The 72,089-nt window shown below is 39.8% G+C and overlaps 1 protein-coding gene across 1 annotated transcript; it reads right to left on the bottom strand.

Annotated features, from left to right (window-relative positions):
* Positions 1–27,388: 27,388 nt before the first annotated feature.
* On the bottom strand, positions 27,389–65,858 carry LOC117523342 (rab11 family-interacting protein 2). Its single transcript, XM_034184828.1, has 6 exons — positions 65,703–65,858; positions 61,808–62,375; positions 51,901–52,307; positions 46,811–47,165; positions 34,770–34,839; positions 27,389–28,528 (listed from the first exon to the last, which is right to left on the bottom strand). Exons 2-6 carry the CDS (start codon positions 62,158–62,160, stop codon positions 28,298–28,300), a joined length of 1,416 nt encoding a protein of 471 aa, XP_034040719.1. The 5' UTR covers positions 62,161–62,375; positions 65,703–65,858; the 3' UTR covers positions 27,389–28,297.
* Positions 65,859–72,089: the final 6,231 nt, after the last annotated feature.

Raw genomic sequence — 72,089 nt, 5'->3', positions numbered from 1 at the left:
ACTTGTGAATTTTTGGTATATAAGTCACACAAGAGTACAAGTTACAGGGCCTCCCAAACTGTTAATCTAATCGCGACTTATACTGTATTATACTGTAAATACTGTATTACCCATCCCAACAAGGTTTCTGTATTAACATGTTGATTTTAATAGTGCGCCACAATGAAGCGAACCCCGTTGCACTCAAGCAGGAAAAAGTGTGTTTAACGTCTTAACCCACATGTGTATTGGCATTTACAGCTTCATAAAACGCATTAATTCAATCATTTAACACTGTCTTTTATAACACCGTGACATCCTTAGTAAACCAAAATTTGTTACTCATCTGCTCATACTGTACGTGCACACTCTGGAGACTACAAATTTCAAGACATGTCAATTTTTATGCACAGTTTTGTGCAAATGCTTTGAACAATGTGGAATTTTCATAATGGATGCACCGGATAAATATCAGTGAAAAGCAGGGCACTTTGATACATTGTAAAATCAACCAGTCAGATTGTCATCCATCATCCACTTTAAAGGACACGTCGCACCAAAATCAGAACAATTTAGATTTAGCACTCGGTCAAAAACAGAGCCCAGGCAGCTGCAGATAAGCCAGTCCCTTCGGCTGATCCCTTGTTTGCATTCGGGGTCACCACAGCAAATCCAAGGTGGATCTGCATGTTGAATTGGCACACGTTTTACGCCGGATGTCCTTCCTGACACAAGTCCACATTACATGGAGAAATGTGGCAGGGGTGGGGTTTGAACCGGGAACCTTCTGCACTGAAACTAAGTGCAATAACCAGTTGGCCATGCAGATAATCACACAAAACCAAAATATTTTAATATTAATAATTCTAGTACTTTAGCTCTTGTTCTGACTTATAGTTTAGAAATTGAAGACTTAACAGTATTCCCTGAAAACCCCCTTCTGTCTGATCATTTCTTAATAACATTTACATTTACTTTAATGGACTACCCAGCAGTGGGAATAAGTTTCATTACAGTAGAAGTCTTTCGGAAAGCGCTGTAACTAGGTTTAAGGATATGATTCCTTCTTTGTTATGTTCTCCAATGCCATATACCAACACAGTGCAGAGTAGCTACCTAAACTCTGTGAGTGAGATAGATTATCTCGTCAATAGCTTTACATCCTCATTGAGCACAACTTTGGATGCTGTAGCTCCTCTAAAAAGAGAGCCTTAAATCAGAAGTGCCTGACTCTGTGGTATAACTCACAAACTCGCAGCTTAAAGCAGATAACCCGTAAGTTGGAGAGGAAATGGCGTCTCACTAATTTAGAAAATCTTCACTTAGCCTGGAAAAAGAGTCTGTTGCTCTATAAAAAAGCCCTCCGTAAAGCTAGGACATCTTACTACTCATCACTAATTGAAGAAAATAAGAACAACCCCAGGTTTCTTTTCAGCACTGTAGCCGGGCTGACAAAGAGTCAGAGCTCTATTGAGCCGAGTATTCCTTTAACTTTAACTAGTAATGACTTCATGACTTTCTTTGCTAATAAAATTTTAACTATTAGAGAAAAAAATTACTCATAACCATCCCATAGACATATCGTTATCTTTCGCTGCTTTCAGTAATGCTGGTATTTGGTTAGACTCTTTCTCTCCGATTGTTCTGTCTGAGTTATTTTCATTAGTTACTTCCTCCAAACCATCAACATGTCTATTAGACCCCATTCCTACCAGGCTGCTCAAGGAAGCCCTACCATTAATTAATGCTTCGATCTTAAATATGATCAATCTATCTTTATTAGTTGGCTATGTACCACAGGCTTTTAAGATGGCAGTAATTAAACCATTACTTAAAAAGCCATCACTTGACCCAGCTATCTTAGCTAATTATAGGCCAATCTCCAACCTTCCTTTTCTCTCAGAAATTCTTGAAAGGGTAGTTGTAAAACAGCTAACTGATCATCTGCAGAGGAATGGTCTATTTGAAGAGTTTCAGTCAGGTTTTAGAATCCATCGTAGTACAGAAACAGCATTAGTGAAGGTTACAAATGATCGTATGGCCTCAGACAGTGGACTCATCTCTGTGCTTGTCCTGTTAGACCTCAGTGCTGCTTTTGATACTGTTGACCATAACATTTTATTACAGAGATTAGAGCATGCCATAGGTATTAAAGGCACTGCACTGCGGTGGTTTGAATCATATTTATCTAATAGATTACAATTTGTTCATGTAAATGGGGAGTCTTCTTCACAGACTATGGTTATGGAGTTCCACAAGGTTCTGTGCTAGGACCAATTTTATTCACTTTATACATGCTTCCCTTAGGCAGTATTATTAGAAAGCATTGCTTAAATTTTCATTGTTACACAGCTTTATCTATCCATGAAGCCAGAGGACACACAACAATTAGTTAAACTGCAGGAATGTCTTACAGACATAAAGACGTGGATGACCTCTAATTTCCTGCTTTTAAATTCAGATAAAACTGAAGTTATTGTACTTGGCCCCACAAATCTTAGAAACATGGTGTCTAACCAGATCCTTACTCTGGATGGCATTACCCTGACCTCTAGTAATACTGTGAGAAATCTTGGAGTCATTTTTGATCAGGATATGTCCTTCAATGTGCATATTAAGCAAATATGTAGGACTGCTTTTTTGCATTTGCGCAATATCTCTAAAATTAGAAAGGTCTTGTCTCAGAGTGATGCTGAAAAACTAATTCATGCATTTATTTCCTCTAGGCTGGACTATTGTAATTCATTATTATCAGGTTGTCCTAAAAGTTCCCTGAAAAGCCTTCAGTTAATTCAAAATGCTGCAGCTAGAGTACTGACAGGGACTAGAAGGAGAGAGCATATTTCACCCATATTGGCCTCTCTTCATTGGCTTCCTGTTAATTCTAGAATAGAATTTAAAATTCTTCTTCTTACCTATAAGGTTTTGAATAATCAGGTCCCATCTTATCTTAGGGACCTCATAGTACCATATCACCCCAATAGAGCGCTTCGCTCTCAGACTGCAGGCTTACTTGTAGTTCCTAGGATTTTTAAGAGTAGAATGGGAGGCAGAGCCTTCAGCTTTCAGGCTTCTCTCCTGTGGAACCAGCTCCCAATTCGGATCAGGGAGACAGACACCCTCTCTACTTTTAAGATTAAGCTTAAAACTTTCCTTTTTGCTAAAGCTTATAGTTAGGGCTGTTAAAAGGGAGTTTTTCCTTCCCACTATCGCCAAGTGCTTGCTCACAGGGGGTCGTTTTGACCGTTGGGGTTTTTCTGTAATTATTGTATGGCTTTTGCCTTACAATGTAAAGCGCCTTGGGGCAACTGTTTGTTGTGATTTGGCGCTATATAAATAAAATTGATTTGATTTGATTTAATAATTTGCTGAAAAATAACTCATGTTATGTAGATTCACCACACCTCCCCAAAATCATGGGTGAAAATGTTATCTACGTATCCACACACCCACCTATCTATCTATCTATCTATCTATCTATCTATCTATCTATCTATCTATCTATCTATCTATCTATCTATCTATCTATCTATCTATCTATCTATCTATCTATCTATCTATCTATCTATCTATCTATCTATCTATCTATCTATCTATCTATCTATCTATCTATCTATCTATCTATCTATCTATCTATCTATCTATCTATCTATCTATCACTGCAGTTTACAGGGACACGTCTATGCTTTCTCCACAGCTTAGACATATTGGTATTTGACAGTAACCAAATCTTTAAGAATCACATTAAACTTTGCCAAATGCATTTGGATCAAATCATGAGAACTTTGGAGCCGTCCAGGCCTAATAGTTCCAGAATATGTTTTTGCAAATGCAATCGTTTTAAAGTAATTTGTGTTGACTGGAATAACTCACACCAACTGGTTCTCAATCCATTGCTGCCACCTGTACAATGACCACAAAGCGTAGCCGAGTAAGGAGCTGAGTGTGTGAATGCATGAAGCCAGACACTCAAGAGATGTTGGCCGGCTGTACCGGGTTCAGCCTTCATACCTGGGCCTGTTTAGCTGCTGGCACCCGAAGGCACCAGACAGAGGCACGCCAGCTGAGCTGAAGTGTGCCCGCTGAGTATACACTGTAGCATCACTACCAGTGCTAGTGCCCTCATTTTGTCTACTTCGGCACTTTTTGAGTTTGATGGAAAAAAAGAGGCCCACTGCAAACTGAAAGTGAAGCGCCAGACAGCATATTTATCCATCTTAATGAGCAGTAATGAAGCCGAGTACCTGCCAACAATGTGATGCCAGTGGTTACTGTGTTGTGTTGACTGGACTGCACGCCTGCTGTGTGCCTGCTACTTACACAAAGATTGCACAAATAAAGGAACAAAAACAAAAAAGAATCCTTTGTTTGAAGTCCATTACCAATCAAGTCATGATGGTGGATAAGTATATCTTATTACATGTCAGTTAATGTATCACACCCTGTATCATGCCCCACCCAACATATCTGTATCAGCCCTCTTCGGAGTCGGGCTGATACATATACATTGGGGCATGATATGGGGCGTGATACATAAACTGACATGTAATAAGATATTTATCACATATTACAACAAAAATAAAGAACAAGAACCATATAATTATCGGCAACCCCATTTGTCAATTCCATCGGAGAAAGAACTAGAAGCCCTCTCTTCTCCTTTTTGGTTCCACTCAGCCATTTGGTGAACAAGTTCACATCACGCTGCGTTTTCCTGGTGGTATTCTTGTTCTTATGTCTCTCTATAAAGTCATGATGTCTCACAGTTTCAGTATGAGGCTCAAGTTGTAGAATTTTCTCTGCTTGGGAGGCTAAAACTCTCTCACCTTGATCAGATATCTTGGTTGAATGAAATGATCTGGATTCTGTATAAGGATCCTGCACTTGTCACCAGGGGAACACAAAATGGGGGTGTGTCATTGGTGGGGTCGAGAAATGGGGGTTCCTGATTGGATGAAAAGCGGGGCAATACAAAACCATTTCCAATGTCTTTTCTTTTTTGTATTTCCCTGATTTTATTGCCACAGTTTCTAGGGCAGTAAAATTGATAGGAAAAGTGTATGATTTATCAGCCCTATTTTTCTAGTATCTAATGAGGGCTAGTTTATGAGTGTAGGGCAGATTTTTGTTGTAATATGTGATAAGAGCTTTGTGGATGAGTTTGTTGCATCACGGCCTAACTATCTGATGCCGCTGCGTGAAGGTGCAGCCTGCAGGCTGCGGCTTGCCTCTTGTTTATAGCTCATGAATGAGTAGGAGATGATTGTTAGCTGTGGAAGGTCATTTATTTCAGGGAACCTGTCAGCACACGGTGACGAGAGACAGTGCCGCCTCATAAATATTTTTTGCACAAAGTCTCTATGATTTGAGGCTGTGTTTGGATGCAAACGTGTTTCAATCTGTTGGCAGCGACATGCATGAGCCGTGCACAACGCAATCGTTATGATGATAATGAGAACAAGTTGTGTCGATTTTTTTTTCCTTCCCTCCCTTCCATGAAATAGGCTACAGCCATCCTCCTGACATCTGGATTTATGGTCTGGTAATTCCCCTCTGGAGTAATTTGGCTGGTACATCTGCAGCTTAGCAGCATTCCAGCAGAGCTCTCCTGTGCTGTGAAGTCAGGAGATGACTGATTGATTGATTGTATTACTCTAGTTTTAGCATGGCTTTGCTGAGCTATCGTGGTGACGTTCTAATGTGATCTATCCCGTGCGAGCAACAACTGTGTTTGACGTAAGCAGTAAGAGGCCTGTCTGCTAGCTGGGTTAGCATGCTGTGATCATCACAAATCATAGATAAATAGGTGAACTCGGTGCAGCAAGAACGCAAGAGATGACTCACAGGAACATCTGATCTGATTTCACCAAAAGTATTAACGTCTACTGGGCAGCAGCAACCTTCTTGACCGCATATATTCACTGACGATGTTGACAGGATGAGATTAGCAGTTACGATTTATGCTCTGCTTTAATGATGTTCCTTTTGCAACCTTTTTGTCAGTCCAGTTATAGGCTAAAAATACCTCAACTTTTAGTCTCTTTGAATCTTTTCTGATTTAAGTCATTAAAAATTATTTTCTTGGCAACTACCATCAATTTTACCTTAGGGTAGTATCTCACCGGGCTGTGACTGTTGCAAAGTCATTGGAGATGCTAATTTGTGACAAACCATGCAAATGCGCGACAAATCGCAGTTGGCATCTCACTGAATTGGCACTTAAAACAGGCTAGTGCATGTCACCGGAATGTCAGCTGAATATGGCCTGGAGCCGCAGTGAAGATATCTGCATACATATCGTGCGAGTGCCGCTCAAATGCCACATGCACTCTCTTGAATGTCAAGTGCAGCCTTCACTGTGCTGACCCTCAGCTCCTGCTGTGGTCTTCTACGTAAAAATTAAAGATAATCCCAGCTGGTGAGGACATGTCTGTCCAGCCCGCTGACTATGAGCCGTGGCTGCTAGACTCACTTGGCCATTTCCGGAAGCACTGTCTCTTTCCGATCATCTCTGCTGTTTTGGCATGCTCACAGGGCAGCTTGTGCATGCCTCCCATGGGGAAAGTCAGATCCTCATTTTTGTCTCCAATCACTCACAATGTAGTTTTATCCATTGTCAACCCTTCAAAAATTTCTCTTGCACAATATGAGTTGCGAGTACTAGATTCAGAGGGCTTCCTGATAGTGTGTGGGGAGGACTCTTGTCACCTCTCCAACTTTTAAATGTTCAAAATTCATGCGACATGCAATCACAGATGTGTGACTCAAGCAAGTGTAGCGGCTTTGCTCCGAATTATGTTGTGATTTTGACTCCTCCCATTCGCTTCACCTGGGATGCGAACTCACAATCTCCAGCATGGAAGGCGGATGCTCTGACCAGTCAGCATGCGATTGGAAATTCCAATCGCATGCTTCTTTCAACCCAGTGAGATATAACCCTTACAACAGCAATAAGCTGTATCATGACATATTTGTCACAAAATGCTCACAGAGGAGTCATTCCATCATGCTAAGCTTAGTTGTTAGCATTGCACGATGTAAAAGATGAAAAAAAATCCATCACAAATCACTGCTTTAAGGCGGTCCCTTTGGTCACATCATTTGCCACAGTCTTAAAATTATTATAATTATAAATTAAAAAGGAATTCAAACTTCTTTTCCTTCTTTGTGTTTACTGGCTTTACAGATGCATATCGCTGCCTATCCATTGTTGCCAATTTGGCGACTTTCTCCAAAATCTGGCAACTTTCCAAACCCTCTTGATGACTTTTTTTCAAAGTGGGTGAAGGCTGCAGCAGGATGGGCCCGCGCCGCCCAGCTTGGGGAGTTGAACGCTGCAGCAGTAAAAACTGCGCTGCCTTCTAGGTGGCAGGGAGGAAGCCAGGGTGAGGGGAGTGGAGAGACACGGGGGGGGGGGGGGGGGTAATATGGATGGAGGGAGGGAGACTTAATTTGAAAAATTCACAGTCTAGTGAAGCTGGGACTTTGAAGGTCAGAGCAGAGACAGAGAACAGAAAGGAGGAGAGGAGAGAGGAGGAATGCGACCATCCTTGCCGGAGTCCCAAGCTGTTCAATGGTCTCTCCCACAATATTTTTTTCCTACAGCATCTGCTACGTCATTATACTATGCAAATAATATTCAAATTAGATGATGACATCATTTAACAACTTATAGCAACTTTTATGACAGCCAGTATCTACTTTCCTTACTGAGGAGTTGGCAACACTGTACCTATCGTATCGGAATGTGTGGAAGTCAATACAATACAGAACATGAAATAATACAATGAAAAATAATCAAAAGGTACAATGAATATCTTAATATTTGGAAGCAGCACAAGCTTGCCAGTTTTACCTCAGTCATGCAGCACTTTGAAAAGACTGAACAAGAACTCTGTGAGTGCTGTAGTTTACTTATCGTCTTATCGTCTAAAAATTACGACAGGACGCCAAGACACACAGGGAAAGTCAGTTTTCCAGCATGCTGTTTGAAAGTCAGAAAGCACTGCTCACTACATATGCTAATGTCAGCCTCAAGAGAAAGAGAACAGACCTTATCTGTGACTGAAAATGCCAAAAAAAAAAAAAAAAAAAAAAACCCCCAAAAAAACAAACAATGTCACATGGACACAGAAAGACAGTGATGGACCCAGCTATTGAACATAAGCTACCAGAGACCCTGGAGGGAAGCAGTATAGGTAAAATCTGGACAGATTTCACATCAAGGTTTTGTTGGAAATCTGGTAGATGCAGGTAAGACAAAACTCACTTTAATTTTTTTTTATATACACTTACTTGATTTTTACTAGTGAAAGTGAGTCAATGCGGAGGCAAATGTTTTATCATAACTACAGTACATGTGTTTTTCGAGCAGTAAGTCAGAAATTATGGGCCCCCAGTTTCCACTGAAAGTGTTCTGTGCTGTATGAAAATTTTAAATATTCTGGAACTGCACCTGGACAAAATTGGAACTACAATGCTGGACAAGACTTCTGAAAGTGAGCAAGGCCATAGTCTTATAGCATTATTCAAAGTTCCAAACCTTTTATGTGTTTCAGAAAAATTAAACCCTAACACATTTCCTCATCCTAAACTATTTAAAAGAAAGTCTGGTGCAAGTTTGGTGGGTAGCTGAGACATCATGTTTGGAGCCTTGTTCCTACACTGGAAATGTGCTGCATCCTTCCAAAGATGACATTAGTTTCATCTGACCATGTCCACATTTGCACACTGTGCAGAACAAATGCAGCATGAACTTTGAACCTTGCAACAATATGTTGCCTGCAAGCCTTCAATAGATTTTACTATGACAAATACCACATTGACATTATGATATAATGATATATTGTATTATTATCACTATAATCCTAAACACACATTAAAAATGGTTGTGGGTTGGAACATTACGCTTCTGGAATGGCCTTCCCAAAGCCCCGACCTCAGCCCTATTGAAACTTTGTGGACTATGTATAAAAGACGGGTCCATGCCAGGAAATCAACCAGTTTATATGAACCCTACCAATTCTGCCAAGTGGTCAAATATCCAGCCAGAATTATACAAGAAGCTTGTTGAAGGCTACCAAAAGCATATGGTCAAGGTGCAGCTTGCTGAGGGACATTTAAATATTAGTTGGGGTGTATGTATATATTGGGCCTGTATGTGTAATTTCAACCCTGTGCAGATTGGAGAAGATACCAAATAAATTCAAACTTGTGCACTCAGTTCTTGTTTTTAAAGTCATTAATGATGTACGTTGTACAATCATTCCATCCTGGCAAAAGAACAGTTCAAAGACATCATTAAAAGCTTAAAATTACCATGACATTCATATCCATGATGCATGTATGTAAACTTCCGATCACAACTGTATTTTTTACAGACAGACACACACAAGCACACACAGTGTGTACGTTTTTTTTTTTTTTTTACTTATGAAAAGAGGGTAATCTTAAATTCTCTACATTTCACATATGGCTTGTACAGTATAATGCTTTCTGTGAAGTTCACACCATCTCGTATTGTCACACCACAAACCTCCTCCAGACTGTCACAATCTGATATATTTTAAATGTACACTATGTACTTTATTTCAAAACCTAGCGTAACAAACTGATATGATGCACAAGGATAATGAATGAGTCACGTCATGATTTCTGCAGCTCTGTAATTTGACATTCAATTAGGATACTTTTTTGTCATACAAAAGGCAAACTTGATTTTATTTGTAAATGAGGTCCAACGCCACATCATCCAGGCTTTGCTGCAGTGCTGACAGACTCACTCTTTCCTCTGGTTGTCATCTGGCTTTGTTCACCTGATACCAGACGCGTGGCAGCTCTCAGAGCAGACAATGCCGTCAGTACAATACAAAATGCTGGGCTCATGCAACACGTTTGACACCTGATTTATCACCGGCACCTAGTCAGATTAGCTAGTCAACAAAGAATCCACACGGGAAGAGTGGGTGGGGTCTGACACTCTTGGGAATTTGAAGGGTTAACCTTGACATCTGGCTCTCGATCATCTGACAAGTTCAGAGCAGCTGCCCATTTATGTCTGGCTTTTCCCCCTAAAACACCTCATCCATCTGCTGACTTTCTCCTCTTATGAGTTCCTTCTGATTGCCGCAGGCGCTTCTATTTAGAGACGCGTGCAAAGTGACACTGATCCCTGCTATGACGCCCATCCATATTTTAGAGGGAACGCAGGTGACCTGTGGGTGGCCCTGTCTGGCACACTGGGGTTCTCCTGCACCATCGCAATCTTACATAACACATTTGTTAGATATTTCCTCAAATTACAGCAATATGATATAATGCACAGTGGGCACTCAGATGACGCGTGCCACACAAAAGGTGGGACACGTGAAACCCAATCTGTTGATGAATGAGCACAATGAGCGGCCAGTTAGCTTATGAATACAACAGATGACACCTACATAAAGCCCAATTACACGTGCGGCGTATTGCAAGACAGACTACATGTGAGCACAGCATGATAAAAAATTAATCATGATGGTGCCTTTCCTAATGCTACTTCACAGTTTAAGGTTTTAATAAGTAGGATTTATATGTTTTGAGTAACTGCATTGCAGACTAGATGCTGAAATGTACCTTCATCATAAATCAACAAATGCAATTGTATAATTTTCAAAATTGCTTTTTTTTTGTGAATCTCAAGCTTACACCAAATAAAAACCACCAACACATCAACCTTAAACACTTTCCATTTATCAACTGATGCTTAATGCAGAGCAATTTGAAACTTGATATTTTTGAGAAACTGTAGCTGCACCATCACATGTGAAATTTTACAAATTAAATAAATTAAGGACCAGAAACTGCAACAACAGTCAGTAGTAACCTTTTTTTTTAATCCAAAGATGTCTCAACATAAGCAAGTAAGGTTTTTAAATGTTTGTGTATTGGCTTATATACATAAAAATGTTATCCACAAAGCCATAAGGAAAAACAGAATCTAGTTATAAAAGCGGCATTTCAAATATTTCAAAGCCAACTAAGATCAACTTTCAAACAACCCTCCACAGATACAAATACTAATCAAACCCCACACCTATAGAACTACAAGAAAAAACAAAAAAGAAAATTAGCAGACAAATATACATATTACATACACAAGAGTATCATTATTCCTGTGAAACGTAACCTGTCAAAAAGTTTTTCAGAAACAGCAGTATGACCTTGCACTTTAGTAAATGCTTAATTTATCCAAAGATGCCTCAACACAATATTTTCAATGTGTTGCTCACCTTTTTCAGGGTGACAAAAGCTGTAGTTATTCCTGTGACACTTTACAAACTACCACAGAAGCAGCAGTATAACCTTGAACTCATTATCCTAATCAATCCAGACAGTTCAACTTAACCTTATTTATATTTAAAGAGAGCAGCATGTTCACGTGAAGTGTAACCGAACAAAAGGCAGTTCAGGAACTGCAGTATGACCTTGACCTCAAGATGCACAAAGCAAATTTTAATTGCATTCTTTGGGATGAAAACAGCAGCACCATTGTTCCTGTGAAACTTAACCTAGAAAAAGCTACTTCAGCTGCACCAGTATAACCTTGAACTTCACTAGTATACTAATTTATCCAAAGATGCCTCAACATAAGCAAGTAAGTGTTTATTTTTCTGTTTTGTAAAGAAGTGCCATTGGTCCTGTACAATGTAACCTAACAAAAGGTAGTTTGGAAACAGCAGCATGACCTTGAGTTTCGGTATTCTTATTTCATCCAAAGTTGCCAAACAAAAAATATTCAATGTGTTGCTCACCTTCTTTTGGCTGGAAAAAAAAAATAAATACAGCAGTGTTTCTGTGGAAAATGAACCAAGCAAAAAGTACTTCAGCAGCAGCAGTATAACCCTGATCTTGACCTAACTTCTCAGAAGATGCCTCAGCATGACCCACATAGCAATAAATAAATAAATAAATATATTTATATATATATATTTTAAAGTGAGCATCATCATTCTGCCTAAGACACCCAACAGAGCACAAAGTAGTTAGAAAGACAAAAGTATGAACTTGAGCTTCAGTAGTGTCCCAATTTAGTCAAAAATGCTTCAACACAAGCAATTTTAAAAATGGTGCTGGATTTGGATTGAACAGAACCCGGCCCCAGGTATGAACTGGGCCCGAGGCTAACCCTACCATAACCCAAACCTAACCCAGGCTTAGTTCTCGTTACCCTGTATTTTATTTGTTCACGGTAAAGAAAAGGATCACTGTAGCATCATTGTACCCGTGGACTGTAAACAAACAAAAAATAGTTCAGAAAGAGCAGTATGACCTTGAGCTTCAATAGGGTCATAATTCATGTGAAGTTTTAAAGGTGCATCTTAATTTTTCAAGTTATATTGTTTATAAGGAGCAGTAAAGCTAAATGGACAAGACTGATGTGAGGAGAAAGGATATAGGCATTATACACTCAAAAGATCTGCTTGTTGAATTGGCACAGGTCATACACCAGATACCCTTCCTGACACAACTCATTATGTGGAACTGTGGCAGGGGTGGGATTTGAACCAGGAACCTTCTGCACTGAAACCAAGTCCACCAACCACTTGCCCACCACCCCTGCCCTGGAAGGGCAAATGAAACACACTGATGTAATTTTTTGGGCCTTTTAACTTGTTTGATATGATTATAGGTTACCTAATTTAACTACTTCTTGAAATAGTACGGTTACATGAATAAATTGCACTGATCCAACAAAGCAAAGTTAAGTTGACATGTAGCTGTACTATTAGTAACCAATTCAACATGCAGATCCACCTAAGTGCAAACAAGAGAGCAGCTGAAGGGACTTACTTTTTTTGTTACATTTACCCTTACAAATGTAGGTGGCCTGAGCCATGGTAATTAAGTAACAGTAACGCAAATTCATCATGTTGATACAAAAAAATGTACAATTAGGTCACTCAGCAAAATTGTTTCTGGCTAAGTTAACACATTTTACTTGGGTGGAAATATTTTCCATAATTGTATTACGTTCACTGAGCCAGTTAAATTTCAAGTTGTTGCATGTTAAAGTAGTGTTCAGAATAATAGTAATGCTATGTGACTAAAACGATTAATCCAGGTTTTGAGTATATTTCTTGTTACATGGGAAACAAGGTACCAGTAGATTCAGTAGATTCTCACAAAATCCAACATTCATGATATGCACACTCTTAAGGGTATGAAATTGGCCTATTAGTAAAAAAAAAAAAAAAAGTATAAAAGGGGGTGTTCACAATAATAGTAGTGTGGCATTCAGTCAGTGAGTTTGTCAATTCTGTGGAACAAACAGGTGTGAATCAGGTGTCCCCTATGTAAGGATGAAGCCAGCACCTGTTGAACATGCTTTCCTCTTTGAAAGCCTGAGGAAAATGGGACGTTCAAGACATTGTTCAGAAGAACAGCGCAGTTTGATTAAAAAGTTGATTGGAGAGGGGAAAACTTATACGCAGGTGCAAAAGATTATAGGCTGTTCATCGACAATGATCTCCAATGCTTTAAAATGGACAAAAAAACTAGAGACGCGTGGAAGAAAATGGAAAACAACCATCGAAATGGATAGAAGAATAACCAGAATGGCAAAGGCTCACCCACTGATCAGCTCCAGGATGATCAAAGACAGTCTGGAGTTACCTGTAAGTGCTGTGACAGTTAGAAGACGCCTGTGTGAAGCTAATTTATTTGCAAGAATCCCCCGCAAAGTCCCTCTGTTAAATAAAAGACATGCAGAAGGGGTTACAATTTGCAAATGAACACATCAACTGGCCTAAAGAGAAATGGAGGAATATTTTGTGGACTGATGAGAGTAAAACTGTTCTTTTTGGATCCAAGGGCCGCAGACAGTTTGTGAGACAACCCCCAAACTCTGAATTCAAGCCACAGTTCACAGTGAAGACAGTGAAGCATGGTGGTGCAAGCATCATGATATGGGCATGTTTCTCCTACTATGGTGTTGGGGATATATATATATCGCATACCAGGTATCATGGATCAGTTTGGATATATCAAAATACTTGAAGAGGTCATGTTGCCTTATGCTGAAGAGGACATGCCCTTGAAATGGGTGTTTCAACAAGACAATGACCCGAAGCACACTAGTAAACCAGCAAAATCTTGGTTCCAAACCAACAAAATTAATGCCTCGCAGATGTGAAGAAATCATGAAAAACTGTGGTTATGCAACTAAATACTAGTTTAGTGATTCACAAGATTGCTAAAAAAGCAGTTTGAACATAATAGATTCGAGTTTGTAGCGTCAACAGCAGATGCTACTATTATTGTGAACACCCCCTTTTCTACCTTTTTTTTTACTAATATCCCAATTTCATAGCCTTAAGAGTGTGCATATCATGAATGCTTGGTCTTGTTGGATTTGAGAGAATCTACTGGTACCTTGTTTCCCATGTAACAATAAGAAATATACTCAAAACCTGGATTAATCTTTTTAGTCACATAGCACTACTATTATTCTGAACACTACTGTATGTTAAAACTACATGATTTGAAAGGGTTCAACCACAAAACTTGATTTTATATGAGACTCTACATGTTAGACTTAGGTTCATGTAACAGACATCCATGTTGGTTTTTGAGTGTATTATACAACCCCTGGCAAAAATTATGGAATCACCGGCCTCAGAGGATGTTCATTTGTTCAGTTGTTTAATTTTGTAGAAAAAAAGCAGATCACAGACATGACACAAAACTAAAGTCATTTCAAATGGCAACTTTCTGGCTTTAAGAAACACTATAAGAAATCAAGAAAAAAAGATTGTGGCAGTCAGTAACGGTTACTTTTTTAGACCAAGCAGAGGAAAAAAATATGGAATCACTCAATTCTGAGGAAAAAATTATGGAATCACCCTGTAAATTTTCATCCCCCAAATTAACACCTGCATCATATCAGATCTGCTTGTTAGTCTGCATCTAAAAAGGAGTGAACACACCTTGGAGAGCTGTTGCACCAAGTGGACTGACATGAATCATGGCTCCAACACGAGAGATGTCAATTGAAACAAAGGAGAGGATTATCAAACTCTTAAAAGAGAGTAAATCATCACGCAATGTTGCAAAAGATGTTGGTTGTTCACAGTCAGCTGTGTCTAAACTCTGGACCAAATACAAACAACGTGGGAAGGTTGTTAAAGGCAAACATACTGGTAGACCAAGGAAGACATCAAAGCGTCAAGACAGAAAACTTAAAGCAATATGTCTCAAAAATCGAAAAATGTACAACAAAACAAATGAGGAACGAATGGGAGGAGACTGGAGTCAACGTCTGTGACCGAACTGTAAGAAACCGCCTAAAGGAAATGGGATTTACATACAGAAAAGCTAAACGAAAGCCATCATTAACACCTAAACAGAAAAAAACAAGGTTACAATGGGCTAAGGAAAAGCAATTGTGGACTGTGGATGACTGGATGAAAGTCATATTCAGTGATGAATCTCGAATCTGCATTGGGCAAGGTGATGATGCTGGAACTTTTGTTTGGTGCCTTTCCAATGAGATTTATAAAAATGACTGCCTGAAGAGAACATGTAAATTTCCACAGTCATTGATGATATGGGGCTGCATGTCAGGTAAAGGCACTGGGGAGATGGCTGTCATTACATCATCAATAAATGCACAAGTTTATGTTGATATTTTGGACAATTGAAAGGATGTTTGGGGATGATGAAATCATTTTTCAAGATGATAATGCATCTTGCCAAGAGCAAAAACTGCAAAAACATTCCTTGCAAAAAGACACATAGGGTCAATGTCAATGAGCGGATCTGATTTGATGCAGGTGTTAATTTGGGGGATGAAAATTTACAGGGTGATTCCATAATTTTTTTCTCAGAATTGAGTGATTCCATATTTTTTTCCTCTGCTTGGTCTAAAAAAGTAACCGTTACTGACTGCCACAATCTTTTTTTCTTGATTTCTTATAGTGTTTCTTAAAGCCAGAAAGTTGCCATTTGAAATGACTTTAGTTTTGCGTCATGTCTGTGATCTGCTTTTTTTCTACAAAATTAAACAACTGAATGAACATCCTCTGAGGCCGGTGATTCCATAATTTTTGCCAGGGGTTGTAGTATGTTTAACACATGCACACACACTTTGTTTCTTACTGTAAAAATACATTTTAGCAACCTGGTTATGCAAGATAATTGTTTAATGAAAAGTAATGTGTTGTAAGTCAGCTGTCAGGTGGTACTGTGCACAGTGGCACCTGCTGGTGCACCTCTTCAAGAGCTAAACCGAGGTGACAGCAGATGTGTCACATTTTGATCTGGGAAGCAAATGGACAATCAAAAGAAACAAGCATGAAACAATTTTTTTTTTTTTTTTTGGTAATTTTACACACAATTTTTGGTTTTAATGAGCATTCCTGCAGTTTGTTGTCAAATACCACTTCTCTCTTTTTTCCCCAAGAAGGCATGGGAACATCTCTCAGACAGAGTTGCTTTTAGATGTGAGGAAACACGATCACATCAGGACAAATAAAAGCACTTATAGCAGCTTCACTGCCACTTAGATCAAAGTTTTAACATTGAAAGTGGATATAAACTCATCAAAAGAATGACAGGTGTTAAAAGAAACACTACTGGCAAACCACTTTAAGGAATAAAATGTTCATTTAGCGTGTGGTTAATATGTCTAAGATAAAAAAGAGAGACAAAAGTAGTTTGATTTTACAGCAAGTTTATTGGAAAGGACAGTACACTGCTGCTACAACATCCACATTGCAATTTAAACTCTTCTCAAAATGTGGTGGCAAACAGCACTGAACAGGGAGGACATGGGCAAAAAGTGGACATTAACAGCTTTGGTTTACATGTCTGATCCAACTTTAATATCCCAAATTGTTTCAGGCATTACAGACAACCCAAACCATCCATTGTAGTCTTCAAACATTCGATGTTGAAAGGGATTATTAATCATTTTCGCTGTCCTGTGTGAAAGGTTCTCTTGGAGTATCTCCAAGGACTTCAGGCGCCAATTGCCTAACACCAACACCCTCAAAGTAACCCCTACCCCCGTATGTAAGCAAGAAATTCAACAATCACTGGCGCTGAAATAAGTGCCTTAAAAGTCTTTGGGCAGTTTCCCCAAGATGCACTGCTCAACACCGACACACTGTACAAGTGTAGTCGGCAACTCTGATTTAGAAACGTAAGTTAATTCTAGGCTGATTAAAAAATTTGCGCTAGTGTCAAATATTATGCAAAGATGCATACAGATACTGATTTTGCAATTCTCTCTGTTCATACACAATTAGAACTACATTCATTTCTAAACTAGGCATCACCAGCATTTACAATTTATTCAGTGCTTCAGGATTTTAGGAGCTTGACATTTAACAAAATCTGTGTATCTCGCCCAACACGCAAAGTACATTTGATCAAGTAAGTTACTGCTGTGACAACAAGATCAGATTCAGCACATAAATATAAATGGAACAATCCACACCAGTCAAATAAATACAATCAGACTCAGGCCTCAACTCTTAAAGGGGAACAATGGCATTTTCCAACTTTGACCATATTTTTTAAGGACTTTTGTTTTACTGGAGACAAAATGATAAATCCATCTGGTATTTAATTAGAATGCCAACACCATCAAGGGTTAAACACTGATACAATATAAGCCTGTGAAGCAAGTGGAAAAAGCTCAAAGTAAACCACTTCTTATTACCTGTGAATAGGCATTAATGTCCTTAGACATGTGGGACAGCGTCAAGAGGATCCTTATTGAGGTAAAGGTGTGCATGTTTATCTCAGTAAATGTAGAGAAACATTTTAAAATGACTGATTACACAAGCAGCTTAGGGGTTTACCAATGTCTCGCTCCACCAAGTCCATACAAGTGGTGTCAATGACGGACTTGTTTTTATTTACCAATGAAGCAGCTTACTGACCCATTCTAATGACATTTTTGCCTATTCAGTATCAACCAGAAATGCTTTGATGTTTTTTATTTTACATTGTACGCTTACATTGTTTATATAACAGCTGAGTAGATCCTTGTCATTTGATTGGTGGGTTGTATGTCACGTGATATGGACTATTCATACTGTTTGCTGTTGTGTTTCATTGACTGTGCAATAGTTCTTTTTTAGTGTGGAATTTTGGTGCTATATGAAATGTGCTATTGCACGCCCCAACCACCGCACACACTCACACTACCAGGAACGGCATTTAGCTAAACATAGTGGAGTTTGTTTTGCTGACAGACGAGGATTTGAAGGAGCTAATTGACACGGCTAATTCTTCTAACACACACAAAATCCACTCCTCTGTAAGCTGTCTGAAGGCATGAAGAGCTGTTAGCATGAAAAGCTGAACAAATTTCTGACGTGATTTTTCGCTGGACTGAGAAACTACACGAGGTCTTTTTTTGTTTTTTGGGGGGGGGGGAAATGCACAAAGTCAGTGCATGGCATCACGGTCTACATCGTTGCAATTTTGGACTCCAATTTAAAGTTTGTGTTGGGCTGTTAAGCACCAGTGGAATACCAAAATGTAAGTCCATTTTCTGTTTTTTATAAATTACTAAAATATCAAGTGACAAGTATCTATTTTAGCCGTTATACAAAAAATGTTTTTTCATTCTTTCAATGGTACAAATATTTCATGAGGTGAAAGCAGGAATGTACCATCATTCAACGAAGGGAAGCAGAATTGAATGATGGTACATTCCTGCTTTCACCTCATGAAATATTCATACCATTGACTTCAAACATTCATTATTTGTATAATAGTCAATTAGCCCTTGATGTTGTAATGCAATACTGGAGAAATGATCATTTATGTCCTGAGTGAAAAGTTGAACTCAAACAGGTTGAAAAATGGTGAAGTTCCCCTTTGATGTTGTAAGCAGCCAAAGGTTGAAAAGCAATCATGAGGCATATTTCCATAAGTTTCTTAAAAAAACAAAAAAATTCTGATCCATTCCACACAATCTTACATATTGCATAATATTCACCATTATAAAATGATTCAAAGTTTTTAGATTTTTCAGATATCACACATGCTGTCAGATGCTTTAGCACTTCATAGAACCATATCCTCCTAACATCGGCCACATATGTTAAAAACAGCATCAACATTAACTGTTTGTCCTTAACGCGGCCGCTCTTCTCCATGTACGTCTGATCCCGTCAGAGGGTAGGTCCTGATGAGTATTCATACGGGTGACCTCTTAAGAAGACCAGGGGCTGTGTGCTTATCCAGGTAAAACTGGAGTTGCAGCAAAAGAGGCATCCGGTGTAAAACTTGTGCCAAATCCCAATGTGGTCTGTACTGCTCCGCTGCAGTGACCCTAAACAAACAGGGACAAGCCAAAACAACAACTGCTGGTCCTCAATGCAGTTTAGCTGATTTATGTCAAATTAAACACCAGGGACGATGAGATGATCCCTTTGGCCACAGCAAATGTATTAAAGGTAAAATGGCCTCATTAATATGCATCACATACTTAAGAACTCTGCATTTCAAAATCAAAATACATTCTTGGATTCAGGTTAAAAAAAAAAAAAAAAAAAAAAGAGAGGACAAAGTGCCATACATTCGATAAAATAACTACCATAATTGCTGCAGAGAGCAACTGATATATAAAAAACAAAACAAAAAAAAACTTTGACAAGTGGTTTTGCTCACATTCCAGTAATAGTTACTGAAGGCATCTCAACAGTGTTTTGGTATCATGTATTGTAAAGGTCAAATGTGGAGTCTGGGAAATAATTAATACACAAGTGATATGATTACACAACTGTATGAGGACAAGGTGGACAACATGGTTTGCCAAGTTAGATTTGGCAGATGACTGTAAAAAACCTGAACTAAATGACAAATATGTTACTCCACTACTGCTTTCCAAGAGACTGAACAATTAAAAGTGTCCACCCAATCATCAGTGAATGACTATATCATAAGCAAACATGCAGCACTGGTGATTACAACATAAAAATTAGGCCTCTTCCTGAGACTAATACCTTGAAGCAGACATTCAAAATGTAATGAGAAGGACACTCAGAGTGCAAACCTTCATGAAGACCCAAAACATTTCTGGTAAGGTTAAAATAAGTTTCACGGAGCTGCCCTAAAATTTAGAAATATACATTTCGGACCAGACACCAAGTTTAGAAAAATTCGGCTCATTAAGGCCCTGTCACACCTTGACGAGTTTAACCTGCGTATGCTGACCGTATTAAAAATGCTGGTGTGCATCTAATAAATTAATGCAGCTGTCACACCTTGACGATTAACCAGCGTATGCCGACAGCCCTGTTTCCGAGTGGTTCGGGTTGGTACTGCAGTGTGGTGCGGCTCAGAAAGAGTAATTTAACATTATTTTTATTTTTTATCTCGGTGGACCATTTTCACTGTGTACAGAATGCTGATGAATCGACTGGCTGTTGTAAACATTTAACGTGCCGAGCGGCTGCTTTGAGGTCCACTGATCAGACCTGAATAATGAAATACTGTGAAAGCACCAGTCAACCGCGATCAGGTGTGATCAGACCTGAATTAAGTGCTGTGTCATCTGCGACGGCGCTTAAAAAGTTTAAAGAGTTACAGTGCTTTATTTGATCACACCTGATTGCGGTCAACTGGCGGTTTAAAAGTTTAAATTATCACAGCACTTCTGTATGATCAGAGTGGGACACCGGCATCCTCTGACAAGCGCACCTGGAGCAGAAAAACCACAGTGGGACTTGCTTTAAAACGTTACATTTCCAGCCACGACAGTAAAGTATTTTCAGATGTTTTCCTAAATCAGGACGCTTTATGTACATACATTTTCTTCAGACTGTGATGATCAATTGGACTGAAGCGAACAGGTAATATTTACTCCATGTGTGAATGAAACAGTATGTCCACATGAGGACTGCAGATTTCAGCCAATCAGTGGCCAGCATTGATAGACGCATTTAGACTTATGTGCAAATTACAAGAAAGGTGTGCCAACAATCGCATAAATTACCTACAACTTATGTCCCGCATGTGCGGGACGTATGAATCATATGCTGGCATTTGCTGAAAATTTTCAACATGCACAAAATTTTTCAGTGAGCTTCAACATGCTCTTAACTAATAAAAAAAAAAATAAAATAAAAAAAACTTACCCTTAGTAGACTAATGCCAGCGTTTTTTAATACGGTTGGCATACGCTGGCTAAACCATCAAGGTGTGACTGATCAAAACTGAAGGCCCTGTCTTACTAACAATGATTGGCCTCTGTGTAAAGTCAACTGTTCTTTTAAAGCTCGCAGTTTGTTCTGTCAAAACTGATAAAATCAACAGATTAATGTAGTCAAATGTGACTGGAAACAACATGTACATACCATAAAAAACCATAACAAAAATAAAAACTCTAACTCCATTACAAAATGGATATGCTGTTAATCCAAAGCAATTATAATCTGGTGCCTACTGGTTACCACTAACTTCACTTGATACATTATAGCCATTTTTAGACTTCAGGATGTTTTGTAGTTACTGAAGAGTACTAACAGGAATGAAATATACAGAATTTCATAAGTGTATTAATGACAATGTAAACTACAAAACTCTCATTCTAATAATCAATACAGAACTCAAACATTTTGACACAACTTCTTTCATGTTATTCTCTCTAAATAATTAAAACTGCAATAATTGAAAATAAGCTATAATAAAAAAAATCTTAAATTGTTAAAGTTCTTGTATTTTATAGTGCTACAATGTGTTTAGTTAAAAAAATGGTAGTGGATGAAACTCCTATCGCAACTAAGCTTTTAATTGCATGTACAACTGTTTGCAATACTGTAACACTGGTATATCGGACTTATTGGAGAGATTGATGTAGAAAATCTCTAAAGATTTTGGAGATACTGACTATGCAGCAGAACTACAGTCACAAGGTGGTCATACAGATGGATGATGTCAACAATATGAGCATAGTTATTTAGCTTTTAAATTATGTTACCATCAAAGTGTTCTTTCATTAATATTTTATAACATTTCTAACACTATTTCTTTGTTATTATACAAGGCCTAAAAATTAAGTGTTTCAAATGCTGCACACCAGGTTATTTCATGTAACATTTCAATGCGGACAGCAAATGACACCAAATGGGAGTGATTAGTCAGGGATCAATAAATAAAGTCCCTCATATATAAGTAACAAATTAAAAAAGGAGGAAGATTTTAGGGAATCGTTTCTTACTCGTCACAAGCAGCATGCAGAGCTTTCAGTCAGGCTGCCTGCTGCTCTGTGTGACCAGAGACCAGGACCAGTCAGGAAAAAAATGTGCACCGTCTGGCATTGGCCAGAAATTTCTACTCAAAACTCCTGATCTTGTTTACCCATGGTGAAGAATGGACATAGAGCTCCTCATCTATGAGCATGTTCTATGTGCATTTGGCCCAGTGTGCACCTCTCAATAACTGCAGTTGAGGATCAAATATACAAGGACAATGCTTAATGCCCCAATACTAGCATAACCCTAACCCAAGATAATGTTTTTCAAATATAAATGCAATATTTGAAGATATTAACTGTGATTATAACACAAGCAAACCATTGGTTCAGTAGGTCATCTGGCAAGTGGCATTCAAGGAATTATCCTCATATTCATGAAGACAATGAAGACACATTTTTACCCAAATATGGCCATCGCGTACTGCGAAGGCTTTGCATCTGTCTGTGCTCAGCATAGGTCCAGTACTGCTGCTAGGGTCTTCAAATTCACAGGAAACATTCTTGGGACACAGACCTTGGACAAGTTCAAAGATGGCTAACCTTGACCTATTTTAAGAGGTCAAACGGCCACATTCTGTTTCCTATTGTTATGCTCATGGTCAACAGCATGAATCACTTAAATGCCCAAAACATGAATCAGTTGCAAATTGTGAATTATCCACAAACCACTAATTGCAAAACGTAAACACTAAAAACTCTCTCTCGAAAAGTGAACGCAAGCCTTGCCAAGAGTGAATATCATTCATGATATATACATTTTTTTTCAGTTTAAGTAGTTTACAGATCAATTACTTCAAGAAATCTTGATCGCAAACCCTATCACCGCACAAATTGTGGGGGGTTCACTACTAGGGTCCCTTTATTCAGAGTAGTGTCAACTTAGAACATGGTGCCATTTTGGGGCCAATTGTGCTAAACTACTGAATGAACCTTTTATGTTTTCAACTTTTTTTTTTTAAATCAGTTAACCACATACAGCAACACATCCAGGTACAGGTACTATAAAAAAAATAGTTTAGCTATCCAAATTTACAATTTATGATGATTTATTTAATTAATTTAAAGCCTGATTTAGGCTTCTGCAGCTCAGTAAATGTGTCATGTAATGACGTGTGTGACAGCTTTAAAGTTCGCAGTCACTGGATTATGCTTTATCATAGATTAATTTGACTCTCAACAATCTTTTCTTTCTACAATCATCAGATCCAATTCAAAGGTAAGCTGTACAATTTCCTTTTTCCGACTCTGTGCTGTACATGTGTGGACTTTTCTGCCAAATGTATGTGATCCAGAAATGTAATCAGCGTGCGCAGTGCAAAAACCATTCAAATAAGATGGGAGATGAAGTGAAAGCAGAAAAGTGTCAAATCACAGCCTTTTGCTGTGTCTGCTTTAACAGGTGCATGTCAGGCTGCGGGTCAGAGTCTGAGATGTGAGGTATGGTGAAAAAAAATAAACAGCCATTTTTTTTAAATCACGGAAATTACTCCGGCTCCATAGGGAGGGGTTTTTTAATGGAAATACTGTCATCGTATAAACTGGATTGCGATCAAAACGGGACATTTTATCCGATGTGAGAGAAAAAACTGATATATACGATGTTTATTACATGGAAAACAATACAAAAACATTGGGACTTTTTTTGTCCGGTGACTGTGAATATCCGGTTTATACAATGACTGTTTAGGTGAGTTACTGTACATGGGACTGAACAATAAATTTACCTCTCAAACAATGTCGGCTTCCACCTCACAGCTGACTTTATTTTCCCAAATTTTTCTTCTGTTCAGATCTGAAGGGAATCTGTACACCTTGAAGGCCTTGTTGTGTCTATTTCTGCCTCCAAATGCACAACAACCCGGCATTTTCAGCAAATAAATAAATAAAATAGCTGGATTTACATGCAGACACATTAACAGCAAACGCTATTTTTGCCCCAAGATGGCACCAGGAGTCACATGACTATTATGCTTGTGACTGTCATTTGCAATGGATGTATTTCATGTGCAGCCTGCCCCCCCGCCCCGCCCCTTTTAAATGCCACATGACATGTCAAGCCAGAGCTTCAATATATTGTTAATTTTAAACCTATAGGACCACCCAAATTTCATTAAACTGACAAAATTTAGTTTAGACTTAAATCCAAGCATTATAATGTCAGTTTATTTTTTAGCACATTTCAAAATTACAGCTCTTTTTAATAAAGAGAACATATTAATCAAGGGTAGAATTCCATAAGGAAGGAATATTTTGTTTTTCTTTTAATGCCATGTGAGGCATTAAGGAGAAAATTTCAAGCAATCAGATGCCATTACACACATTTGGTAGTAACGTCAAGAAAACATGGGGGCTTCCCAGATTTAAGTGAGGGATGCTGGGAAGCACACAGCGACAGCCAATCAGAGTAAAGAAAGTCAGTGTGATGTCAACTAGCTGCTCGCTCGAACAAAATAAACCAAGATGGCAGAAATCGCTTTTAAACAGCTTATTTCTACAAAAATCGAACATGTTTCTCATCCAGTTTGCCAAAGTTAGTGAGAAATAAACACCTCTAAGTCTACAAACGCAGTTTTTCAAAAGGGATTAACATCTCCGAAGTGATTTGCAAGATCTTACGGATGTTAACTTGCACACCCCATGAAGGCACATCAAGCGAGTGGGTCAGGTCACAAGTAATCCCAAAACTTCACATACTTGTATTCACACACGGACTTCCTTATGTATTTCATCTGCACAATGGCGAAGAAGGAAAAAAAAAAAATCTGTACGGAATTCTCCCCTGATAAATATGTTCTCTTCATTAAAATGAGATGTGATTCTGCAACACGTTCCAAAATAAATCTACATTATAATGCTTGGATTTTGGTCAAAACAAAATTTTGTCATTTTGTGAAATTTGAAAGGACGTACAACGTTAAGCTTGTTCGATTCTGCACAAATGATGGAATCTCATAAAACCTCACTATGTACAGATTTGAAAACATCATCATTTGGCAACTGTCCCATCAGTGACATCTGAAAGAATTTATATAAAATGTCAACTTTTCTAATTAGTTGAGCCCGTTGTCTGCCTAAACTCACAAGCAGCATTCTAATCTCATGTAGGGACAGCGATTCAACACAAATGTAGATCTGTATGCTTTGACTTAAGTTCATATTTCAGAAGAAAAAGGTAAGCTGACCGATTCCATTTATTCTTCCAAAGTTGCTGTGTGAAATAACGCCATTGCATTACTTCAACTGGCTACCTTGCTGCTGCAGGAGCACCTCCCACACAGAGAGGAGGGCCAACACTGCCTCTCACAGAAGCTGTGAGACTCTCTGAAATGTTGGTGACTTATCAAACAAACATGCATGTAAAGGGTGATATAGAGAGACCTGCTAAATGATCATGTTCATCTTTATATATCAAACAAAGTCAATAAAGCAATTATAGTGACACACCTAGACCTACAGTGGGGTAAAAAAAGTAGTCAGTCCCTGATTGTGCAGGTTCTCCTACTTAGAAAGATGAGAGAGGTCTGTAATTTTCATCATAGGTACACTTCAACTATGAGACAAAATGAGGAAAAAAAATCCAGAAAATCACACTGTAGGATTTATTAAGAATGTATTTGTATATTATGGTGGAAATTAAGTATTTGGTCACCCACAAACAAGCAAGATTTCTGGCCCTCACAGACCTCTAACTTCTTCTTTAAGAAGCTCTTCTGTTCTCCACCTGTATTAATGGCACCTGTTGGAACACGTTATCTGTATAAAAGACACCTGTCCATAGCCTCAAACAGTCAGACTCCAAACTCAACCATGGCCAAGACCAAAGAGCTGTCGAAGGACACCAGAAAGAAAATTGTAGATGTGCACCAGGCTGGGAAGAGTGAATCTACAATAGTCAAGCAGGTTGGTGTGAATAAATCAACTGTGGGAGCAATTGTAAGAAAATGGAAGACATACAAGACCATAGAAATCTCCCTCGATCTGGGGCTCCACGCAAGATCTCATCCCATGGGGTCAAAATGATCATGAGAACGATGAACAAAAATCCCAGAACTACACGAAGGGACCTGATGAATGACCTGCAGAGAGCTGGGACCAAAGTAACAAAGGCTACACACTATGGAGAGAGGGACTCAAATCCTGCAGTGCCAGGCGTGTCCCCCTGCTTAAGCCAGTACGTGTCTAGGCCCTTCTGAAGTTTGCCACAGAGCATATGGATGATCTAGAAGAGGATTGGGAGAATATCATGTGGTCAGATGAAACCAAAATAGTAATAGTAATAATTTTGGTAAAAACTCAACTCGTCGTATTTGGAGGAAGACGAATGCTGAGTTGCACACCATACCTACTGTGAAGCATGGGGCTGGAAACATCATGTTCTGGGGCTGTTTTTCTCCAAAGGGGACAGGACGACTGATCTGTGTTAAAGGAAGAATGAACGGGGCCACGTATCATGAGATTTTAAGCCAAAACCTCCTTCCATCAGTGAGAATATTGAAGATGCAATGTGGCTGGGTCTTCCTACATGACAATGATCCCAAACACACCGCTTGGGCAACGAAGGAGTGGCTCTGTAAAAAGCATTTCCAAGTCCTGGAGTGGCCGAGCCAGTCTCCAGACCTCAACCCCACAGAAAATTTGTGGAGGGAGTTGAAAGTCCATGTTGCCCAGCGACAGCCCCAAAACATCACTGCCCTAGAAGAGATCTGCATGGAGGAATGGGCCAAAATACCAGCTACAGTGTGTGCAAACCTGGTGAAGACTTACAGGAAACGTTTGACCTCTGTCATTGCCAACAAAGATTATGTTACAAAGTATTGAGTTGAACTTTTGTTACTGACCAAACACTTATTTTCCACCATAATTTACAAATAAATTCTTTAAAAATCCTACAATGCGATTTCCTGGATTTTTTTTTTTTGTCTCTCACAGCTGAAGTGTACCTATGATGAAAATTACAGACCTCTCTCATCTTCTAAGTAGGAGAACTTGCCCAATCAGGGACTGACTAAATACTTTTTTACCCCACTGTAATTAGCTTTTAAGTTCCAAAATAATTACAATTTGGTCAATCTGTGAAGAGGTTCTGTGCACCATCCTTGGAATTTAAAAAAAAGAAAACAAAAAGCTATCAAGAACTGACAGAAGAATAATTTCTGCATAAAATGTGGACAGACGCCTCATGATGGAATTAGGTCATCATGACATTAGGACTAGATGACCTAAAGAAATGTTTCCAACAGAAATGGTGGAGGGAGTTGATTTACTCCCAAACCATTTAACAGTAATACAGTTAAGGTGGGGAAAATGTGAATTTATTATGCCCCTAAATTTTTTTAAATGTGCTACTGAAGTTTTCAGTGAGGGGCTGCAGTGCTCCTACTCAATAAAGTTAGTCTGGAGCTCTGATAATAACTGTTTTCACTGCGTTGGAGGTGAAGCATTACTGTAGTATATGCCGGCCTTAAGAATACCGAAGAAACACTGATGTGTTGGACAGGGATCATCCACATCCACAGCAGAGGTGCTCTGGATGAAGCTGCCAGCAAATGTGTACTGAATGATGAGTGACAATTTGAAGACTTGTGCTTGTGTGTAAACAGCAAATACAGCTTCATCTTATCAAACACTTGAACACTGGCATCTTTGAGCAAACATCGCACAACTGCTACTACAACATGTGGTAAACAGGGATTTGGCTTGTACCTTAATAAAAGAAAAAAGATGGCAGGTATATGTGCAGCAGACCTCTGCAGGCTTACAAGTGCATCAAATAAATGTAAACCTAATCTTTGTGAGAAATACCGATTTGACTAACTGATAAAAATCTCTAATTCTATTAAGTACCTAAAAAGTATTACCAAAGAAAAAAAAGGCACAAAGTGAAGATGGAAATAAACAGGTAAGACTTAGGAGCACCTAGAAAAACTACAATGAATACAAATGATAAAGAAATATATTATAAACTTTGATTATTGAGCTATTTGTTCGCAACTCGTTACCATCAATTCTTAAAACATTGCTACCACTACACCTTCATTGTTTAGCTAATAGTCCTGGTTGTCTTCATTTCTGTTTCTTAGGAAGTTTACCCGCCTTCTTTTTGGGCTCATAAGGTGTCCGTAGAATACTTGGTGTCTCCTCCATGACGCGCACAAGCAGGTTGTCAATGTAGTCTTCCAGCTCCCTGATGTGGGCATCTTTCTTCTTCACGACCTCCTTCTGTTTGATGAGTTCTTGTACAACTTCCTCAAAGGACAAGTTGTTGTAAGCAGCTGCACTTTCTGCTGTGGAATGCTGAAAACAGAATTGCTCAAATTAACCTCCATGCATCATATCAGAAGATTGAAATGTTGAACAAGTAGAGCCAAAATTATTCGGTGACCTTTCATGAGACATCACCCTTTCTGACAAAGTTGGCAAGAGTAATGATACCCTTTAAGTTCACTTACCATGTGGCAGAGAATGCTGGCTAATTAGATGTGTTGACCTAAGGTGACATGAGCTGTCATATGTTTATCTCTTGTTCCCACTTCCTAATAAAGGCTAATTGAGGAACTAATATGGTTAAGATGGGACCGTTCTCTGGAGCTTTATACAGACATGTCAGTGAAATCAAACCGCACATTATGATCCATCATCTATGGGTGTTTGTGACAAATAAAGAACAGTCTACTCACTTAATTAGGACACTATTGTAAGCAGTAAACATATCAAGTTTTCTCTTTTTAGTGTAGTTGTACACACGTTTTGAATCCAAACTTGAAATGTTTCAGGCATTTCAAAACACACACGATTCCCAAAACAAGAGTCATTAGGAGATGACATATCCCCCTGGTCCCCACAAATTAATAAGAAAGTGTTGGGGGATCACCACCTCATTCTAAATATGAATGAAATTGCTCAACCGGTTCTTGAGATATTGTGATAAGTAAAAACGAATGGGTGGACATGCTGATGGCTATATCGCCCCATATTTCATACCTAGGGGATGGAAATGAAACAACCCACATTTCTGTGCTGTAATCACAGGCTTTTATTTCCTTGAAAATGACATAAGCAGAACCAGAGGGGCCCCAATGCTCCCATTGCTAATTTGAGGGGAGAGAAAGATTAATTCAAAATGGCTTCTAACATGGATGCCATTATGAAAATACTTCAAAATATTCCATACACATGGGCAATGCTTTCAGGTTTGGTTTACTGTTTATATCTCAAGTCTTTTTTGAGATATAACTATTTTGATGGCATGACACCTTGCAGCATCCACCGTACCATGGAACTGCCTTGGGTCCTAGAAGGCAATCACAGTGATTCACACTCTCAAAAGTAACCACCTATCTGCTGCAGCCAGATGAAATGTACGTATGTGTCCCCTTGGCTGTTTACCATTGTTGGGATCGTCAACACCGAGGAACCTATAAGCAGAGAAATGCACCACAGGGCCAAAATGTGGTAGCCTTACCATGCAAGCAATAGTCCTTATCTAAACATCACAAAGATAACTTTAAAGAATTATGTTGGGCCCCAAAGATAAGAGGTGCATTCAAAAAGTATCCAACCTGTGACTGTGAAAAATACAATTACTCACCTGGGGGACTGAAATCCTAACGCCCTTTGAAGTAGTCTCCTTGGGACAGCACAACCTCTCCCAGTAGTTCTGCCATTGTTTCAAGCATTTCTGGAATGCCTCTTTTGGAACAGTGACCAGCTGATGTCTGGTGTTCAGACATCATGTATTCTGGCTTCTCGCAACTCAGAGTCCCTTTTAGTGTAGTGTTGATCTTTGGGAACAGCCAAAAATCAGGAGGTAGCTATGTCAGGAGAGTAGGGAGCCTGACGAATCACAGGAGTGTTGTGCTTGACCAGGAATTTAAATTTAATTAATTTTATATAGCACCAGATCACAACAAAGCTGCCTCAAGGCACTTCACATAAGCAAGGTCTAACCTTACCAACCCCTAGAGCAAGCACACAGGTGACAGTGGTAAGGACAAACTCCCTTACCACAGGAAAGCTTGAATCAGCTGAGCAGAATGGGCAGGTGCATTGTCATGATGGAGCTGCCAATTTTTCACCAGCCACAGATCTGGTTGTTTGTGGTGCACAGCATCATGAAGGTGACACAGAACATCCTGATAATACTGTTTATTAATATTTTGGTCTTGTGGTGGCTACCCAAGATGCACCACTCCACGGGAGCCAAAGAGGCCTGTCAACATGACTTTGACTTTGCTGCGCACCTGCTGTGCTTTCTTTGGCCTCAGCGGATGTTTCCATAATGATGACTGAAATGTGATTTCAGTTTCATGCCTGTAAACCCACGTTTCATCAGTGATAATTGTTCAGGAAGTCTGGGATGTCCTTTGTGCATTCCAGCATGTCCCGCAAGACTTCCAGACAGTTGCTTCTGCTCTGCCGTTAGCAGCTTCGGTATAAATTTCACCAACACTCTCCGTGTACCCAAATCCACCTTCAAAATGGAACGTACCAACCCTGCGCTTATCCCCACCTCATCTGCAAGTTCTTGGATGGTGATACAACGGTCATCCATGACCAAAGTCCATATTCTGTCCCTCACTTGGTCATGTCGGCTTGTGGATGGCCTACTGGAATGTGCTTCATCCTCCACTGATGAGCCCTCATTTTCAAGCAGTTATTTCACTCTTATTTATGTTATGCTCATGGCATCATTGCCAAAAGCCTGATGAATCCTGTGAATGGTTTCCATTTGGGTATCACCAAGCTTTTGGTAAAATTTGAGGCAATGCCTTTGCTCAAGTCATTCTATCATGTTCTAGCAAATGAGAATGTGATGAGAGCGCAGTACAAAGTGCTCACTCTAAGGCTGAGTATTTATGACGATGAGCTTTGTGGGCGGGAAAAAAATTCATGCATGTGCAAGAAGGTTCTCTACACCTCCCACCAAATGACAACTCGCACACTTCACTTGTATTTGTGGGATACGTTTTGAATGGATCTTGTGTCTGTATATATGGTAATGAAGGTGTGTCGATTTAGTGCATGCGTGTGTTATGGCGGCAACAAGGTTTGGACTGTGACATACATTAAATTGGACATAAATGTCCCAAACTGCTCATATGGAAACATTCAAAATTTTGGTCTGGAAACCATGTGCACCTGATACGAAAGCAATAACTCGAAGCACTGATGAGTTATTGCATTAACAAGATATTGACAGTGACTTCCTTTCAAGGAGGTCAAAAAGGACACAGAGCATGAATGTGTACCTGATGTGAAAGTAGTATCTTTTTGAATGGACCTCATACAATCCCAAAATCAGAAAAAGGTGGAAAATGCAAATAAAAATACTGTGCTACTTATGTTTATTTTAAAGTTCTATTTCACTTCAGACAGTATGAATAGAGTGTAAGATGGGCAGGGAGAGAAGGGGCGAGTCTCTGAGCCATTAGTTCAGGCTTCAATTTAGATGCCATCCCATGATGAATAGCAAAAGGAAGCAGTTTTTAACTACCTGTGTGGGATAAATGGCATGCAAAATCCACCGCTGGTTTGTGCAGACCATCATCTGCAAGTAACCTATCAACATTGCAACATGGAGTCCTTAAAATTAATTTGTTTATTATTATATACACACACACATCGTTTCACCAAATGTTTGTTTTTTGCACAGAGCATAAATGCAAAATATTAGCATTAAAACAGAATGATCCTGAATCAGGTCTTATAAAATAAACAATCTAGTTGTGATATTCTATTGTTTTTATTTTTTTATTTTTTTTTTGGAGGGGGGGTGATGGTCTAGAGGGGAAAGCACTGAGCTTGAAAGGGGTTCAAATCCCTGTCAGACTGTAAAATTACTAAGGGTCCTTGTGCAAGGTCCATAATGTCCAAGTTGCTCTTGGTGCACAGTTGAGCACCTTGCATAGCAGCAGGCAGACGTTGGGGTGTGGGTATGTGAATGGGTGAATGCAAGACATCATTGAGCTTTGAGCTTCTGCTTCAGATGGGAAAGTGTTGTAGAAATGCAGTGGAATAGATTTACCTCCATTAACCCCTTAACGCATGAATTTATATAGCTGTATATAAAAAAATGTTGTGTGTTTTTGCCTTTAAGGAGATGGTAAATAATGTTGAGATTATTAATTTCACTTTTTCACAAAAAATAAATAGTAATTTTGGTATTTCGGTAATGACTATGTTATAATATTATAATAATAATAATGGTATGTTGCAAATTTGCGACAACAGGCATACTAGTCAATTTGGTATGTTGCATATTTGAGTCAAATATTGTAGCATATATGCGACAATAGGCGTTAAGGGGTTAAAATATGACCAGGAACCTTTGTTAAAAGGTCAAATAGTCCAGTTTGAAATAAGTAACCATTTAGAACAACAGCAACAACACTTTCTAACATGTGACTTAATTTACATCATTAAACAAATGGTATGGTACTGTATGGTAAATCTGTCTGCAGTAGGGAATTCTCAACAAGAGTGTTCTGAGAGGACAATATCTGCTGGCAAATGCTGCTTTGGAAGAAATTCTGATAACATTTCAAGATATGCGATAGTTGATATCAGAATGCAGACCCCAACTCATGAAACTGACAGTGTTTAGGTTTGTTAATCAGGGGCCATAACTCTGCCAAAAGGTGTCAATCTTGTACAATATGTGTATTACCAACCTATAACAAGGACTTGTATCAGGTTTCACAAAATTCCTCCTCAAAATATGAAAGGAGTTGATTTCAGAATGCATGTACCCTTTTTGGGAGGAAGGAATAGACAGACAAGCAGACATCGCCACGACATAATCCCCCTTTGGGCCTTTGGCTAGTGGGGGATAAAAACTGAGCAAAAGGAGATTATTGTAGTGAGGGAAGCCATCAAGACCATTCTGAAGGAGTCACAGGCTTATGTGGCCATACTGGGGGAACTGTGTACATAGCGCAACTTCTGACTGTTGCATCACCAGTCATACAGCTTCATGGAGATGTAGTACAGAGAAGAATTTGATATACAAAAACATGCTGAAAACACATTACAGAAATAAATGTATTGTTATAAACGCCAGATTGTATATTTCTGTTATTAAATGTCAAGCTAATAAATACTAAAAACAAGGATAGCAACCTGATCTGAGCTGTGCTCTTTAGAGGACAATCTAACTGAACAGACCAATGTGGTACGGTATGTGCAGATCATATTGCATGGGTACGAGAAGAGCTGTAATCGTTTTTAATGAGGGACCACTTTATCGCTTCAACGCTGTGCACCTTCTCCCGGACAGATAGAGCAGCAAAGCCTTCGCCCTGTTTGAAATACCACACTTATCAGCTTCCACTCCCATGCACTACTCAAGCCTCCGCTGCTGTGTAAAGACAATGCAAAAAGAGCTGGAGCGGGGCTGCTTACCAGGTATCTTATCGCTTCTACCAGCACAGAGGCTACTGCGGGGACACACACACAGCAAAATGAAACATTTGCCACCAAGATTAAATGTCTAATGTAAGGAGGGTTTCAAGCACAGAGCGTGGTAACCTATTCCTCACACACAGCCCACTGATAGATACTGTACTTTAAGCTATTCGAGACAAAATAAACGCCATAACAGCTTTGTGGTTTCATGCCGACTCTTGTGCTCTCTCTCTCGCTCACACACACACACACACACCATAATAATCTGGAGCTTTAGTGGCTGATGACAAAGGCCTGGAAATGACCATGAACTGGCAAAGTAATGATGACCATTTTTCTGCGATCAGTAGTGAGAAGACGATAAGGCACACACTTGGCATTCTCCAGTTGTGTCATTACAGTTTCTAATGAGCTCAGCTTTGAGAATCTAAAAGCTCAGTCCTTTGAAATCTCTCGCTGCCCTCCCTTCCGCCTGTGTGTGGCTAATTAGGGCCTTGAAGCAGAGGAAATTGGAGCTGCCATTTCTGCAAGCCACTGCAGCATACAGAGGGGCACATGTGTGGATACTGGCAGCCCTCAACACTCACAAAGAAAGGTGAGGAAAGCCATTATCAGCATTCCCTTTCTCATTTAGGCATCCCTTCAGCGTCTGCATCTACTGCCACTTTGTAAATACCAACTTTGTTGTGTAATAGCTGGCAAACGTAAGGTGTTTGCAAAAGGAAATAAAGCACTTTAACGGAATACAATGGCAAATATGTAATGATCATTAAAAGTAAATGAAAAGTGGCAGTTCTACACTTTATGCCCCCACAACAAAACCTCCAATTACAGAAGAAACACATCACTATAAGTGACCTTACAGGGCAACATTTCACACCAATTGCAATTACAATCAGATCAAAGATGAGGACTGATATGTGCAGCTGTTAATTAGTTGATGGCATATCTGAATTTTCAGAGATGCGTGTCATCAGCTGCTTTGTGGGACTTCTCAATTAAAAATATACATGGCACATAACACTAACCCACAGTTCCAAATGCTCTCATTTGTGCCTTGAGATTAAAAGCACAGAACAATATTGCCTCTGAAAAGACATGGCTTCAAGAACAGGGAGTTGTAATGTCTTACTTTTTTCTTGCCGTGGTTATCTCTGCTCTTCTGACCATGGCTGTTTCCACTACCTGTTGACTTTTTATCACTGGAGAGGGGAGAAAAAAAAAAAAAAAAAAAAAAAAAAATCAAACAAAATTAGAGTAGCATAAATTACCTTCATAATAACAGTGTAGTCAGGAATAATGACAAAAGCGTCTGTGCAGCTCCTGTTCATGTCTTACTCTTGGAAAGGAAGCGGGGGGGGGGGGGGGGGGGGGGGGGGGGGGGGGGGGGGGCACAGTCTGTCCAAAACAAGCTGAATTTATATCATATGTTATGTTTTCGGGCGTGTTTGTTTGTTTGTCTGTCTGTCAGCAGGATAACTCAAAAAGTTTTGAACGGATTTTGATGAAATTTTGTGGAGTGGTTGGAAATAAGAGGAACAAGTGATTAAATTTTAGTGGTGATCCGGATCACGATCCGGATCCCGATGCTAACGCATTAGCATGTCTATAGCATTTTCAATGTTAAAAGTTAGCATTAAGCAGTTGCAGCTGTCATCACGTTCGGGTGCATTTGTTTTCAAATTGTAATATTTCTTAAATTTATTTTTGTTGATATATTAATAACCTAATGATTATTACATACAATTTTAGAGAAAGAGATAAAAAGAAATAGATCACTGTGCCAAAGGAGGGAATCTCTTAAGGGTCAGTGACCTATGGCCTTGTTTAGAGAAGTGTTTCATAAATGTTAAAAAAAATTAATATATTTGCAGTTTAGTTGAATCATACATTGAATTTTGTCTCTTATTTGTTTTTGTCTATAAGCACATGCAGTATCAATATCAGTGCTCAGATGACAGTAGCTTCTGGGAAAGGTGCAAGTTGCAATAAACTGTGATGCCAAGCGCTAAGGATACATGCTATCCAGTCACAGAAGATTAAACTTTTTTTTACTACTGAGCAAACATCATTGTTAGACTTTTTTAGGTTCAGTGATTCCATGGCGTGTAGATATTATGGCATCAGTGACCCCATGGCCTTGGCGGAGTTTGCACTCTTCAAGTTTTTTTAAGTAGTCAGTCACTTGTCAATGCACCATTATCCCAGTCTACATAGCAGATACAAAATGTGCACTATGTTGAAACATCTTAAATCTCTCGTAAAAGTGAAAATTTTGGCTTCAACTTAGTGTTACTGTCCACAACATGCACATGACTGTGGTGCCAGAAAGCAGCAATGTGGCGTCAGGACAGACAAACCTTAGCTATCTTCTTCTTTGTCTTTCGGCTGTTCCCGTTAGGGGTCGCCACAGCAGATCAATCGTTTCCATCTCACCCTGTCCTCTGTATCTTTCTCTGTCACACCAAACACCTGCATGTCCTCTCTCAGCACATCCATGAACCTCCTCTTTGGTCTCCCTCTTCTCCTCCTGCCTGGTGGCTCCATCCTCAGCATCCTTCTCCCTATATACACTGGGTCCCCCCTCTGCACATGTCCAAACCATCTCAATCTCGCCTCTCTGACTTTGTCTCCAAACTGTCCCACCTGAGCTGTCCCTCTGATATGTTCATTCCTAATCTTGTCCATTCTTGTCACTCCCAAAGAGAATCTCAACATCTTCAGCTCTGCCTCCTGTCTTTTTGTTAGTGCCACTGTCTCTAAACCATACAACATAGCTGGTCTCACTACTGTTTTGTAAACTTTCCCCTTCACCCTTGCTGATATTCTTCGGTCACAAATCACTCCTGCCACCTTTCTCCACCCACTCCACCCTGCCTGCACTCTCTTCTTCACCTCTCTACCACACTCTCCATTACTTTGAACAGTTGACCCCAAATATTTAAACTCATCTACTTTCACCACTTCTACTCCTTGTAACTGCACTATTCCACAGGGCTCCCTCTCATTCACACACATGTACTCAGTCTTGCTTCTACTGACTTTCATTCCCCTTCTCTCCAAAGCATATCCCCACTTCTCCAGACTAGACTCAACTTGCTCTCTACTCTCACTACAGATCACAATGTCATCTGCAAACATCATAGTCCATGGGGACTCCTGTCTGATCTCATCCGTCAACCTGTCCGTCACCACTGCAAACAAGAAAGGACTCAGAGCTGATCCTTGGTGTAATCCCACCTCCACGTTGAATGAGTCTGTCATTCCGACTGCCCATCTCACCGCTGTCACACTATTCTTGTACATGTCCTGCACTACCCTAACATACTTCTCTGCCACTCCAGACTTCCTCATACAATACCACAACTCTTCTCTTGGCACCCTATCATAAGCTTTTTCTAAGTCCACAAACACACAATGTAACTCTTTCTGTCCTTCTCTGTACTTTTCCAACAGTATTCTCAGAGCAAACATTGCATCTGTAGTGCTCTTTCTTGGCATGAAACCATATTGCTGCTCACAGATCTTCACCTGTTTTCTAAGCCTAGCTTCTACTACTCTTTCCCATAACTTCATGCTGTGGCTGATCAGCTTTATGCCTCTGTAGTTACTGCAGCTCTGCACATCACCCTTGTTCTTGAAAACAGGAACCAGCACACTTCGTCTCCACTCCTCAGGCATGCTCTCACTTTCCAAGATTTTATTAAACAATCTAGTTAGAAACTCTACTGCCATCTCTCCTAGACATTTCCATGCCTCCACTGGAATGTCATCTGGACCGACTGCCTTTCCACTCTTCATCCTCTTCATAGCAGCCCTCACTTCTTCCTTGCTAATCTCTTGTACTTCCTGATTTACTCTCACCACATCATCCAGCCTTTTCTCTCGCTCATTTTCTTTATTCATCAACTCTTCAAAATATTCCCTCCACCTTCTCAGCACACACTCCTCACTTGTCAGCACATTACCATGTGCATCTTTTACCACCCTAACCTGCTGCACATCCTTTCCAGCTCTGTCCCTTTGTCTGGCCAATCGGTACAAGTCCTTTTCTCCTTCCTTACTATTCAACTTCTTGTACAGCTCGCAATATGCCTTTTCCTTTGCTTTTGCCACTTCTCTTTTCGCCTTACGCTGCATCTCCTTGTACTCCTGTCTACTTTCTTCATCTCTCCGACTATCCCAAAACTTTTTCGCCAACCTCTTTCTCCTTATGCTTTCCTGGACCTCTTCATTCCACCACCAAGTCTCCTTGTATTCCTTCCACTGTCCAGATGTCATACCCAGTACTGTTCTAGCTGTCTCCCTCACCACATCTGCAGTACTTTTCCAGTTGTCCAAAACTGCTTCCCCTCCAACCAGTGCTTCTCTCACCTGCTAGCTAAATTTCACACAACAGTCTTCCTCCTTCAGCTTCCACCATCTGATCCTTTGTTGAGCTCTCACTCTTCTTCTTCTTTACCTCTAAAGTCATCCTACAAACAACCATCTTGTGCTGTCTAGTGACACTCTCTCCTGCTACCACCTTACAGTCTGTGATTTCTTTTAGCTTGCATCTCCTATAAAGAATGTAGTCCACCTGTGTGCACCTTCCTCCACTCTTATATGTTACCCTGTGCTCCTCCCTTTTCTTAAAGTAGGTATTCACCACAGCCATTTCCATCCTTTTTGCAAAATCAACTACCATCTGTCCTTCCCCATTCCTATCCTTGATACCATATCTACCCATTACTTCCTCATCACCTCTGTTCCCTTCACCAACATGCCCATTGAAGTCTGCTCCTATCACCACTCTTTCATGCTTGGGCACACTCTCCACCACCTCATCTAACACACTCCAGAAATCTTCTTTCTTCTTCATCTCACAACCAACCTGTGGGGCATATGCACTGATGATATTCATCATCACCCCTTCAATTTCCAACTTCACACTCATCACTCTGTCAGACAATCGCTTAACCTCCAACACACTTTTACCATACTCTTCCTTTAAAATGACCCCAACACCATTTCTCTTCCTGTCCTCACCATGGTACAACAACTTGTACCCACCGCCGATGCTCCTGCTCTTACTTCCCTTCCACTTGGTCTCTTGCACACACAATATGTCTACCTTTCTCCTCTCCATCTTATCAGCCAGCTCTCTCCCTTTACCAGTCATACTACCAACATTCAAAGTCCCCACTCTCATTTCCACCCTTCTAGTTTTCTTCTTCTCCCGCTGTTCGTGGCAACGTTTTCCTCCTCCTCTTCGTCGTCTTCGCCCAGCAGTAGCCCAATTTCCACCGGCACCCTGTTGGGCAATAGCACCGGTGGCGGACGTTGTTAACCCGGGCCGCGACCGAAACCTTAGCTATAATGGCAATAATCTGTTTTATATATATATATATCCCAGCTCCTCCGGGGGAACCCCAAGGTGTTCCCAAGCCAGCCGAGAGATGTAGTCCCTCCAGCGTGTCCTGGGTCTTCCCCGGGGCCTCCTCCCAATGGGACGTGCCCGGAACACCTCTCCAGCGAGGCGTCCAGGGAGCTGGGGGAGGTGTGTGTGGATCGGGAGGTCTGGGCAGCTTTGCTTGAGCTGCTGCCCCGCGACCCGACTCCGCTTTAAGCGGAAGAAAATGGATGGATATATATATATTTAAAAAAGGGAATTTCAATCAAATATGGGAAAAGTGGTATTAATGATTCAAGTTCAATGAAAACCTTTGTGTATGTAGACAATGATTCAATGAATCTATACAGAGAATCAAGGAAAGAGAGTAGTTTTTCAGCTATAAATTGTGAAGTGAGCAAAATCTAATTTTTGGTCCTTCTGGGGGCCATGGGAGGATGGGGGCAGGGGAGAGAGGAGCTCAGAATGAGTCAAGGACAATGAGATTGGGTTATATTCATATGTATGGGTACTGGCCTTGGTTGGGGATGTAAACATGAGACGTTATGGTAAGGCCCTTTAGAAATACAGTCCTTCCTTCTTTAGGGCCTCTAAATAAATCTTTATGCGGAATCAAAGACAAAAATTATTTCAGTTTGATTCAAGGGCAATAACATTTTTCCCCACATGTAGGTAGCCCCCAATTTACCTTTATATCTTTATTATATACATTTTTTGGCAATGAATTCTTAAGCATGAAAACTGCCTCTCTTTTTTGTTTTGCCCTTCTGGCCCCAAGGAGATTCAATTAACAAGTCCAAATTTCCATGACCAGACAGCAACCCCAGGAATGTCTCCACCAAATTTCACGATATTTCAGTAAACTGTTCTTGAAAAGGTCCACATAGCACAACAGAGATGAATCCTGATGGCATCAATCCTTTCGAACCTTCAGTCCAAAGGACTAATAAATACATAAATTTGGAGTTTGTAAAGACTGTCCCTCAGGGTGAATACCAGGTGCATAAAAAATAATCTGAACCACAAATAAAACACAAGCATTCAAACTGTACTCCTACGGATCAATGTTGCAAGGAGACCATTATGATTTTGGTATTTGGAAAATAAATTAACAAATGGAAGGCATAGAGGTCTTAGCCTTACATCGATTTCGGCTTGGAAACATTAACAAAGGGTGTGCAAAATGACTTACGAAGGTATAAAATATATATTCTTGAATATGTGGCAGCAGCTGTGAAGGTTATGTCGTAATAAATCATTCAAAGCTTCTTTTGCAATCATGCACCACATTATAACTGACCATCAAGTTACTGCATGTCAAAGGCAGTGCCTACAGAGATAAGTGGTTAATTGGGTAGATTATCTCTGCAGAAGATCTCATTACTCTAGCTCAGAGGGCTCAATTATTAAACCTAGGCTCTCTAAAGAGCCGCTAATGACACCTGGCACTGAGATAAACCACAACTTAGCCATAGTCCTAAACAAACCTTTATGTAAAACATAAAAACAAAGAGGTGCACATGCCCCAGCAGACATGTCTAAACAATGGAACTCAAAATGACAATGGACTTTATTGGTCCATCAATCAATCGATCAATTTTATTTATATAGCGCCAAATCACAACAAAAAGTTGCCCCAAGGCGCTTTATATTGTAAGGCAAGGCCATACAATAATTACATAAAAACCCCAACGGTCAAAACGACCCCCTGTGAGCAAGCACTTGGCGACAGTGGGAAGGAAAAACTCCCTTTTAACAGGAAGAAACCTCCAGCAGAACCAGGCTCAGGGAGGGGCAGTCTTCTGCTGGGACTGGTTAGGGCTGAGGGAGAGAACCAGGAAAAAGACATGCTGTGGAGGGGAGCAGAGATCAATCACTAATGATTAAATGCAGAGTGGTGCATACAGAGCAAAAAGAGAAAGAAACACTCAGTGCATCATGGGAACCCCCCAGCAGTCTAAGTCTATAGCAGCATAACTAAGGGATGGTTCAGGGTCACATGATCCAGCCCTAACTATAAGCTTTAGCAAAAAGGAAAGTTTTAAGCCTAATCTTAAAAGTAGAGAGGGTGTCTGTCTCCCTGATCTGAATTGGGAGCTGGTTCCACAGGAGAGGAGCCTGAAAGCTGAAGGCTCTGCCTCCCATTCTACTCTTACAAACCCTAGGAACTACAAGTAAGCCTGCAGTCTGAGAGCGAAGCGCTCTATTGGGGTGATATGGTACTATGAGGTCCCTAAGATAAGATGGGACCTGATTATTCAAAACCTTATAAGTAAGAAGAAGAATTTTAAATTCTATTCTAGAATTAACAGGAAGCCAATGAAGAGAGGCCAATATGGGTGAGATATGCTCTCTCCTTCTAGTCCCTGCCAGTACTCTAGCTGCAGCATTTTGAATTAACTGAAGGCTTTTCAGGGAACTTATAGGACAACCTGATAATAATGAATTACAATAGTCCAGCCTAGAGGAAATAAATGCATGAATTAGTTTTTCAGCATCACTCTAAGACCTTTCTAATTTTAGAGATATTGCGTAAATGCAAAAAAGCAGTCCTACATATTTGTTTAATATGCGCATTGAATGACATATCCTGATCAAAAATGACTCCAAGATTTCTCACAGTATTACTAGAGGTCAGGGTAATGCCATCCAGAGTAAGGATCTGGTTAGACACCATGTTTCTAAGATTTGTGGGGCCAAGTACAATAACTTCAGTTTTATCTGAGTTTAAAAGCAGGAAATTAGAGGTCATCCATGTCTTTATGTCTGTAAGACAATCCTGCAGTTTAGCTAATTGGTGTGTGTCCTCTGGCTTCATGGATAGATAAAGCTGGGTATCATCTGCGTAACAATGAAAATTTAAGCAATGCTGTCTCATAATACTGCCTAAGGGAAGCATGTATAAAGTGAATAAAATTGGTCCTAGCACAGAACCTTGTGGAACTCCATAATTAACCTTAGTCTGTGAAGAAGATTGCCCATTTACATGAACAAATTGTAATCTATTAGATAAATATGATTCAAACCACCGCAGTGCAGTGCCTTTAAGACCTATGGCATGCTCTAATCTCTGTAATAAAATTTTATGGTCAACAGTATCAAAAGCAGCACTGAGGTCTAACAGAACAAGCACAGAGATGAGTCCACTGTCCGAGGCCATAAGAAGATCATTTGTAACCTTCACTAATGCTGTTTCTGTACTATGATGAATTCTAAAACCTGACTGAAACTCTTCAAATAGACCATTCCTCTGCAGATGATCAGTTAGCTGTTTTACAACTACCCTTTCAAGAATTTTTGAGAGAAAAGGAAGGTTGGAGATTGGCCTATAATTAGCTAAGATAGCTGGGTCAAGTGATGGCTTTTTAAGTAATGGGTTAATTACTGCCACCTTAAAAGCCTGTGGTACATAGCCAACTAATAAAGACAGATTGATCATATTTAAGATCGAAGCATTAAATAATGGTAGGGCTTCCTTGAGCAGCCTGGTAGGAATGGGGTCTAATAGACATGTTGATGGTTTGGATGAAGTAACTAATGAAAATAACTCAGACAGAACAATCAGAGAGAACGAGTCTAACCAAATTCCGGCATCACTGAAAGCAGCCAAAGATAACGATACGTCTTTGGGATGGTTATGAGTAATTTTTTCTCTACTAGTTAAAATTTTATTAGCAAAGAAAATCATGAAGTCATTACTAGTTAAAGGAATACTCGGCTCAATAGAGCTCTGACTCTGTCAGCCTGGCTACAGTGCTGAAAAGAAACCTGGGGTTGTTCTTATTTTCTTCAATTAGTGATGAGTAGTAAGATGTCCTAGCTTTACGGAGGGCTTTTTTATAGAGAAACAGACTCTTTTTCCAGGCTAAGTGAAGATCTGCTAAATTAGTGAGACGCCATTTCCTCTCCAACTTACAGGTTATCTGCTTTAAGCTGCGAGTTTGTGAGTTATACCACGGAGTCAGGCACTTCTGATTTAAAGCTCTCTTTTTCAGAGGAGCTACAGCATCCAAAGTTGTCTTCAATGAGGATGTAAAACTATTGACGAGATACTCTCTCACTTACAGAGTTTAGGTAGCTACTCTGCACTGTGTTGGTATATGGCATTAGAGAACATAAAGAAGGAATCATATCCTTAAACCTAGTTACAGCGCTTTCTGAAAGTCTTCTAGTGTAATGAAACTTATTCCCCACTGCTGGGTAGTCCATCATAGTAAATGTAAATGTTATTAAGAAATGATCAGACAGAAGGGAGTTTTCAGGGAATACTGTTAAGTCTTCAATTTCCATACCATAAGTCAGAACAAGATCTAAGATATGATTAAAGTGGTGGGTGGACTCATTTACATTTTGAGCAAAGCCAATTGAGTCTAATAATAGATTAAATGCAGTGTTGAGGCTGTCATTCTCAGCATCTGTGTGGATGTTAAAATCGCCCACTATAATTATCTTATCTGAGCTAAGCACTAAGTCAGACAAAAGGTCTGAAAATTCACAGAGAAACTCACAGTAACGACCAGGTGGACGATAGATAATAACAAATAAAACTGGTTTTTGGGACTTCCAATTTGGATGGACAAGACTAAGAGTCAAGCTTTCAAATGAATTAAAGCTCTGTCTGGGTTTTGGATTAATTAATAAGCTGGAATGGAAGATTGCTGCTAATCCTCCGCCTCGGCCCATGCTACGAGCATTCTGGCAGTTAGTGTGACTCTGGGGTGTTGACTCATTTAAACTAACATATTCATCTTGCTGTAACCAGGTTTCTGTAAGGCAGAATAAATCAATATGTTGATCAATTATTATATCATTTACTAACAGGGACTTAGAAGAGAGAGACCTAATGTTTAATAGACCACATTTAACTGTTTTAGTCTGTGGGGCAGTTGAAGGTGCTATATTATTTTTTCTTTTTGAATTTTTATGCTTAAATAGATTTTTGCTGTTATTGGTGGTCTAGGAGGAGGCACCGTCTCTACGGGGATGGGGTAATGAGGGGATGGCAGGGGGAGAGAAGCTGCAGAGAGGTGCGTAAGACTACAACTCTGCTTCCTGGTCCCAACCCTGGATAGTCACGGTTTGGAGGATTTAAGAAAATTGGCCAGATTTCTAGAAATGAGAGCTGCTCCATCCAAAGTGGGATGGATGCCGTCTCTCCTAACAAGACCAGGTTTTCCCCAGAAGCTTTGCCAATTATCTATGAAGCCCACCTCATTTTTTTGACACCACTCAGACAGCCAGCAATTCAAGGAGAACATGCGGCTAAACATGTCACTCCCGGTCCGATTGGGGAGGGGCCCAGAGAAAACTACAGAGTCCGACATTGTTTTTGCAAAGTTACACACCGATTCAATGTTAATTTTAGTGACCTCCGATTAGCGTAACCGGGTGTCATTACTGCCGACGTGAATTACAATCTTACCAAATTTAGGCTTAGCCTTAGCCAGCAGTTTCAAATTTCCTTCAATGTCGTCTGCTCTGGCCCCCGGAAGACAATTGACTATGGTTGCTGGTGTCGCTAACTTCACATTTCTGAAAAACAGAGTTGCCAATAACCAGAGTTTGATCCTCGGCAGGTGTGTCGTCGAGTGGGGAAAAACGGTTAGAGATGTGAACGGGTTGGCGGTGTACACGGGGCTTCTGTTTAGGGCTACGCTTCCTCCTCACAGTCACCCAGTCGGCCTGCTTTCCCGGCTGCTCGGGATCTGCCAGAGGGAAACTAACGGCGGCTAAGCTACCTTGGTCCGCACCGACTACAGGGGCCTGGCTAGCTGTAGAATTTTCCATGGTGCGGAGCCGAGTCTCCAATTCGCCCAGCCTGGCCTCCAAAGCTACGAATAAGCTACACTTATGAGCCAAGCAGGTTTTCAGTACCACTTAAGGTGACAAAAATGACACTTAGAATCCAGCCTCAGTGTACTATAGCCTACACAAAAATGTAGTACAACTATCCCAGGGTGGCAGCTGTAGCCAGCTAGGCATCAATGAAGAATTACACAGAGGTCAAAATGTAAAAATGCTCCAATCATGTTGAAAACTATAACACTATTTGTGTCATCATAACAATTCTAAAAAGGTATAGACTGGGCTATCTATGACTGAATATTCTGAAGTTATGGAGTAAAAACAGCAAAAATGGTGACAAAGGTCAGTTTCAGTTTGTAGAGGGGTCAAAACTTAAAATTGCTCCAATCTCAGTAAAAGCAAAAAATTATGCAAATTGTTGTTTGGGTTGACAGGGTTCTAAAAAGGAATAGTTTGTATCATCTGTCATGCTTAGTTGTCATGTTACAGTGTAATATATGGTACATGTCACAGAAACCAATGGACGTCGACATTGTTTGACTTTTACTTTTGACACCAAACATTCAACACAGTCAAACCTATTCCATTTATTAAGCCTTTCATTTCAACCAATAATTTGCATTAGTTTTTACTGAAATTGGTGCAACTTTATCTTTTGACCCCTGTACAAACCAAAACTCCATAACTCCAGAACATTCAGCAATAGATAGTGCAAACTATACCTTTTTGGAATTGTTGTGATCAGACAAATAATGTGGTATAGTTTTCAACATGATTGGAGCATTTTTACATTTTGACCTCTGTAATTCTTCATTGACCCCTACCTGGCTACAGCTGCCACCCTGGGATGACTACAAAACAGTTTTATGTAGGCCATGGTACAGTGAGGGTGGAATCTAAGTGTCGTTTCATCACCTTAAGTGGTACCAATTAGGTCAAAATTGATGACTGGCATATGGATTTTGTATAATAATTTTAAAACAATTATCTATTGTAATTTACAATAATGCTGTAAGAAAAATATTAGGTCTATGCATAAACAAATGCCAATTTAATGATATCAACTCTGTGGCTAAAAACAGCCCTATATACTTCAAAATCAATGTTGCTGCCTTTACCAGAAGTATAAATACAAGAAAAAGGGAACAAGTTCTATTGGTCAATAACATTACCTCCACCATGATGCTTTGGATCATGAGCACATCTGTCTTTTCTCCATGCTCTTCTTTTTCTGTCATTTTAGTACAGAGCAATCTACCTGTACACAGAATGTTTTTCAGAACGGACGGATTTTTAAGTTGCTTTTTTTTTTTTTTTTTTTTAAACAAACTCTCATCTGGTCTTCTTGTTTGAGCCTTGTGGTAAACCTCCTGCATTTTCCCTTGGTTGATTGATGATTGTAGAGACAGAAACATCTTCCTGCCACAGGATGCTCTTCTCATGACTAACTGGTGAGGATCTTTCAGCGAATTACTTTTGTGGGTACTTTTTTCCATATTTGGAGTACGCTAGCAAACTAGCAATACAGAAGTACAATACAAGAACAATACAGAAGCTAAATGTGTTGTGTATTATTTTCCAGTAGGAACGTGACATTTCCATGACAACATTTTACAGTTTCTATTGGGGGGGAAGGATATTTCAAATTAAACTGCACTGGAGTATAAGTCCCTACTTGTTCAAAAATGCCTCTTGAAGAGGAAAAACCCATATAAGATATGGATATAGTTTTGTTTAGTGCGTTATTCGTGAGAAAGTCCTAAAAAAAGAGTCACGATAATTATTACTATTACTAAAGAATGTGTGATTTTTCTGTACACAAATCACATAAGTTGCGGGACCTCCCAAACCAGAAAAAGAAAAAAACAAAAAAAACAAAAACACACACACAAAACAAACTTGCAACTCGTACTCTGGAAAATACAGTAACCTTGTGTACACTGATGTTAAGCCCATGATGCAAACAAAGTGACTACCTGGTTTTGTAGGTGAAGCTGAACGGATTAGTGTCTCCTTGGGAGTTACTGCTGAAGGGGTTTGGGGAGCGCAGATCTCCAGAGCTGCCCAAACGCCCCCCATTGCTGTTTTTGAGGCCTTCTTTCTTTCCTGTCACACGTTCCAGTAGGCTGACCTTCTCCTTTTTCTCTTTCCGCTCAGCCCGGTCCCACTGCTGCCCTTGATCCCCCTGAAAAGGGTTGTGGTTACGTGGAAGCGTGGCATACTTCTGTGGCAGGGTGTCACTGATATCAGTGAAAGGGTCGTCCTGCGCCTCACCATCCTGGAAGCCTGGCACCTCGCTCTGGGACCGCCTATGAGGGCCGGCTGTGCTCCCTGGAGAAAAGAAATAACTGATCAGGCTTAAACCCTCAAATACAGATATTCTTTTGTTATAAAACAAGGCCTTGTCTGGGCCAATACCAGTCAACAATTTGAATTAGCTTATAAAGATGCTGGCCTTGCTGCACGTTTAGCCAGATCCAACTAATTAGCCATGAAAAAAATAAATATTTCAGGAGAAGCACTGATTTACAACAGCTTCCAAATTTTTGGATAGGTTCCCTCCTCTGCATGCCTCTCTGAATGATCAAAATCAAATAAAATGTGATTATCTACCCAATAATGTGCTGCAGATACAGGAAGCTATAATGGATGCACTGACAACAACTTCTAATTTATGCCTATTTTATCTTTTTATATTATTGTGTTCCAGTTAATGTTTGAGATGACAAAGTCAATCAATGACAATTAAGAAACAAACAAACCAAAAAAACAAACAGAAATGTCACTCAATTGTCGCAAAAATGACTGCTTTAAATCTGCAGGGTCTAATATCAAAAATCTTGTGCCTGCCATCTGATTATTCAAGACACTCAAGCCCACGGTACACCCACCTTACTTTTACAGCTGCTGTGAACGGTGAACAAACTGACATTACAGAAAAAATATTGTCTCAGTATCAGGAAATAACACGGTTTGGCAATGATGTTGGTCACATGTAATTAGCAAATGCGTCATTAATGTTAGTGTATGACTTGTGTTTAAAACCACCGGTACCCACTGAGACCATGCGATTAGCAACGTTTCATGAATCACATGCAAACAGAAGGACTACTACAGATGTTTGTGGCCGGACAAACCCAGATATGTCCCACTGTACCAAAAGTCACACTTAATCTAATGTATAAAACAATAAAGATGCCAACATGGCTCAGAAAAGGAGGCTCTCTGATCTTCACCTGTATCTATCAGAGCCCCAAATTTCAGATCTGAATATGTAATAGGTTTTACAGTCGCACTGGGAATTTTTTCAGACCAACTGATTTAATAACTTTCCCTGCTAGTCACAAGAAATAACAAAAGCACATATTCCCAGAAAGATGGATGACAGTAACATTTTAAATAGCAGAAAATACAGAAATCATTGAATTCAGTACACAGTAGTGCATTGGCTCGCAATTTTTCTACAGTGATGAAAGCGAGGGAAGAAGTAGAAAAAAAACAAAACAAAACAAAAATGACCGGAGCAACAGCTGCATAACAGCCAGACCTAAAAACCTGAAGCCATCATAAAGGATCTGGGTGACCTACCCCAAGAAATTTTGAAATTTTACAAGCTCTTAAGTGCATTCTGGTGCACTCTAGCTGTCACATCCTGTCCGGTTTGTAACAGAAATTATGCCAAAAGAGACAAATATGAAACATTATTAGATTGGTATTGGATTTATCAGAATGATATTTGCATTGCACAATGGCACTGAACACACTGAAGTAAAAAAGGCCTATATAAGTGCAACCAGAAAATATTCACAGTGCTTCACTTTTTCCACATTTTATGTTACAGCCCAATTCAAAAATGAATGAAATTCACTTTTTTCCTCAAAATTCTGCACACACCCCATAATGACAATGTGAAAGAAGTTGTTTTTTGGCAAATTTATTAAACAAAACAAAATCACATAAGTATTCACAGCCTTTGCCTGAATTAGGCCAGATACTGGCCGCCATTTAGGAGTAGGAATTCCCATTCTAAAACAACCAATAGGAGAGCAGCGCTCATGCCACACCAAAGTGAGGCTGATGTCAGCATCTCGGCCGTCAACCAATCACAGGCTAGGAGAGAGAGGTCAGCATCCAGCCTAATTCAGGCCGGTTGTCGGGCTAGCATCATGCTTGGAAGAAACGAGGCACCATCCCTACAGTGAAGCATGGTGGTGGCAGCAGCATCATGCTGTGGGGATGTTTTTCAGCGACAGGAACTGGGAACTCGTCAGGATTGAGGGAAAGATGAATGCAGCAATGTACAGAGACATCCTGGATGAAAACTTGCTCTAGAGCGCTCCTGACGTGAGACCAGGGTGACTGTTCATCTTTCAGCAGGACAATGAGCCTAAGCACACAGCCAAGATATCAAAGGAGTGGCTTCAGGACAACTCTGTGAATGTCCTTGAGTGGTCCAGCCAGAGTCCAGACTTGAATCTGATTGAACATCTCTGGAGAGATCTGAAAATAGCTGTGCACCGACGTTCTCCACCCACCCTGATGGCGCTTGAGAGGTGCTCCAAAGAGCCCAAAGATAGGGGTGCCAAGCTTATGGCATGTAAGACTTGAGGCTGTAATTGCTGCCAAAGGTACGTTAACAGTGCATTGAGCAAAGGGTGTGATTACTTCTGTACATGCATTTTCTTAGTTTATTTTTAATAAATTGGCACAAAAAAAAACTTTTCATGTTATCATTATGGGGTGTAGTGAGTAGATGTGGACAAAGTGAAGCGCTGCAAGTACTTTCTGGGTGCACTGTATACATGTATGCGTGTTTTATATACATACATACATATCTAAATACATGGACCATCCCTCAACAAGTCCTTTGACCTTCTATGCTTCACTTTTGATACCAATAACTTTGTGGTTGTACTTGCACAACAGTTTCAATGTAGAAATTTATTTGTCAGTCTGTTGCTCCACTCATGTCCAGAGTTGTGGTAATGCCCCAATACTTTTGATAACCATCATTAAAGTTACAGGAAGAATAACAGCAACGATAACTTGTACAGTAACATCCATTTGCAAGGGCGCAATTTAGAACTAGAAATTGGGGGGGGACAAAGTGCGAGGCCCGCAGGGCTGAAGCCCATAGGTCTAAAGCGGCCCCCAGAAGCCAACGGTTTCAAGATAAGCTCAGATGCATTCTGAGCAGCCAGAATAGTAATTTTAATGTTTTGAGAAGACCATAAAGTGGACACCATTTGACTTATGCAATTTGAAACTGTGGATATAAGTACTTTATTCTGAGAATAGCCAGCATTAATTTTATTAACATCCTGGTGTAAATAAGGTATCACCACATGTGTAGAACTCAAAAAGAATGATAAGTTGAGTTTTCATTAATAAAAAAACAACTGCAATGTGGTAAAATGTATTTATAAATATGAAAGAACAGGCTCTTAATAATTATTAACTATCGCATGCTGTATTTTTTTTCTCAAGATTTGTTTTTGCATAAGTTTGAAAAAACAACAGATCATAAGTTTAGGTTAAATTACTTATCATGAATTTAATTTTCGAAGTGGCACTAATGACAACACTCATACTGAACATAGTTTCGCTTGCATAGACTGATTTTCGAGATCAAGCAATAATTGCAGATGGGCTTTCTGAGGTCCAAGATAGCTTTTCTGATTTCCTTTTCTAACTTTCAGAATTTAGTAAATTAGCATATGGTCCATTGATACTTATGTGTAGACACTAGTCCCTAGAGGCAACTATTTTTGGTTTCAAATCTGGGCAAATGCAGTCCCACAAAATTCCAAATGTGACAAACAAGAAACCGGTGTTGTAAACAAGTCAATGCTGCTAAAAATACAAACTTGCAGAAACAAAGATAGTATTCTGACACAGCATGTTTCAAGTACACACATATATGTCAGAAGGTGGGGGGACATATTCTGTCCCCCCTGGTTGAAAAGGTGGGGGGGAACATGTCCGCCCTATCCCCCACCAAACTGCGCCCATGCCCATTTGCTTTGAGTTCAGTAGGATTACTATGAAATCTAATCAGTTACTGAATACAAAATTCATAATCAAAACATGTTGGGATTATTTACAACATATTTTGAATACTTTTGCATTAGTACTTCATAAATCAATTACTGAAAATGATGAAGTTCATGCTAAAAATGAACCAACCACAAAAACTGGATAAACTATAAATTGAATTCAAACTGAAAATATCTCAAAACATTCATACATCCAATTTCTAAATGCTTACTTTGTTTTAAGTCATAATTTATTTGTTTATCAGATTAAAATAAAGAACATTTATTGTTATATCCATTTTTAGTATGAAGTGCATCATTTTCAGTAACTGAATTTGAAGCAAGTGCAAAACAATTGCAGTCTGAATATCTTTGAATATTCAGACTACAATTGTTTTGCATTTTGAATTCAGTAACTGGATGAACGGAGAGCTGCAGTGGATACTCTAACATTTGTTAACGGTGCTTTGAACAATATTTTCACAGTGCACTGGCATTTAATGCAGCAGCTACAAGATTAGCTTAGCCAACATAACCCAGTGACTCTGGGTTGTTAAACATGCACAAGATTCTGTGATGAACACAAACACCCTGGTGTCTGGTCCCCAAGTCTTTTCTAAATAGAGGCATACTGAACACTACAGTACCAACCAGATTCCTAATGAAATGATTCAATTTCATGTTGAGGTGTCTGCTGCTTGGTCAAACAAAGGTACAAAAATGGCCATAGCCATGTCCAAAGAAAAATGAAGGAATCAATCACAAATAATGTGAAATGTTGCTGTATTCTGAACATTTTCCAGGCCAAAAAAAAAAAAAAAAAAAGTACACAGAAGACTAGCTTCCTTTTCCTGTAAATGATATCTGGTCGACAGAAAAAACAGTAATTCCTACAATATCTGGAAAACTTTCATCACTGTATCATAAACATCAAACACTATGGAATTATTTATGTTCAAATGCCCTTGCTTAAGTATGCATATAACAGAATAAACCATTTTCTTTGAATCTTAAAAAAAAAATGCCCTCACCCCTCTCCTCTATGGAGTTCATGGAGTCCAGTTTGGGACGAAAGTGGGTGCCAATGAGATCCGACATGGAATGAGCAGCAGAGAGTTTATGGGTGCCAGCAAGAAGCGGTCTCTTAGCCTTGGTGTCAGGCTTGGTTTGTGGCGCTGGGGTGAAGGACTGGTGGTTGGGCTCCACATCACACATGGCAGAGCGAGGCAGTATGGCTGAAGATGTGTCAGAATAGCTGCCATCATGTTTGCGACCCTTCATCTTGTCCTTAAGTTTGGAGAAAGGTGAGCGAGGCTTTTCCTTCATGGAAAGGTCAAACATGCTGGCTGTCATGTTGTTCCTCATGAACTGGATGCTCACTTGGATACGGCCTCGTTCTTTCCTTTTATTTCCTGGTTTGGACTGTAAGGCATACCAGCTACAAATGAGAGTGGAAAAGAATTCAAGGACATAATTTATGTAAGACAACAGAATTCATGCTCATTTTCTGTCTTGATCATCAACAGGGCAAGTACACAAAATCAGAATGTGTTAAAAAGGCTGCACGATAAACAATAATAATAAAAAAAAGCATATACTGGTTTTCTACCTACATCTTTGTGGGTAGCACTGAACATGCTAATTTCAGCACACTAATCCAAAAGCTACACTCCAAGGCAGAGATTTAAACTTTTTTTCATGACAAGTGAGAATACAATTTATCATTCAAAGGGTAAATATTATTCTTTGCAAACTCAATGTAAGAAATAAGAGTGCTGCTGAATAATGGAGAACATTTCAGACTGCTGTTAGGCTTCCATTTGTTTAACCTCTCTGCTTTTTGAACTGGAAGTAATAGAGTTTATGCCTTCACTCTGAGTAGAATAAAGTGGCATTTACACAAATCTGGCCATTGTTCAGAAATGCAATAAAAAGCCATTGGGAAATCACAGCCATGTTGCAATACAACTCAAAGTGTGTCGTTCATACATACTAATGAGACATGCACACTGTGCTAGGGTGTACTGTCCTTCAGGGTACCTTCATCAGCATCAAACACCTATTATAATTTGTCTACCTTTACCTTATTAGCCACAGAAATGCTGTGTTCATTTCTTATATCATTTTGCTGACTTGACAGTTAATAGGGCAGCGCAGCTCGTTTGATCCGTGTGTGATATCAAAGGATTTGACCGGTTATGGGGACAGCCACTCCTGTTGCGCAATATATATACACACAGCATAACTTCACGCGGGAAAATGGCGTACTGTTTTGTTTTTCGGCTCCAATCACAGAAGCAGTTGAAAAATTGCAGTTGTTTTCGGTTCCCACTGGAGAAGGGAAGACGAGGAAAATGGGAGAGGTCATGTCGGTAAGTGTTAGCCTACACAGCTAACCGGAGCAGCTGCAGTCTCTCACCTGCACAACCACCTCCACACGTTTGAGCTCCGGGTCATAAAAAAAAAAAAAATGCAACACGTCCACTTTCCACCACATGGTCACTTTTTTTTTTTTTTTTTTTGCATTTTCACTTTTTTTGGCGAAAAACTCAGAGAAAATGCCATGTTTCTGTTCCAGGAAGTAGTGAAATTACGTCATATATTACCCCTTTAACGCCCACCTTCAAAGGAGACTGCGCTGCCCAATAATGAACAAGTTAAAAAAATTGACATTTTTTATACCAGATTTTCCAGACTAGAATTTACTTTTTTTTTTTCTTTTTTTTTTTAACTTGTTTGGCTGGTTCTGGGACTCGCATTTCATTTTGACTTGTGTCAAAAAAAATTGCGTTATCTATGGCCACAGGATGGCACAGTCTGTACACATGAAAAGCTCCTCCTCTGTACTGATCTGAATGAGGTACTGCATGATTCACATTCCAGAGCAGATGGCAGCAGCAATGCATCATTCTAATCCAATTACATTTTTTTATTTGATTGGTTAAGCATGTGAGATTCCAGACCGTATAATATTGGCTTAAAAGGTGGCAAAATATTTGACCGTTTCACACTGGGATGTATTATTCCCAGTGTTGTGGAAAGTAACTTTGACAAGTTACTTTTTTAGTTACTTTTTAGTTGCTTTATACAGGTGCGTTATGCAGTTACTTCATTAGCAGCTTTATGCAATTACTTTATTAGAATCTGCAGAAAACTTGCAACTAATAAGTAATGTAACTAATAAGGTAACGAGTAATCTAACTTGGTTACTCGTAAGACTGAGCAATCAGAAAAGTAACTAATCAGCAAAGTAACTAATAGTTACTTTTCTGAGTACTACATCTTAAAAATAACCAAATTAGATTATGAGTAACTTTATTAATTACATTCAGCAGCTGCCGACAAGGTGTCCGCAGCTGCTAATGAAGTAAATGTAAGAAGTAACTGTAAAATATAACTGTATAGATTAACTAATGAAGTAACTTTCCAAAGTTACTTTCCCCAACACTGATTATTCCGTGACATGACCGGTGTTCTGACGAGATGTCATTCCTGTCCTCTGCGCAACTGTGCATGCATATGCATGCGCAATATTGTCGGGAAGCAGAAGTGTCGATTTATGCAATGAGATGCGCAATTCGACAGAACACCGGCTGCACGCACAGGTAGCTGTTAGCGCTGTTAGCTGAGAGCGAGAGAAAGTCGCCTACCGACGCCACCGCCTAAATGGGTGAATTTAAGCTACCATACGAAAGTATTGACGTGGATTCTGATACAGAATTGATGTTTCACATTTGATGGATTACTCTGCATCCTGACCGCTGTTAGAGCGATGCTGCCTCGGCTCGACGGTAAGCCTCGCAGACCGAATTACCTACAGAAAAATAAACCGTGCAAATGATGGAATTGAATTAGAATGAGAATAACCCCCTTGTGTCTAATGATGTGCGGACATTCATGCTGTTATACGGGCGCAAATAGCATTTTATGGCTCCGCTAACGCGTAAAACTTCTTCTTAAAGTTCTATTTGCAACCGTATAACCAGCATGAACGTCCGCAAACCATCAGACACAGCAGGGTTATTCTCTAATTAGGCTGCATGCCAACCACCGTAAAACAAGATGATGATCTGAATGAATGACGCCTGTCCTTTCTGTGTGGAGTTTGCATGTTCCCCCAGCGTTTGTGCGAGTTCTTTCTGGGTGCACCGGCTTCCTCGCACTTCCAAAGACATGCAGGTTAGGTGTACTGGAAACTTTAAATTGGCCATAGGTGTTACTGAGAGTGTGAATGGGTTTGTGGCCCTGTGAAAGACTGGTATCCTATCCGGGGTGTACCCCATCCTCTCGCCCAAAGATCGCGGGGATAGGCTCTAGTTCCTCCATGACCCTTAATTGGAATAAGTGAGAAAATTAATGGATGCTCTTGAATAAAGAGAGGGAATAACTTTCATATTGCTCAACACTAAACAAGTCTGCACTTCAATTAAATGTATATTTACACATCTAGCTCCATCCTTGATGTTTTTCTATGTTCAGTGGCAACAAGAAGCAGTTTACTCTGGAGTCGTTTGTGCCTTGTACAATAATATTTAAGGTTCTCCCCAAGCAATGGAATAATGGCATTGCACCATTATACTGCCATGTGGCTCCAACTTGCAATGTTTTAGTGCAAGACTTGGTGGGAATCTGACCGTGCAAACCCATTTTTGCAGGGAAATTTCACATAAACAACTTCAGCTCTTTATTTTATCCTGTTTACATCCAGATGACACAACCGTGACAAAACAAGTGTTACATGAAGCTTGATAATCAGAGAACAATCTCTGCATTTTTAGTTTCATCTTGACGGTGACCACAGCGTGCGGGGTGCTGTGATCGCTGATCCGTCCGAGGAGGGAGCATGCTGACACCAAGCCGCCATGGAGGCGGAGACCGGTGCAAAGCCGACTATTGACACCATCTGCCACGGGGCCGACCAGACTGGAAACTAAAAACGATGCTGCAGCCCCTGTGACAGTGAACAGGGAGGCTTTTATGGGGACCCCCCCCCCCCAAAAAAAAAACAACACATCCACAGACAAACCAAACCACAGGCTCCTGGACAGATGCCACTGCGCGTCTTCTCGCTGGCTTTATTTCTTCCGTGGCTTTACAGTCATTTTGACACCAGTGAGTCCAACTCTTCACTTTGTGTTCATCCGTTATTGTCTGCAAAATCGCCCTTTCGCGCTCACGCTCTGCGTAAATGCTCATCTTGAGTGTGAGTCATTGCATCAGCACACACAGAGCGCGCCTCATCTGATCCATTATAACAAGAAGCTAAATCTATCATAAGCATACTTTTATAGCTGCTTATAAGAAGGAATGCACATGCAACTGTTTTACCAAACTATTACAATATAAGCATTACAAAAAGTTACGTTTTAGGCTGTTCCAAATCTGTTCTCTGCCTCAGCGCACGAAAAAGAGAGTGGAAAAAAGCTCCAAATGAAACAGTCCTCTGTGATTCCAGAAGCGATTAGAGGTGTTTTCAACATCCAAACCGACAGAAATTATTAATCCGCTACAAAATAATTTTATATACAGCACCTGGCGCACAAAGCAGGTGGGATTATAGTGCGTAAAAGGGCAGAGCCAAAACAGCCTGTCCAAAATAGCTAGTCCTCTCCTCATAACTGCCAGGTGCTCAGATAATGGGCTTTTAACAGCTTCGTCCTCACTACAAACATGCTTCTAAAATCCTTGTTTGTCCTCGTAGTACCTCGTACACAAACGGCCCCACGTTGTTGCTGCTAAATTTTGAACTTCTTGAAATTAGCGCCACACTCAGAGATGAGTCTCATTAGCCGAAAACTCTGCCTCTAAGAGCCCCACGATTCTTGAATAACTGGACTCGTACAAAAAAAAAAAAAAAAAACAAAAACATTCCTTACTCCTGTAAATGTAGAGTTGCTGTCACCTGTCCTTCTCATCTACATCTCATCTACATACAACAGCTTGTGCTATGTTTGTAAGTTAGCTTAGTTCATTAGCATGGCGTAGCAACAAACTGAACCTTCTACACAAATGTTAAAAGCAAGCATTTGGGCGCACTTTGGATTACATAATTCTCAGGTAAAAAAAACAAAACAAAAAACAAAACAAAAAAACAAAGAGCTTCATATGACCAATTCTCGCACCGCTACTACAGTTGCATCCGCACCACAGAGAGTGCATCATTAACTGCATTATTCTGATGAGATTTCTTCTGGTTGCATTGTAATTACTACAGCCAACATAAAAAAATATGCATCCAATAAGTGTAAAATAGACTGGACAAATTCAGTTACAAATCAAGTCATGCCTTGCAACACAACCACATCCCTCTGCTTAAGAGGCACACAGCAGCCACGGAGTATAACGTAAATAAAATTGTGACACATATCGCGTATCAGGCACCCAATGAATCATAGAGGTTTGAGAAACAATATAGAGCCCTACACCCAATACCAACTTAAAAATGAATAAATAAAATACAGAAATGAATACATAAATAAATAAAGCTTATCATGGTGATATTTCAAACTGCCTTACATGTAGCACTAAATACCAATCATTAAAGACCTTGTTGGTTTCAATTCCCATGCTGTACACCGTGCTCACACTGATCAGCAGCTACAGGCTGGAACTGCACTTCACATGTGTCTCAAGGCCAAGATAAACCTCCCTGTACTTGGAACCACAATCCTCCCACTCAGCCCCAGACTGCTGGGAAACTCCTCACAATCAACAAACCCAGGTGTGTGATAATTATGGGCTGCCTCCTCTGATATCAAAACAGGCTTTCCTCTCCAAAATGTGAGTTTAAAAACATTGTGGACAGGCCACAGTGAGCACATACTGTACACAGGTCTCAGCATCATCAGGTATTCCTACGGAATGTCATTAGGCCGAGGAGCAACAAAGCCATATCCATGACAGAAACATCGCACAGCCTTGAGGTTCATCAGCCTCAACTCCAAAAAACAAACAACCCATCTATGCTGATTATGACATATTGCAATTCTCCCAACTGATGGTCAAAGCGGACGTGTGCTAATGTCCGTCCACTTTGATAAATGCAGTGAACTAATTGACACCAGATCCAATTGCTTATTCTCTTCCACTTTGCTCAAAGTGAGGTTAAGCTACACCATGGACGTGTGCTGGAAGTAAAGGGTCAACAGCCTCAAAATGACCCCTCCACAATCCTGCTGATATACTGTTTTAATTAACACTGCTTTTGTTTTCTTTCTCTGTTTAAGCCTTTTTTAGAAGCATATCCCAGCATGTCACAAGCAGAAACAAAACTGTGCAGTCAGGTCCATAAGCAGGTCGACACAGTTTGTCCACTCGACACTGGTGAGTGAACTGTGCTTTGGACTAGTGCTTCATACCAATGTCTTACGCAACATGGCAAGTTAATTGTGCAATTGCTTGTTAACACAAATAATTTATAGCCAATCACATGGCAGCAAGTCAATACAAACAATATCTCACCATATTCTCTGATTTTAGCTTCTAATTTCTTGTATATTTTGCATTTCTTCATCCTTATTGGCCAATAACTGACATTTCTGAATTGTGGATAAAACAAGACACTGAAGGTATCATACTGGGCTCTGGAAAACTGACATATTTCACCATTTTCTGGACCTAACAACTAATTCAAAATAGGACATAATAGTGGTCTAATTCATCAAGTATGAAAATATCTGTTAGTTGCAGCCTTATTTGGAAATGTTTACATATCCTTACTGATTTGTTTCAAGAAAAATGGCTGTAAAAGTGATGATTTGTTTCAACAACAATAGAAGTGCCTTTTATTGTCATTGTACATACAATGAAATGTGTCCTCCGCATTTAACCTACCATAATTACAGTTGGATACAATCCAACCACTTGTAGCATTGGACAGCCACAGTCAAGCATCCAGGGACAAGCTCCAGATCTAGAAACACTGTCTTAGTATAAGATAGAGAAAGGACTAGACCCTGATGTGCATGTCTGCTCTACCATGAAGTTGTGACTGGTGATGCAAGAGATAAAAGCTGCACAGCAAAGAGTTTCTGCAATCAGAAGCAAATATGATTGCGGGGGGAAACCCATGCAGACACAAGGATAACATGCCAACTCCACACAAAAAGGAACCACACATGGGTGGAATCGAACCTCCTTTCTGAGGCAAGCATGCAAACCACTGTTCTGTCCATAATCAACTACAATAATCTCCATATTTAGTTTGTCCAAGTACTTATGGGCTCTGAAAATGGGAGGGACTGTATAAAAACAGCTACAAATCCGAAATGGTGATATGTTTGTTGATTGCACTGAATTAAAGATGATAGTTTACATTACAAGAACATCTTGATTGGTTGATTTCATCATCATGATGGTGTACAGAGGCAAAACACACAAAAGGTGTGTCACTATCCAAATAGTTAGACCTGACAGTAAATGCCACCATTTCATAATCAGATTGACACAGAAGCATTAAATAACTACTCACATTCTAAACTTAATACTACACAACATAAGCCCACTTCAGAATTGTGCTTTATGCCATCCACAAAGATGCAGTTTTAATCCCAGCCCCATGCATAAAGGACTAAGTTTACCATTAGTAATTAAAACCGACAGACATTCCAGTTTGTGTCATGACTCCGATGACAAAAATCATGATCACCTATGCAAGATGGATTTTTTAATGTATTATGTACAAATTCATCGCAAAACCCTGTGAAATAACTGACTTGATCACAAAGACTGATTTAGTAACCATACAAGAGTCTGAATACCACTGTTGTAAGAAATTCAAACTCTGTTCAGCTTCTGATAATTGTTATAACTGATCCTACAAGTAAAATCAAACAGCAAAGGAACTGAGCTCTTAGAGATCTAGGTTTGATGGCAAAACGCACACAGTGTTACAACCTAACGTTTCAGCTACCACATCTAAAGAGCTTAAGAGTCTCCACTTATACTGCATTCTTTTGGGCTCTGAAAAGGCCCAACTGCAACCAGGAAATTAAAACACAAGGATAACAGTTGACCCCTGCACACTGGGGGTGGAATGGTAAGCGTATTCATACTGAACCATCGCCGTACAGAGGCTATGGTTTGGTGCAGGCAGTCACACGAAGAATACTTGGTTAAAAATGTAACACAGAACCAAATTTCACATCAACAAATTCTTTTAGGACAGCTCTGAGCCTTTGTTCAGACTGCCAGTGAAAACCTGATGCATGTGCATTTGAAGTGAATTCCCTTCTGCAAGTCTGGATAGGCAAAAGTTGAGTGAGACCTGTTTTTTCCCCAAACAGATTTCATGGCTCATCCTTTGAAATAAGGGTGCAACTATTCACTAGCGCTATTTTGAAGTATAATGCATAATGTATAATTATTTGCATACTTCATAAATCATTATGAATCTTCTGCAAGAGGTTATTTCTCCCATGCAGCAGTTGACTGGCTATTGTCATGGCTTCACAATACTCAGACCAAAAAAACAAAAAAAACAAATTGATACAGGCTTCACGATATGATTATCATGATTCACCATTACACCCCATTGAAGTGCAATTCAAACTGCATTTTTTGTAAATCTGTTTTTGTTTGAACACTGATTGGTTTCAGGTTGTGTTTTGTGACTTTTCATACCACAAACTGACAGGGTCAGTTTTATGTGGTGAGTTGTATAGTCCCTCATCTCGCACAGTTGCTTCATTCTCTCTGCTCTGATCACTTTTCACACAGCTCCAACAACTGGTGCTTGCTCAGAAAAAAACAAAACAACAAAATGGATTTTGTTTGCAGGGACATACTCATGGTACAGCTGAATGAGAGAGAAAGAGGGAGAGCGCGCACGCACGCACACACACACGCACACACACAAAATGGGTCAGTTATGCTTCAGATCTTTGATGTGATGTGGCTCTGCTCTGGTACAGGAAAGGGGAGTGAGACACTAAGGTGACAGGTGAAGGGTTCCTCCAAACCACTCCTAAATACACCATTACACCGTCCGCCCACATGCCCTGCTGGGCGTTGTGTTATTACAATAACAACCAATGTAGGTCAGAACCACAAAAACAGGTCTTGTCACTTGCTACTAATATATATATATATATATATATATATATATATATATATATATATATATATATATATATATATATATATATATATATATATATATATATATATATATATATATATATAGACAGTCAGGCAGACTGAACAAAGCCTGATTCTGACACACTCACTGACATGCAAGTGGAAATTAGTGCTACACAAGAGTTAAAGAGGACCAGTCTGCTTCATTTAAATCAGTGGTATGGAAAAACCTTAGGTTCCCACTGAGCTACGAGTGGTGGATCAGACAAGGACGGCATTGCTCAGCAGTTATAATAGTGCAGCAGATAATAGAATATTTACAGAGGAATCCTTCAAATCTGGAAACAAGCACCAAAGTTGGCACAAATACTCCTTAGACATTACTCTTTTGAAAAAACTGAGTATCCACCTGAATTTTTAATCGGTGTTCAGGTAGGGGTTAATTGAAGAATTACACAGGGGACAAAATTTAAAAATGTTTCAATCATACTGAAAACTATACCACATTATTTGTCTGATCACAACAATATCAAAAAGGTATAGTTTGGACTATCTATGACTGAATGTTATGGAGTTATGGGGTAAAAACAACAAGAATGGTAACAAAGGTCAGCATTAGTTTGTACAGGGGTCATTCAACATTCAACACAGTCAAAACCATTTCATTGTAATTACACAATTACAATACAAACCTCTGCAACAACATTTAACTCACAAAGCTCTGAATGACATTTAAAGAAGCTTTTTAAACTGTGCCTCGAAAAAAATAAGTTACAGAGATGCTGCTTTATTTTTTTTTCTCATAGATCTCAACTTGGCACAATAGATGTATTATAGATAATGCAGTTGTGTGAGACTTACTCAGTTTTCTTTCGCTCCTTGTTATCAAAAATTTCATTCAGGCTGATGGAGCTTTGACCCAAGAACTTGTCCATTCCAACTAATGACCGATGCATCACCGTAAGGATGAGTTCATATACTTCAGGGTTGCCTTCCATAAGCAGACCAGGTAATTCAAAAGAGGCCTCTTCTCTCCAGACTGGGTTGAGTGTTTTCTCTGCCACAGATGTGGAGTACTTTTCTTTACCCAGCTGGATGACAGTGAAGGCATCATTGGTGCCATTCTTGCCCTTCGGCTGTAAACCAGTTGCTTGAAGAACAGTGGCTTGGACATGGGTTGGAAACCACTTTTGAGACTGCTCACCCAGTGACATTGTCAACACAGGTTATTTACTGTAAGCCACGCAAAACTAAATGACAATTATGTACATATTTTAGTAATGATGATGGACAAATAACATGACCCACTACAGCTTGTTAGTCACGTCAGTGTGCTTTACATGTCTATAATGGCAACCATTACAAACAACAAAGTGAGCACGTCTCATCTTCTGTCAATTGTTTTATGTCCAAGCCACTGCTGAGTCATCTGAAAGAATCGGGAGGGGGGAGAGAGAGATGACAAATCACAAGTATATAAAAACCAGAACTATAGAGAGACTTGCTGGTGGAGAAGGCACTAATGTCCAGCCGACTTCATCTTTTAACATTTAATTTGCCAAGCAATAACACATATAATAATAGCTGGGGGGGGGGGTTAACTTGTAAAAATAAAGCATCAGTTATGCCTTAAACAGTTGGATGTTAGATGTTAAAGAATTTTTTTTCTCCCACTTGCATTTCACTTTTAATAACTGGAAATTTATCTAAGGACCAAACTGACTCAAGGTAAGGTCATCAGTTACGGAAAAATCAAAAACATTCACTGGTTTCTTAAATAACTTTACTTTATATGTACTGAAAACCTCAGCTATCAATAGTTGACAGTTGTTGATATCACCTTATGCTTTAAAAATTTATGATGACCATTTGAAAAAACATATTTTGGCCAAGTGGGCTCTCTTTTGCTCATACTTACCTGACTTTGAGAGACAACTAATGCAGAAAAATACAGCAATTATAACAGTAAGTCCCTTCGACTTCTCCCTTTTTTTCCCCACTTGGGGATCCAAGGTGGATCTGCAATATTGATTGTGCCCAGATTTTACAACCAATGTCCTTTCTGACATAACTCACGTCACCTGGAGAATGTGAAGGGGTGACATTGAACCAGGCGTGCACGGTAATCAAGTGCACTGAAATGTGTGGCACATCTCACACTAGACTATACTGTTTTTCTCCATCACATCACCATATCAATATATGGTTGTTTCCACAAATATCTCCATCCACAAGAATCCACTGAAAACAGTGTAATAGATGTGCCAGGCCTGTATGTGGCCCTATAATGCTTCCACATAAACAGAGATGATAACGTGGAGCATGCACATAACTGGTGTAAGGAGCTAATCACTGTAGCAGCAGAAGGCTAGAACGTTTCAAAGTGGAACGCTAAGTCTTAATATGATCTGTTTTGTCCTTTCAGCCGGATTCACCATCCCAGCCGGCGGAAACTGTTAGCGGATACTCTTGTTTTGGAAGATGCCATTTGGAAATACTTTAATTCCTTATCTAACTGGAGAGCCCTAATGCTGGACTGCAATAAACCAGAAAATAGAACATTGCAGTAGTCCAATCTAGAAGAGATAAACGCATGGATCAGGGTCTCAGCATCAGCCATAGACAGGACAGAACGAATCTTCGCTATATTTCGCAGGTGGAAAAAAGCAGTCTTCGTAATATTTCTAATGTGGAGGTCAAAAGACAATGTAGGATCAAAAATTACCCCAAGGTTCCTCACTTTGTCAGTGTGATGTATGACACACAAGCCTAGGCTAAGCGTTAACTGGTCAAACTGATGCAGATGTCTCACTGGACCAAGAACCATCATTTCAGCCTTATCAGAGTTTAAAAGTAGGAAGTTTCTAGACATCCAACTTCTCACTGATGCAGCCTATCAGCCTATCAAGTAGAATATGATGATCCACGGTATCAAATGCAGCACTGAGATCTAACAGCACCAGAACCATAGTGGTGTCCGAATCCATCGTAAGCAGAAGATCATTCACCACGTTAGTGAGAGCCGTCTCTGTGGAATGATATTTTCTTAAATCACACTGCAGTAGCTCAAAGAGATTATTCTCAGTAAGATAGTCCACGAGCAGCTGTGACACCACTTTTTCCAGAATTTTAGAGCAAAATGATAGATTTGATATTGGCCGATAGTTTTTCAATACACTAGGGTCAAGATTAGATTTCTTAAGTAATGGTTTAATCACTGCAGATTTGAAACATTTAGGAACAGATCCAGAAGTTAAAGAAAGATGAATAATTTCCAGCACAGTCGGCCCAAGAGTGGGCCACAGGTCCATAGTTTTGTTGGTATAGGATCAAATAAACAGGTTGTGCTTTTTGTTGCCAATACGTGTTTCATCAGCATGCCTAGTGAGATACTATCAAATTTTGTAAATCTAGGTAATACCTCAGTAACGGCACCCACTTCAATAGCAGGGTGTTGTGGCTGGGTTAGGGCATGCTGGGATATGTTTAACCTAATGTCTTCAATTTTCTTCTCAAAGTAATCCAGGAAATCTTGTGCTGTAAAAGGAGAGCGACCTACAGGTGGTTGTCCATGAGTAAGTGTTGCCACTGTGTTGAACAAGAACTTTGAGTTATGCTTGTTTTTGTTGATCAAATCAGAGTAATAGGTCTGCTTTGTAGCCAGTAATGCATGCTTACAGTCACAAGATAGCGTCACGCAAGGTGGAAAACTTCTAATTTTGAATGACGCCATTTCCGTTCTAGACCTCTTGCCTTATGCTTGAGGTCACACAGGTAATCACTGAACCAAGGTGACTGTGTTTTGTGGTTTTAACACAGGTGGCGCAATCATGTCGAGTGTAGTTTTGAGCACTGAGTTTAAACTATCCACAAGACTGTCTACTGATTGGGTATTTGCCAAATGTGAGGCTAAGACATCAGGCAGTTTAGCTTCAAATTCAGTCTTATCAACCAACATTCCTTGTTTCAGTTATTCTTTGAGTTCATGTACTCTGTAAGATTTGGGTTATTTGGGCTATTAAGGTTAAGGTTAGGGTGAGGGTTACAATGACACATCATCGCCGTAATAACCTACAAACACAGTTACGGATATTGTAACAATATCCACGGCCATATTTAAAACCTTTACTAACATAACTTCTATGTGCAGAAGTGTGTGTGTGTGTGTGTGTGTGCACACACGCACGTAGTGCACTGAATTAATTCTAATAGTGGAATAGAGAAAGATGTTCCATGATCTTTTACTCTGCCTTAAGCATGCTTTAATTGCATTGCTTTTTATGATACACAACTTAAAGTAACAGAGATAAGATACTGAACAAAATATCAATCTAATATTTTGGGCTGGTTTTGTGCAACAGGTCAGATTTTGACCAGCTTTTGGGCTAGAAATTATCAGCCTTATCTGGCAACACTGGCAGCCTCATTATTCACCCCTAATGATTACGGGAAAGGGCTTGTAATTGGATGACGTCATGATACTGCAGTCCAACTGCTTTTGAAGACACCGGCTTGCATTAAAAAAAAGACTACATCACAAAACGACAGTTACTTTAAAACACTGAGGGTGGAGTCTGCCTTTAATGAGCTTTCCACCGTGTCGTCGAGTCATTCTCCTACTCGAAAGATAATGTTTAGGCAATTTTATTAACTTTAACCTATTTTGTTCAGACAAAAGCAATTTACCCATCAGATGACGTTAGCTATATGCAGCTAGCACTTTAGCCTTTGCTGGCAGGCACACAGAGCTGCTTACCTCTTTGTTATGTTCAGCGGTGAAGGCAGCAGTTTAGGGTATTCCTCCACAACAGAGACAAACTGCACAAACGCATTCATAAAGTGTTCGTGAACCAAATCAGAGCCAAGAGCTGCTGCTTCTGCAGTCCATTACTGAACTCAGCCAACACAGCAATCAGAGCCACTTCCTAGTTTGACGTCACTTATGTTTCTTCTTCTATCGGGAATTGGCGGTTGCAACAAAATCCAATGGTGATTTACCGCCACAAGCGGTGAAGTGGAATACCGCAGCAGCAGCAGCAGCAGCAACGGTCGTCTGTGCAGAACAATTAATAACCACGTCCTTTTCATTCAGTTTGGGGTTCTGTTGTAGCGCCTCTTGGCGTCACTGATACAGCCTCTGTATAAGAGAGCATGTGTACAAATCTAATTTGTGCACAGCCTTCACACAGCACTGTGCCCCTCCACAGGTCCACAGCATCTGGACTACACACACACACACACACACGCACGCACGCACGCACACACACACACACACACCTCCTCTGGTTTTCATGGGGGAGTCTTTTCACATTATTAGTTGTTTTATGAGTGTTTTCTTAAATCTGCTGTGTTATGGCATCATGGCATAGCCCAAATGACTCCACTCACCTGCTTCCTGTTTCCACCATTCTGCTTATCTTTAATATTTTGCTGTCTTCTGTCCCTACAGACCACCAACATAGACCTTTTCTGTAACATATTTTTTCCTCAATATTAACATCGCTCTCTCTCTCTCGTGCCATCATTATTTGAGCCTAATGGATTCATGTTGATTCATTTGTTATATTTTGAATTATGACGATTGTTGTTTGTAAACATACCCCGCATCCAAATATTTAATATGTATTTAGCTTCATTTCGTACGTACTACCCTTTCAATACTACAGTACGTACTAGGAATAAGCAAACTGGTAGTATGAATGCAATTCGGATGTACTATGCTACAACAGTTTAATTGGTCCTTTGACCAAGATGTTAACAGATGGTACATATGCTAATACGTACGGAAATATGTTGGGAAAATGTCTATTTTGAGATGGAAGATTTGTTAAAAATGATTCAAATGATTATTGACGTATATTTGTACATTGCAATGGCCCATTGCACCCCACTGCTGGTTTCATGTACAGTAAGGTAAAAAAGTATTTAGTCAGTCTCTGATTGTGTAAGTTCTCGCACTTAGAAAGATGAAGGAGGTCTGTAATTTTCATCATAGGTACACCTCAACTATGAGAGACAAAATGAGGAAAAAAAATCCAGGAAATAACGTAGAATTTTTAAAGAATGTATTTGTAAATTATGGTGGAAAATAAGTATTTGGTCAATAACAAAAGTTCAACTCAGTACTTTGTAACATAATCTTTGTTGGCAATGACAGAGGTCAATCGTTTCCTGTAAGTCTTCACCAGGTTTGCACACACTGTAGCTGGTATTTTGGCCCATTCCTCCATGCAGTTCTCCTCTAGAGCAGTGATGTTTTGGGGCTGTCGCTGGGCAACACGGACTTTCAACTCCCTCAACAAATTCTCTATGGGGTTGAGGTCTGGAGACTGGCTTGGCCACTCCAGGACCTTGGAAATGCTTTTTACGGAGCCACTCCTTTGTTGCCCCAGCGGTGTGTTTGGGAGCATTGTCATGCTGGAAGACCCAGCCACGCTGCATCTTCAATGCTCTCACTGATGGAAGGACGTTTTGGCTTAAAATCTCACGATACATGGCCCCGTTCATTCTTCCCTTAACACAGATCAGTCGTCCTGTCCCCTTTGCAGAAAAACATCCCCAAAACATGATGTTTCCACCCCCACACTTCACAGTAGGTATAGTGTTCTTGGAATGCAACTCAGCATTCTTCTTCCTCCAAACACGAAGAGTTGAGTTTTTACCAAAAAGTTCTATTTTGGGTTCATCTGACCACATGATATTCTCCCAATCCTCTTCTAGATCATCCATATGCTCTGTGGCAAACTTCAGAAGGGCCTAGACACGTACTGGCTTAAGCAGGGGGACACGCCTGGCACTGCAGGATTTGAGTCCATCTCTGCGTAGTGTGTAGCTTTTGTTACTTTGGTCCCAGCTCTCTGCAAGTCATTCATCAGGTCCCTCTGTGTAGTTCTGGGATTTTTGCTCACGGTTTTCATGATCATTTTGACTCCACGGGATGACATCTTGTGTGGAGCCCCAGATCGAGGGAGATTATCAATGGTCTTGTATGTCTTCCATTTTCTTACAGTTGCTCCCACAGTTGATTTATTCACACCAACCTGCTTGCCTATTGTAGATTCACTCTTCCCAACCTGGTGCAGGTCTACAATGTTCTTCCTGGTGTCCTTCAACAACTCTTTGGTCTTGGCCATGGTTGAGTTTGGAGTCTGACTGTTTGAGGCTGTGGATAGGTATCTTTTATACAGACGAGTTCAAACAGATTCCATTAATACAGGTAACGAGTGGAGGACAGAAGAAGAAGAAGACAGAAGAAGCTTCTTAAAGAAGAAGTTACAGGTCTGTGAGAGCCATAAAACGTGCTTGTTTGTGGGTGACCAAATATTTATTTTGCACCATAATTTACAAATAAATTCTTTAAAAAGCCTACAATTTGATTTCCTGGATTTTTTTTTCTCATTTTGTCTCTCATAGTTGAAGTGTACCTATGTTGAAAATTACAGACCTCTCTCATCTTTCTAAGTCAGAGAACTTGCACAATCAGGGGCTGACTAAATACTTTTTGCGCCACTGTATGTCTGTATGTATGTATGTCGTCTTTGCTTACCAGGCTTTCACTGCATCATGGGGTGGCAGAGTGCAGACCATTTGCACACTATGGAGGTAGTAGATCATCCAGGTATTGTTAGACTATTACTAAAGATGGAGTTTTTGGACACCATACATATTGTGATCTTCTGTTTTTTTCAATTGAATTTATTCAATTTATATCGCGCCAAATCACGGCAACGTCGCCTCAAGGCGCCTCGCATAAAAACAGCTCAAAAACAATATAAAATAATAAAAAAACAATATAAAATCAAATTAAAACATCAAAAACACAATTAAAAGTTCACAATAAAACACAATAAAGAGTAAAAGAACTTAAAAGAATTAAAAAAGGATGGTAGCCATAAGACCGGGAAAAAAGATGTGTCTTTAGTCTTTTCTTAAAACACTCCACAGAATCCGAAAATCTCAGTGAGGCCAGGAAACCATTCCACAAAACAGGAGCACAGTACAAAAAGGCTCTCTGTCCCGCAGACCTTTTCCTTACCCTTGGGACACAGAGCAGTCCAGCATCCCATGAACACAAAGCCCGGACCGATACATAAGGTTTAACTAAATCAGCCAGATAGGCCAGTGCGAGTCCATGAACAACTCTAGGCCAACAGCAAAACCTTAAAATCCGACCTTGCAGAGACAGGTAATCAGTGAAGGGCTGCCAAAATTGGGGTAATATGATCTTCTGCTTCATGTCAAGAGTCTGACAGCAGCATTTTGAACCGGTTGAAGGGTCATTTCATGTCAATTCAACGAGGGCTTCATGCACTTTGTCTCAGATTTTCTTCAAATATTAATCAAATATTCCCAGACTATTCAGAACAACAAATCTGAAGTTTGAGGCCTGTAGGCCAAGTAGTTTCTGAGATATGGTCAATTTAGTGTGCATGGGGTCTGCCGTTTTTTTAGGCAAAAATTATGGCCGTCATTTCTGGAGCAATGCAGTGAATGGGGTACTGCATGTCTGGACATGTTCAAAGCTGCTGCTGTCAGCCTGGTTGGAGTAAGAATGTCTGCACATCTTCCTCCCTGTTCTTTTTGGTCTGATGAAAGTGAATGTCATCACACTTCTTTCTGCACGTGAATATTTTGATGATCCACATTTCAAATTTCAGATCAATAAACACTGAATGCAGTTTTTCTATTGGTATTGATCAGTCTTGTCAGAGTCATGTAATGCTTTGGAATAACACTTTTCAACTTCATAGTTTCTTGTAGGAAACAAGGGGTCAAGCCCATCACAGACTTAGATGATGCAACAAGAGAACTTCTGCTTTGCAGAACAGGCACATCACACAACATCACACTCATCATGCAGGTGGATATCAATCAATCAATCAACTTTTTTTTTGTATAGCGCCAAATCACAACAAACAGTTGCCCCAAGGCGCTCCACATTGCAAGGCAAGGCCATACAATAATTATGAAACACAGTCTACGTCTAAAGCAACATAACCAAGGGATGGTCCAGGGTCACCCGATCCAGCCCTAACTATAAGCCTTAGCGAAAAGGAAAGTTTTAAGCCTAATCTTAAAAGTAGAGAGGGTATCTGTCTCCCTGATCTGAATTGGGAGCTGGTTCCACAGGAGAGGAGCCTGAAAGCTGAAGGCTCTGCCTCCCATTCTACTCTTACAAACCCTAGGAACTACAAGTAAGCCCGCAGTCTGAGAGCGAAGCGCTCTAATGGGGTGATATGGTACTATGAGGTCCCTAAGATAAGATGGGACCTGATTATTCAAAACCTTATAAGTAAGAAGAAGAATTTTAAATTCTATTCTAGCATTAACAGGAAGCCAATGAAGGGAGGCCAACACGGGTGAGATATGCTCTCTCCTGCTAGTCCCCGTCAGTACTCTAGCTGCAGCATTCTGAACCAACTGAAGGCTTTTTAGGGAACTTTTAGGACAACCTGATAATAATGAATTACAATAGTCCAGCCTAGAGGAAACAAATGCATGAATTAGTTTTTCAGCATCACTCTGAGACAAGACCTTTCTGATTTTAGAGATATTGCGTAAATGCAAAAAGGCAGTCCTACATATTTGTTTAATATGCGCTTTGAATGACATATCCTGATCAAAAATAACTCCAAGATTTCTCACAGTATTACTAGAGATCAGGGAAATGCCATCCAGAGTAACGATCTGGTTAGACACCATGCTTCTAAGATTTGTGGGGCCAAGTACAATAACTTCAGTTTTATCTGAGTTTAAAAGCAGGAAATTAGAGGTCATCCATGTCTTTATGTCTGTAAGACAATCCTGAAGTTTAGCTAATTGGTGCGTATCCTCTGGCTTCATGGATAGATAAAGCTGGGTATCATCTGCGTAACAATGAAAATTTAAGCAATACCGTCTAATAATACTGCCCAAGGGAAGCATGTATAAAGTGAATAAAATTGGTCCTAGCACAGAACCTTGTGGAACTCCATAATTAACTTTAGTCTGTGAAGAAGATTCCCCATTTACATGAACAAACTGTAATCTATTAGACAAATATGATTCAAACCACCGCAGCGCAATGCCTTTAATACCTATGACATGCTCTAATCTCTGTAATAAAATTTTATGGTCAACAGTATCAAAAGCAGCACTGAGGTCCAACAGAACAAGCACAGAGATAAGTCCACTGTCCGAAGCCATAAGAAGATCATTTGTAACCTTCACTAATGCTGTTTCTGTACTATGATGAATTCTAAAACCTGACTGAAACTCTTCAAATAGACCATTCCTCTGCAGGTGATCAGTTAGCTGTTTTACAACTACCCTCTCAAGAATCTTTGAGAGAAAAGGAAGGTTGGAGATTGGCCTATAATTAGCTAAGATAGCTGGGTCAAGTGATGGCTTTTTAAGTAATGGTTTAATTACTGCCACCTTAAAGGCCTGTGGTACATAACCAACTAACAAAGATAGATTGATCATATTTAAGATTGAAGCATTAAATAATGGTAGGACTTCCTTGAGCAGCCTGGCAGGAATAGGGTCTAATAAGCATGTTGATGGTTTGGATGAAGTAACTAATGAAAATAACTCAGACAGAACAATCGGAGAGAAAGAGTCTAACCAAATACCGGCATCACTGAAAGCAGCCAAAGATAACGATACATCTTTGGGATGGTTATGAGTAATTTTTTCTCTAATAGTCAAAATTTTGTTAGCAAAGAAAGTCATGAAGTCATTACTAGTTAAAGTTAATGGAATACTCAGCTCAATAGAGCTCTGACTCTTTGTCAGCCTGGCTACAGTGCTGAAAAGAAACCTGGGGTTGTTCTTATTTTCTTCAATTAGTGATGAGTAGAAAGATGTCCTAGCTTCACGAAGGGCTTTCTTATAGAGCAACAAACTCTTTTTCCAGGCTAAGTGAAGATCTTCTAAATTAGTGAGACGCCATTTCCTCTCCAACTTACAGGTTATCTGCTTTAAGCTACGAGTTTGTGAGTTATACCACGGAGTCAGACACTTCTGATTTAAAGCTCTCTTTTTCAGAGGAGCTACAGCATCCAAAGTTGTCTTCAATGAGGATGTAAAACTATTGACAAGATACTCTAACTCCCTTACAGAGTTTAGGTAGCTACTCTGCTCTGTGTTGGTATATGACATT

This window comes from Thalassophryne amazonica, chromosome 13, assembly GCF_902500255.1.
Source record: "Thalassophryne amazonica chromosome 13, fThaAma1.1, whole genome shotgun sequence".
Lineage (NCBI taxonomy): Eukaryota > Metazoa > Chordata > Actinopteri > Batrachoidiformes > Batrachoididae > Thalassophryne > Thalassophryne amazonica.
This window is presented reverse-complemented; position numbering and strand designations above follow the sequence as displayed.

Bases quoted from the DNA above. Each gene is read 5' to 3' on its own strand.
- LOC117523342 (XM_034184828.1), bottom strand. From the start codon at position 62,160: ATGTCACTGGGTGAGCAGTCTCAAAAGTGGTTTCCAACCCATGTCCAA. The intron at 34,840-46,810 runs GTAGTCACTTTG...TCCCCTCTCCAG, and splicing joins AGCTTCACCTACAAAACCAG to TGATAAAAAGTCAACAGGTA. The intron at 28,529-34,769 runs GTAAGACATTAC...TTCTGTTTTCAG, and splicing joins ATAACCACGGCAAGAAAAAA to CATTCCACAGCAGAAAGTGC.